The sequence below is a fragment of the Moschus berezovskii genome, chromosome 15 (assembly GCF_049115385.1).
Source record: "Moschus berezovskii isolate FMDL1 chromosome 15, NW_MosBer_1.0, whole genome shotgun sequence".
NCBI classification, from domain to species: Eukaryota; Metazoa; Chordata; class Mammalia; order Artiodactyla; family Moschidae; genus Moschus; species Moschus berezovskii.
Window position 1 is genome coordinate 46,278,718 of NC_142474.1, and position 71,394 is coordinate 46,350,111.

General features: G+C 46.9%; 1 protein-coding gene across 3 annotated transcripts; it reads left to right on the forward strand.

Moving 5' to 3' along the window:
* The first annotated feature begins 28,330 nt into the window (after nt 1–28,330).
* Nucleotides 28,331–56,246, forward strand: OVOL2 (ovo like zinc finger 2). 3 transcript variants are annotated; one of them, XM_088844040.1, is made up of 6 exons: nt 28,331–30,212; nt 30,889–31,109; nt 31,789–31,854; nt 32,676; nt 41,508–41,697; nt 54,976–56,246. In XM_088844040.1, the coding sequence occupies exons 1-6, from the start codon at nt 30,171–30,173 to the stop codon at nt 55,287–55,289; spliced, it is 834 nt and encodes a 277-aa protein (XP_088700166.1). In that variant the 5' UTR covers nt 28,331–30,170; the 3' UTR covers nt 55,290–56,246. The 3 variants fall into 3 exon arrangements, with proteins under 3 accessions (XP_088700166.1, XP_055286321.1, XP_088700165.1); XM_055430346.2 differs by lacking the exons at nt 31,789–31,854; nt 32,676 and having other exon boundaries at nt 28,346–30,212; nt 54,976–56,240; XM_088844039.1 differs by lacking the exons at nt 28,331–30,212; nt 30,889–31,109; nt 32,676 and having other exon boundaries at nt 31,809–31,958; nt 54,976–56,245.
* Nucleotides 56,247–71,394: the final 15,148 nt, after the last annotated feature.

Here is a 71,394-nt window from a genome sequence, read left to right on the forward strand (position 1 = left end):
GCAAGGAGATCCAACCAGTCCATCCCAAAGGAGATCAGTCCTGGGTGTTCATTGGTAGGACTGATGTTGAAGCTGAAGCTCCAATACTTTGGTCACCTGATGTGAAGAGCTAACTCATTTGAAAAGACCCTGATGCTGGGAAAGAATGAGGGCAGGAGGAGAGGGGGATGACAGAGGATAAGATGGTTGGATGGCATCACCAACTCAATGGACATGGGTTTGGGTGGACTCTGGGAGTTGGTGATGGACAGGGAGGCCTGGTGTGTTGTGGTTCATGGGGTCTGAAAGAGTTGGACATGACTGAGCGACTGAACTGAACTGAATTATGATTTCAATAAAGTTATTAAAAGAAGGCAAAAAAATAAAGCTGTTTGTATCAATCATTTCGTTTGCACAATAGGGGCTATTATTATGCCCATTTTACAAAGGAGGAAGGTAACTTGCCCAGAGTCCACAGGCTGAAAGTTACAGAGCAACATAATTGGTTTTTAGTTTTGATTTCAAAAGACATAAAAGATTAAACTCACCTGGTTTAAAAGTGAATTCACTTGATTTAACAAAGAACTTTTAACTTCTCTAACTTGTGCACTCATCTCACACGCTAGTAAAGTCATGCTCAAAATTCTCCAAGCCAGGCTTCAGCAATATGTGAGCCGTGAACTTCAGATGTTCAAGCGGGTTTTAGAAAAGGCAGAGGCACCAGAGATCATCAAATTGCCAACATCCGCTGGATCATGGAGAAAGCAAGAGAGTTCCAGAAAAACATCTATTTCTGCTTCATTGACTATGCCAAACCTTTGACTGTGTGGATCACAATAAACTGTGGAACATTCTGAAAGAGATGGGAATACCAGACCACCTGACCTGCCTCTTGAGAAACCTGTATGCAGGTCAGGAAGCAACAGTTAGAACTGGACATGGAACAACAGACTGGTTCCAACTAAGAAAAGGAATATGTCAAGGTTGTATCTTGTCACCCTGCTTATTTAACTTATATGCAGAGTACATCATGAGGAATGCTGGGCTGGAAGAAGCACAAGCTGGAATCAAGATTGCCGGGAGAAATATCAATGACCTCAGATATGCAGATGACACCACCCTTATGGCAGAAAGTGAAGAGGAACTCAAAAGCCTCTTGATGAAAGTGAAAGAGGAGAGTGAAAAGGTTGGCTTGAAGCTCAACATTCAGAAAACAAAGATCATGGCATCTGGTCTCATCACTTCAAGGGAAATAGATGGAAAAACAGTGGAAACAGTGTCAGACTTCATTTTTTTGGGCTCCAAAATCACTGCGGATGCTGATTGCAGCCATGAAATTAAAAGACACTTACTCCTTGGAAGGAAAGTTATGACCAACCTAGACAGTATATTAAAAAGCAGAGACATTACTTTGCCAACCAAGGTCCATCTAATCAAGGCAATGGTTTTTGCCGTGGTCATGTATGGATGTGAGAGTTGGACTGTGAAGAAAGCTGATTGCCGAAGAATTGATGCTTTTGAACTGTGGTGCTGGAGAAGACTCTTAAGAGTCCCTTGGACTGCAAGGAGATCCAACCAGTCCATTCTAAAGGAGATCAATCCTGGGTGTTCATTGGAAGGACTGATGCTAAAGCTGAAACTGCCTTACTTTGGCCACCTCATGCGACGAGTTGACTCACTGGAAAAGACTCTGATGCTGGGAAGGATTGGGGGTGGGAGGAGAAGGGGACGACAGAGAATGAGATGGCTGGATGGCATCACCGACTCAATGGACATGAGTTTGAATGAACTCTGGGAGTTGGTGATGGACAGGGAGGCCTGGTGTGCTGTGATTCATGGGGTCACAAAGAGTCGGACACGACTGAGCGACTGAACTTAACTTGTAGTCATCAAGGAAAATGTGTATATGTAGACGCTTTCAATTCTGTGTTTCAGGTACTTACAGAACGGGAGGAGCGGAAGGAAAGGGAGGCAGTTAAGGCTAGACACAGGTGGGAGAAGAGAGAGAAAGAAACAGAAGAGAACAGGAAAGCAACAGACTCCGTGTACATTCTGAGGTCAGAGCATTGGCCTCTCAGGATGTTCATTTGGCCTCTTGACAGCTACACCCTGTTCACATGTGCCTCAAGTTCAGTTTTCAAGTATCCCATTCCTCCCTTTGTGGGAGCCTTGCTGCCCTCTGGCAGGATGTTGTTCTCAGAAAGTGGCCTCAGTGAGTGAAGCTCTACAACAAAGGGCTTCTGGCTTCACTGGGGACAGTCCCTGACCTCCGGGGGCCTCAGTTTTCCCCTCTGTACTGTGGGGACAGTGATATGTCTGCTGCCCCCTGAGCTTGCTGGTTGAGATGACGAATTAGCAGCGTGACTGCACCAAATCAGGCATGTGGCAGTAATGAGTGTCTTGCTCTGGCCAGTGATCCCCTTCAGTGGTCCCCTAGGAGTGGTGAGATGGGGACCCTCTCGGCCCTGAGGGGAGGGGGAATCCTTGTCTTCACATCCTTGGGAGAAGTCTGTTCATTTGCAGTTCAGAGGGCCGTTCAGCAACATCCCAGCTGGAGGCAGCGCAAGTGTTCTCACCGCACTTACCCCGGCCGTGATTCAAAATTCTTGGTGTGGCTGGCTGAGTTCCTTTGGATTCAAAATCCAGTCACGTTGTCAGAGAAAAATGTCAACCTTACCGGTTGTTAATGGAAGAAAGGAGCTGTTAGATCCTTTAAAGACAGGCAATTTAGACTGCCGTAAATTTATGAATCATTGTGAAAAAATAATGGCTTTAACTGACAATACCACACGTTAGCAAAGACGTAGAACAGTTGGAACGCGCTGTGGCAGTGGGAGTGTCTCTTGGAACCACTTCAGCTGAATCTACTGGAGCTGAACCGGTTTGAATCCTGTGACCCAGAACCTTCAACCCCAGATGGAGGCCCCACAGAACTGCATACGTGTGTGCACCCAAAACATGTGCAAGTGTATCTGTGTATATCCCACTTGCAAAGTCTGCAGGTGCTTACCTTACTGGGGGTGGGGGCAGTGTGGGAGAGTATTTCCTGAAAGAACAGAGTGTGAGTGGATCTTCTGGGATGCTGATGTCATCCTGTTTCCTAATCTTTTTTTTCCGCTTTAATATTTATTTATTTGGCTGTGCCGGGTCCTAGTTGCGGCATTCGAAATCTTGGTTGCAGCATGTGGGATCTACTTCCCTGGCCAAGGATTGAACCCAGGCCCTCTGCAGTGGGAGCTCAGAATCTTAACCAATGAACCACCAGGGAAGTCCCCTGTTTCCTAATCTTGATGCTGCTACTGCGTATTCGTGAAGATGAATCAAGTGGTAATAGATTTTGTGCTCATATCTATTTGCATAGCCTCAGTTCAGTTCAGTTGCTCAGTCTTGTCCGACTCTTTGTGACCCCATGAATCGCAGCATGCCAGGCCTCCCTGTCCAACACCAACTCCTGGAGTTTACCCAAACTCATGTCCATTGAGTCAGTGATGCCATCCAGCCATCTCATCCTCTGTCGTCCCCTTCTCCTCCTGCCCCCAATCCCCCCCAGCATCAGGGTTTTTTTCAATGAGTCAATTCTTCGCATGAGGTGGCCAAAGTATTGGAATTTCAGCTTCAGCATCAGTCCTTCCAATGAACACCCTGCTGCTGCTAAGTCGCTTCAGTCATGTCCGACTCTGTGCGACCCCGTAGACGGCAGCCAATCAGGCTCCCCCGTCCCTGGGATTCTCCAGGCAAGAACACTGGAGTGGGTTGCCATTTCCTTCTCCAATTCATGCAAGTGAAAAGTGAAAGTGAAGTTGCTCAGTCATGTCCAACTCTTAGCGACCCCATGGACTGCAGCCCACAAGGCTCCTCCGTCCATGGGATTTTCCAGGCAAGAGTACTGGAGTGGGGTGCCATTGCCTTCTCCAAATGAACACTCTCAGTTCAGTTCAGTTCAGTCGCTCAGTCGTGTCCGACTCTTTGCGACCCCATGAATCACAGCACGCCAGGACTCCCTGTCCATCACCAACTCCCGGAGTTCACTCAAAGTCACGTCCATCAAGTCGGTGATGCCATCCAGCCATCTCATTTTCTGTCATCCCTGTCTCCTCCCACCCCCAATCCCTCCTAGCATCAGACTCTTTTCCAGTGAGTCAACTCGTCTACTGCTATACAAAATCTTATATAAGGGACGTCCTTGGCAGTCCAGCAATTAACACTTCATGCTTTCACTGCTGAGGGCTCCAGTTCAATCCCTGGTTGGGAAACTAAGGTTCCACAAGCTGTGGGGCAAGGCAAAAAAAAAAAAAATCTTACGTAAAATTATGAACTGAAAAAAAAAAAAAATGACTTCACATTTTATCACTGCTTCTTGCACCAAGAAAGATTTTTATCCATGATGACTATCAAGAATTGAGGTCTTATCAAGTGAAGTAAGTCAGATAAACACATAGACATAGAAAACAAACTTGTGGTTTCCAAAAGGAATGGGGGAAAAATTAGGAGTATGGGATTAACATATACACGCTGCTGCTGCTGCTAAATCACTTCAGTCATGTCTGACTCTGTGTGACCCCATAGACGGCAGCCCACCAAGCTCCCCCATCCCTGGGATTCTCCAGGCAAGAATATTGGAGTGGGGTGCCATTGCCTTCTCCGATATACACGCTACTATATACTATATAATATAGGTAAAGAACAAGAACCTACAGTATACCACAGAGAACTATACTCAATATATTGTAGTGGAAAAGAATTTGAAAAAGTATACACATACACATATATGTATATGTATTTGCTGTTGTTTAGTAGCTAAGTCATGTAAGTCTTGCAACTCCATAGACTGTAGCCCGCCAGGCTGCTCTATCCATGGGATTTCCCAAGCAAGAATGCTGAAGTGGGTTGCCATTTCTTTCTTCAGGGGATATGCCCAACCCAGGGGTCAAACCCAAGTATCCTGCGTCTCCTGCATTGGCAAGTGAATTCTTTACCACTGAGCCACCTGGGAAGCCCCTGGTGCGTGATACTTCTTCCTAAGTAAAACCACTGGGAGACCTAAACACTGCCATCAGATTGAACATACCATCTAAAACAAAAATATGAATCTGACCCTCTCAAAAACCTCCCAGTGGCTCCCCATTCCTTAGGATAAAGCTCCAAACTGCTTAGAATAGCAAACTACCCTTTGCCCTTCTCTGCAGTCTCTGCAAAGTAAAAGTGAAACTGAAAATTGCTCCGTCATCTCCGACTCTTTGTGACTCCATGGACTGTATGTCCATGGAATTCTCCAGGTCAGAATACTGGAGTGGGTAGCCTTTCCCTTCTCCAGGGGATCTCCCCAACCCAGGGATCGAACCCAGGTCTACCGCACTGCAGGCGGTTTCTTTACCAGCTGAGCCACAAAGTCAAAAACAAGTGCAGCTAGAGATCAGCAGCTTGGAGAAGAACCAAGAAATGGAAATGAAGTGGAGGAAGTACAGCCCCCTTCCCGTGTTTGAACATTATGGTCACCAGCGCTGGTTTCACCTGCACTTGTGCAGGGTGGGATTTGAAAAAATGCCTTCACCACTGAGTGTAATGTGGCTTCTGCCCTGCAGGTTTGAATAGGCACCAGGTCCTCGAAGCTGTTGTGGGTTTCCAAGTCGCTGGTAATATTAATCATCTCCTCTTATCTAGTGGGAGGTATTCACAGGCAAGCATAAGTTCGAGGTGGAATAAATGGTGGGCAGGAGTGTGCAGGTGAGGGCGGAGGCATAGTGAACTTGAAGATCATGTGGGGCAGGGCTGAGGAAGAAAGAGGAGGCAGAGAGGCCACTGTTTGTTTAGGAAGAAGGTGGAGGGCATCGCTGAAGTGGCGCCAGTGATCATCTTTTATGTACATGTTCCAATCTCAGCACCAGATGATTTGGAAACATCGCACCACGTGGGACCCCAGATAGCACCATTAGGACTGTTTAGAAAGCAAATGTAGGGCCCTGCCTCATGTATGGCCCTGTGTGGGCCCTAGCAGATAGTTAAGCAATAGGGTCCCATCTTCCTTGAGCTTAGCTTCTCATTTCAGCCATCCGTAGTCCAAACTGTCCTTGAAGGAAGGTGGCCTGTTGGAGTAAATTGACTTTCTCTCAGTAGGTCCAACACAGTTTTCCCTCTAGTGCTGGAATTGATCAATGGAAATGGATCGATAGGAATTCAACGGAGGAACTATATAATTCTACACTGCAGGTATATCTCTTCTCTCCCACTCAGAAAATTATTCAATCATTTATTTATATCAATATGGACTCATAAATACATGTATGATTTTTTACTTTTCCTTTTTTTTTGGCCACACTGTGAGGCTTCTGGGATGTTAGTTCCTTGACTAAGGATTGAACCCAGGCCTTTAGGAATGAGAGCATGGAATCCTAACCACTGGACCACCTGCAAAGTGCAGAAGATGACTTCTTCTTGAGTGGGTGTTTGCTTGGTTGCTGTTAACCTTTGCTTGTTTTCTGGAGCTCCTACAATGTTCACTCAGACAGCTTCTAGTTGTTTTCTCAATATTTCTATTGTGAGCAAGATTCTTGAAATAAAAAGTAAAATTCCTAAAGCAAGGCTTCGAGGTTCACAATTTTACTGATACCACTTCCTTCTTTTTGTTGTCTCTTTATACTTTCCTTAATCTCTTGTAGCTCTAATTTATGTTCGTATTTTATACAGCAGATTTGTTCCTTGAGTTTTAGGAATCATGACAATATGTATGGTCAGATTCTCATATGCTCTTGGGTAACATTTTTCTAGGGAGAGATCTTCATCTATCTTTTTTTTTCTGTTATTTTCCTCAGTTTTTTTCTTGTGAATAAATTTATAAATTTAATATTTCATCTTTTATTATTATTGTTTTAGTTTGTATTGTTCATCTTTGAATGAAGTGAGTTCTTTGTGGTACTATTTGTCAGAGAAATGTATGGATGAATCATCAGGACATAATATAGGACTTCCAGGAATTGAAATTCCTTGTCAGGAATTCCACTCATGACATAAAATTCATAGTTAGTGAATTATTTTAGCCTCTATCTCACCTCAACCAACGAGGATTGACATTGCTCATCCCCTCATTGTCTGCAGCCTCACTGATGGATTGATTCCATAAATAAGAATTCTCTGGTGACTTCTCATTCAGCCTTGTCTTCATTCTTCATTGTTCATGCATTCAACAAATGCTTATTTGTTGCCTAACACGTACCAGATACTGTTTTAGGTCCTTGGGATATATATATATATATATAAACAGACAAAAAAACTTGCCTTAAAGCATCCTCATGAAGAAAACAGATAAAGTGAATCGATATAAATAGATCACTTGTCTTGTGTGTTAGAAAGTGAAAAGAACAGCAGAGCAGGATAGGAGGGTTAGGGGTGCCAGTAGGGAGAGGAAGTCAGATTCTAATAAAAATATGATGATCAGAGTGAGCCTCACTGACCATGTGACAAATGAGCAGGGATGGGAAGAAGCTGAGGGCGGAGCCATGTGGATTTCCCAGACAAGAATACGTAAGTGGTTGCCATTTCCTTCTCCAGGGGATCTTCCCGACCCAGGGATCAAACCCATGTCTCCTGCATTGCAGGTGACTTCTTTACTGTTGAGCCACCAGGGTAGTTTTTCCAGTATTCTGATGCAAAAAAAAAAAAAAAAAAAACAACTTCTTTTTTAAAGCCCCTTGCTTTATCCACCACCCTGTCCCCGTTGTGGCGTTTGAGACGAGTTTGATCTACCAAGTCTATTCCCGCTTGTGCTTGTCTGTCTACTTTCCATCTTTAAAAACAGTGCTGATGTCTCTTTTCTGCTTGTGGTAACTTCTTCTGTCCTCTATGCCCTAAAAGGGTTTGCATGGCTTTTTAAATCTGTATGTGGTTATTTTAGTGAACTCTGGGGTGAATGGAGATAAATACATATGTTCAGGCCACATGTTAAATTCATGGTTTCCCCTGTCTACCTGAGTAGAACTCAAGGTGATTTAATCTTTTTCTGAATTCTTGCAACATCCTGCGATTTAATTTTGTGGCAAGAAATAGATATGAACTTCAGCTAGTTTATACATGAATCTATGAAGTATTGTGAGGTTTTCAGATAATTGCAGGAAGAGATGAATGACCAAGACATGGGAAGGAAAGAAGCTGGAAAATCTTCACTGAGTGTTCAAAGGTCTCTCTTTTGTCCAGCAGTGCCATCCAGGAGATAAGACATGAGCCACAGGTGTCATCTTATATTTTCTTGTACCATATCAAAAACAAGAAAAGAAAAACAGAAATGAAAAAATAAACAGGTGAAATGAACTTTTATATATTTTATTTGACCCAATATATCTGAACGATCCTTCCAACATGTAATCAATATAAAAATTTATCAATGAGATATTTCACATTTTGTTTTTGTACCTAGTCTTCAAACTCTGTAATTTACACTTACATATGGTAAGCAGTGAACCCTCTTTCCCCATTTGTCCAGATCTTCCACGCTGCCTTAGGATAACTTCTGTCTTCATTTTGCATGAATCTTTCCAGAGTTTAAGTATATGTAAGCAAATACAAATATTTTCCCTCGTTTTTACCAAAAAGGCACCAAAATGTACCCACTGAAATAGCTTTTAATCACCTCACATCTAATGATGTCATTTTTCCTATGTTGATATCTTTGTAGAAATTTTTTAAAATTCTTATATAGTCAGATATAGTTTATTTAATTCTTATATTATTATTATTTAATCTGTCACACCAGAAGATCTCTTCATTCCTGTCATATTTTAAACTTCTGGAGGCAAAAGCTGTATCTTGTTTGTCTCTGACGGCACTTTACCTATTACTGCACTTCCCACATGGTCAGTAAAAGTGAGCTAAAGTGAAAAAGAAGATGAACAGATCTTTGTGGAATAAATGAGTTAATATTAGGAAAATGTATGCAACATTATCCTTTTCCAGTAGTAACCAATTTCATAACCATGTACTTTTAAGATCATTAAAAACATGTACAACTGTCTCAGTTTCTTTCTATTTGGAGTGGTTTTTGCTTGTTTGCATTTTAAGGATAAGTTGATAGCATTTTGGAACTTGGAGAAAGAGAAGTACAACAATCACATCAGAATGTCATTCAAACCTAGCATATGTAAATAACCCCCTCAAATAAATGAATTAAGGTTTAGTATTTTTCTTACAAAGGACAGACTAACATTCTTATTTGGGAACTTTCTGTGAGGAACATAAGACATCAGGCAGAGTACATAAATCAAACCAAGATGGGGACAGAAGAAAGAATGAGATGTCCCCAGGAAGTCTATTGGAAGCTAAATGGCACACAGAGCCCTGCTCCACGGTCATTCCAGCATGCATTCTGATCTGTGCTCTTCACTGTCCATGGCAAGGTCCCTCTTCAGGAGTGGTCTGCAATGTGGAAGGTCTAATCTCCTTCTGATGCCAGGACAGGATTATATGTCCTTTGAAAAACCTTTTTGCTCTTGAGGAAAATAGTCACTTTTCTTCTCATGCAGCTGTATTTTCACCAAGCGAGACAAAACGTAATCCTGAATTTGGTGGATTCCAAACATATGCTCCCCTTTGTTAGCAACAGCAAATATTTAGTCTAGGGTAGGGACCACGTCTTTGCTTGGTGTCCCCGGAGCCTGGCACAGTGTCCTGTGTTTGTCAGGCTCAGACAAGAAACCTGCTCCCAAGTAAGCAACAGTGGAGAGTGAACCTCAGCTCCTTGTACACCACCACCTAGTACACAAATCAGATTAAAATAACTTTAAAATCTTGAGCATTTTAAAACACTGGGGTATTACACAAGTAAAAGTGCAAATCCTTTTTTTTTTTTTTGGTTGTTGCTGTGAACTATTTTTAAAGTACTGAATTTGTTATAATATTGCTTCTGCTGTATGTTTTAGCTTTTTGGCCATGAGGCACATGGATCTTTGCTCCCAAAATTTTATCGATAGTTAATAATGATTAATTAATTTGGTTGTTAATTAAGCAAAAATTTATTAATGTGACCCCCATGGACTGTACAGTCCATGGAATTCTCCAGGCCAGAATACTGGAGTGGGTAGCCTTTCCCTTCTCCAAGGGATCTTCCCAACCCAGGGATCGAACCCAGGTCTCCTGCATTGTAGGCAGATTCTTTACCAGCTGAGCCACAAGGGAAGCCCTTATTAATCAATAATTAAGTTCATTTCTTTAAACTTTTCACAATATCCATCTAGCTGTTTCTCTCCATAGGAAGTGATTATAAGGAAATTTACCCAAGCTTGACATTCGGTAAGTCTTCAGTCAAATTAGTGTTTATGGAGGGCCTGACCCAGGCTCTGAACTGGATGGGGGCGGTTTACAAATATAAATAACACTTGGGCCTCTCCTCTAAAGACCTGCATGCATGCATACATTTTTCACTCTACTGTGATTGTTGGTTTGCTGGTTTATCTTGTCCATTAGATTATAGGCTTTTAAAAAATATTCATTTATTTATTTTTGGCTGTGCTGGGTATTTGTTGCTGCACAGCCTTCCTCTGGTTGCAGTGCACAGGCTTCTGATCTTGGTGACTTCTCTTGCTGTGGAGCACAGGCTCTAGGAGTACGAGCTTCAGTAGTTGCAGCACCTGGGCTTCAGCAGCTGTGACTCATGGGCTTAGTTGCTCTGAAGCAGGTGGAATCTTCCCAGACCAGGGATTGAACCCATGTCGTCCACATTGGCAGGCAGAATCTTATCCACTGTACCACCAGGAAAGTCCCATAAGTTTGTTTTCTATGTGTGTGAGTCTGTTTCTGTTTTGTTAATAAGTTCATTTGTATCATATTTTAGATTTCACATATAAGTGAAATCATATAGTATTTGTCTTTCTCTGACTTCCTTCAGTTAGTATGATAATCTCTAGATCCATCCATCCATCCCTGTTGCTGCAAGTGACATTATTTCATTCTTTCTTTTTCCTATTATTATATATTTTACATAATATAAACAAAATCACTAGTATAACTAAATGTCTAGAAGTTTAAACTACAATGAACTACAGAACAGGTGGAAAATGGGTTTACTTACTGGCATCAAATAAACATTCTTTCTTATGGCTGAGTAGTATACTGGTTTTTTTTTGTGTGTGTGTGTGTATACCACATCTTCCTTATCTATTCGTCTGTTGATGGACATTTAGGTTGCTTCTGTGTCCTAGCTATTGTAAATAGTGCTGCTGTGAACTTTGGGGTACACATATCTTTTCTAATTAGAGTTTTCTCTAGATACATGCCCAGAAGTGAAATTGCTGGGTGCTGGGTCATGTGATAATTCTATTTTTAGTTTTTAAAGGAACCTCCATACTATTCTCCATAGTGGCTGCATCAATTTACATTCCTACAAACAATATAAGAGGGTTCCCTTTTCTCCATACCCTCTCCAGTATCTACTGTTTGTAGACCTTATCTGAGGTTTTTCTCATGAAGAGGCTGGGGTTATGTGTGTTTGGGAGGCAAAGTGCCATTTTCATCACGTCTCACCAAGAGTACGTATTAGACGCACAACTAATCATGGTTGAGGTCCATCTTGATCATCTAGCTGAGACAGTATTTATTGGGTTCGTCCACTAAAATTACTTTTATTTTCCTTTCTGTACTGTCCTCTTTGAAAAAAAGCAGTCACTGTGTGACCCACATTTGAGGATGTAGTGTTCACATCTTAGTCTCCAGACCTGTCAATATGTCTCACAGCAAAGAGGAGTGAAGGATGAGGAGCGGTAGTGAGAGGAAGGAAGAATTGGGATGATTATTAGGTTTCCTTTGGGGGCTTCTCTGGTGGCTCAGACGGTAAAGAATCCCCTTGCAATGTAGGAGACCTGGGTTTGATTCCTGAGTTGGAAAGATGTCCTGGAGAAGGGAATGGCTACCCATTCCAGTATTCTGGCCTGGAGAATTCCTTGGACGTACAGTCAGACACAACTGAGCAACTTTCACTTTTCACTTTAGGTTTCCTCTGGGGCTGCTGAATGAATGCTACTTACTGATGGGGAAGTCTGGGGGCAGGGACGGGGGAAGGAGAGATTTCGAGGAAAACTTTAGGATTTTTTCAGATTTACTGGGATGATTTACAGAGACTCAGAATGGAGACACCAAATAAGCAACTGATCCAGGGGACTCTGAAACTCTAAGGAAGGTGTGGGTTGCACGAATGACTTTGAAGGAATTGAAATTTAACAATAAGAAATGGGTGAGATCTGCTTGGGAAAGAAGAAAGGTAGGGAAGATGAAAGGAGCCAGCATCCAGCTCTGAGGACAAGCTGAGAACGACAGTTCGGCTGAAGGAGGAAGAGAGAACAGAAAGTGATGCAGGTACATATTGTAGATCACATAGTGTGCTTCTCAAACTCCAGTGCTTACCAGAATCACCAGAATCTGGGTAAAGCCCAGATTCCTGGGCACAGAAGTCGAGGACAGTGCCTGGGGTTTGCATTTCTAACAAATTCCCAGGTCAGTCTGATGCTACTACCTTGAGGACCACAGTTTGAGACTCGCTGGCAGAATGAACGCTTTTGACTTGAATAGGCATCAGAAAACTGGAGGGGGCGGTGGGGATAAAGGAAGGATTTTCAAAGATTGAAGATGAAGGGTATTTGCTTGCAAATGGGAGCGGCTGATAGAGTGAAGGAGCTGGACCATGCAGAAGAGGCAAAGTCCTTGATGATGAAAAAGGGGCTGGATTTGAAGCCTCATGGGGGCTTTGGCCTCTGGTGGAAGCTGGGCATTAACCCCATGCTAGCAAGTGTGCATAGATTTTGTGGATTAGAGGCAGGAGATTGAGGAAGCTGGAACCAGGGAGCTTCTATATATTCCATAAAGAATGAAGAATTGGGACTTCCCTGGTGATCTAGTGGTTAAGAATCCACCTTGCAATGCAGGGGACACAGTTTGATCTCTGGTCAGATAACTAAGATCCTACATGCTGTATAGCAAGTGAGCCTGTGCACCACAAATACCAGTTCAGTTCAGTCACTCAGTCGTGTCCGACTCTCTGCGACGCCATGAATCACAGCACGCCAGGCCTCCCTGTCCATCACCAACTCCCGGAGTTCACTCAAATTCATGTCCATAGAGTTGGTGATGCCATCCAGCCATCTCATTCTCTGTTGTCCCCTTCTCCTCCTGCCCCCAACCTTTCCCAGCATCAGAGTCTTTTCCAGTGAGTCAACTCGTCGCATGAGGTGGCCAAAGTAAGGCAGTTTCAGCTTTAGCATCAGTCCCTCCAATGAACATCCAGGATTGATCTCCTTTAAAATGGACTGGTTGGATCTCCTTGCAGTCCAAGGGACTCTCAAGAGTCTTCTCCAGCACCACAGTTCAAAAGCATCAATTCTTCGGCAATCAGCTTTCTTCACAGTCCAACTCTCACATCCATCCATGACCACGGGAAAAACCATAGCCTTGACTAGACGGACCTTGGTTGGCAAAGTAATGTCTCTGCTTTTTAATATACTATCTAGGTTGGTCATGCCTGAGCTTAAATGAAGATCCCATATGCTTCAGCTAAGTCCTGATGCAGCCAAATAAATAATAATAAAGAATGAAGGGTTTATCTGGAAGATTCTACACTCTGTATTCTCAGGGAAGAATGAAAACAGAGTGGAGAAAATGATAGAGGAATTTTGAGGCAAGGGGGCAATGTATGAACTCATCATCTTGGGGAATGGAAAATCAGTTTCCTAGACGAGTCTAATATAACTTTTTCCCTAAAATCAGGAAAATGTTCTATAATCTGTGCTGTCCAATATGGTAGCCACTAGCCACATGAGACCATTTGTCTTTAACTTAAATAAAAGAATAAATTTATTTCTTTAGACTCACTAGGCACACCTCGTGCCTCAGTGGGGAAACAGAGTGGGCTCCAGGTTTGTGAAACCAGCTGGCCCTGGTTGGTCATTTTTCTTCAGTAAGGCTCCCCAGCTCAGGAACAGGCCCAGAGGAAGGCGAGTGGTACAAATCTATCAGCATGGGGTTTTTTTCAGATGTGTGTGGCAAAGGAAGAAAGGATAAGAGAATTGAGGGTATTGGGGATGGAGGAGTTACCAGGCAGGACTATAGAATGTCTGGTGCAGGACACTGAAAAAGAGCATTGAAGACAAGAGGACCCTCAAATGTGTCCCCACTGTTAAGATGACCCTTCTAGAATAAGCATTCATCTAACTTTATCTGTAAATTGTATCTCAAAGGTAAATTGTTGACAAGAAGCATCTCTTTATAGAACACTCTAGCTAATAAGGAAGAAATGATAGGGCTTCCCTGGTGGATCTGCCTTCCAATGCAGGAGACACAGATTTGATCCCTGGTCCAGAAAGACCGCACGTGCTGTGGAGCAACTAATCCCATGAGCCAAAAGAAAAAATATGCAAATCACAGCCACAGGAAGATATCTCCTTGCAACCGTCAGAATGATTATCATCGAAAAGTCTACAAAGAACAAATGAAGATGAGAATGTGTAGAAAGGGGACCCTTGTGCACTGTTGGTAAGAATGTAAATTGGTGCAGCTGCTATGGAGACAGTATGGAGATTCCTCAAAAACTATAAATAGAGCTACCATATAATCCAGCAATTCCACCCCTGGGCATAAGTCCAAAGAAAAGGAAAAAAATAAAAGAAGGGAAGATGGAGCATCCACAGTCTATTAATATAAATCCCTAGAGAAACATGGACATAGGTAGTACATATCAATGGCACTAAACCATACAAAAGAGGGACAAGATATTTTACATTGCTTGATGGAAGAACTCAACACCAACTGATGCATTCTTGCCAAAAAACCCATTCTAAGTCTGATCGAGCTTCTAGATCCAGCAACCCCCTTGCAGAGCACGTTAGTGTGGGGGCCAAGCAGGGGGAGGGGGATGGAATCAGCACTTCAGAATTGTGGGACATCCTACCAGACACACAACTTGGCTTCTTCGACAAATTAATTGCAAGGGGTGGGGCGGAAGAGATGGAGAGGAAATCTAAAAGAATCTAAAATTCCACATATAGGGACTTACCTACTGATCTACTGGTTACGATTCCATGCTTCCACTGTAGGGGGCAAGGGTTCAATCCCTGGTCGGGGAACTAAGATCCCACATGCAATCTGGCATGGTCAAAAAAGAAAAATAAATAATTAAAAAGGAAATTTTAACTCAGCCATAAAAAATGAAATTCTGCCATTTGCAACAATGTGAATAAACATGAAGGGTATTATGCTAAGTGAAATAAGTCAGACAAACACTATATGATCTCACTTATTTGTATAGCACAGGGAATTACAGCCATTCTCTTGGAATAATTTATAATGGAATATAATCTGTAAAATTACTGAAGCATCATGTTGTACATCTGACATTAATATGATATTATAAATCAACTATACTTCAATTTCAAAAATTAAATAAAATCACACCATCTAATACAATATAAAAACAGATAAATCAATAAATAGGACATTTCACATCACTACTAGAAAGAGAGTATCACTTTCTTTAATCAGTGGTGAAAATATAGGTCGCAATATGTGGCGCTAGTGGTAAAGAATCTGCCAGCCAATGCAGGAGACAAGAGACACAGCTCTGATTCCTGAGTTGGAAAGATCCCCGGAGGAGGAAATGGCACTCCCATATTCTTGCCAAGAGAATCCCATAGACAGAGGAGCCTGGTGGGCTTCAGGCTGGGGGTCACAAAGAGTCAGACACGACTGAGCATCTGAGTGCATAGCCCAACAGAATGAGGTTGTTAAAGTTTAACCATTTACCACTGGCATGCCTGACAGAAGATCAAAGCCTGAGGTTGACTTGCTACTTAAACGGAATCTAGCCAGTATTAGAACGGAGAAGGCAATAGCAAGCCACTCCAGTACTCTTGCCTAGAAAATCCCATGGATGGAGGAGCCTGGTAGGCTGCAGTCCGTGGGGTCGCTAAGGGTCGGACACGACTGAGCGACTTCACTTTCACTTTTCACTTTCTCGCATTGGAGAAGGAAATGGCAACCCACTCCAGTGTTCTTGCCTGGAGAATCCCAGGGACGGGGGAGCCTGGTGGGCTTCTGTCTATGGGGTCACACAGAGTTGGACACGACTGAAGTGACTTAGCAGCAGCAGCAGCAGCCAGTATTAGAAAGGTGTTGAAGACTGATTAGCACCAAACTGAGATTTTCTCCTGGACCTAGTCAGAAGGGTCTCAATTAAAAAGAGAACCACCTTCTCACCTGGGGCATTCCATGTTAATATTTACCAGAGAGCAGTAAATACACCCCAAACAGCCACAGAGCCTTGCCTGGTTGACAAACAACAATGGTGAGTTCATTATTGGGAACCCTTGTGGTAGGAAAATTATTGAGATATTAATTTTATTCTGTTCAAGCAGTAATTTTTCTTCCATTTGTACCAACCAGGTAGATATTCCTTCATGCTTTCTAGTCTTCAGGGAGGTCTGGGTTGAAAATCAAGGGCTTTTGAGGGCATCTCTCTTGCAGTCTATAAAGAAAACTTAAACTCATGAGTTGAGGAGGGTGGGGTGTGGATGGAGGGAGGGCAGGGAGGTTGCTCAGGCTGGGGAGGGAGGTGGAGGCCTATGATCCAGAAGCAGTGAGGAGATAGAGGGGGAGGTGGAGAAGGTGGCTCCATGGCAAACTCACCATTGGGATGGAAGCGTGGAGTCAGGTTAAAGATGAAATCTTATAACGTTGTCCCCATACCTGAGTGTGTGGATCTGGATTCATACACAACTGTAAGGCTTTTATGGTGATTAGATCAGTAACTCATAATGATAATCAACTCACTCCCAAGCTTTATATATATATATATCTTACATTTCCAACAAGCTTTATTGTAGACATTGACAAGGTGATTCCAAAATTCATATGGAAATGCAAAGGACCTAGAACAGTCAAAATAGCTATGAAAAAGAAGAACAAAATTGAATGATTTACAGAACTTGATTCCAAGACTCAGGAAGCCACAGTAATAAAGATGGTGTGGCATTAAAATACACAAATAAATCAACAGAATAGAATAGGGTCAAGCGATTGACCCACACGTATACGGACAACTGATTTTCAACAAAGGTACAAAGGTGATTCAGTAGAGACACAATAGTCCTTTCAACAAATGGTACAAGAACAATTGAATATTCATATGCAAAAGCTTGAACTTCAATCCACATCTTGTACCATACACAAAAATTAACTCAAAACAGATCATAGACCTAAATTCAAGGCCGTTAAACTACAAAATTTCTAGAAGAAATTTCTGGGAGAAAATGATCCTAAAATTTTAAGAAAATCTCAAAATCTAAGAAATTTTTCTTAGATACATATAATACTATGATTCAAAAAGAACAATGGATAAACTGGACTACATCAAAATTAAAAGTTGCTCTTCAAAGACATAGCTAAGAGGATGGAAAGACAAGCACCAGAACAGGAAAAATATACATATATCTGATAGAGGACTTTTCATATTCAGGGAATTCTCACTAGTCCATAATAAGCAAACAACACCCACAGATGGTCAAAATATCTGAAAAGACACTTAACCATAATGAAACATAATTTGTTAAGTCTCCCCTGGTGGCTCAGATGGTAAAGAGTCTGCCTGCAATGTGCAAGACCTGGATTCCATCCCTGGGTCGGGAAGATCCCCTGGAGAAGGAAATGGCAACCCACCCCAGTATTCTTGCCGGGAGAATCCCATGGACAGAAGAGCCTGCCAGGCTACAGTTCATGGGGTCGCAAAAAGAGGCAGACATTACTGAGCGACTAACACACTGACATATGTATATACTCATAAACACATTTTTAACCTGGTGGCGAAAAAAGCTCAGGCAATTTGGGAAATGTACATTAAAACCACGATAAAATACCACTCCTTCTATTAGAAGGGCTGAAATTGGCAAATATACACAAGGCAAGGATGTGGAGCAAGTGGGACCATCACTTGCTAGGTATTGCCACTTCTAGGTATTTACCTAGGAGAAATAAAAACATATATCCATACAAAGCTTTTGCAGAAATGTTCACAGCAGCTTATCTATTTTTATTTACATGTTTATGTGTCTAAAAGATGGAAATTAGTTGTTTCATATGTTCATACTTAGTTTATAGAACCACATCTTCTGTCTCATAGGAGTAAGTTATAAAGTCATTGCAGGGACTTCCCCTGGTGGTCTAGTGTCTAAGTCTCCTCCCTCCCGATGCAGGGGACCTGGGTTCGATTCCTGGTTAGGGAACTAGATTCCGCATGCTTCAACTGAAGATCCTGTGTGCCACAGCTAACTAAGTCAAATAAACAAATAATTTAAAAAAAACAACAATCATTGTGTGCTGCTGGTCTTTGGAGACCCAGCTTGTGGTTCATGGGTAAGGGATACACTGTCTTTTCTATGACTCACGGAGAGCAGAGAAGCAAACAAGCGTCATTTTTATTAGGTATTTAGGTGAAGCTCTTGGTATAAAATGACAAAGCACCACTCCCACTGGCTTGAGCAAGAGGGAGAGAGAATTTATTCAGGAGTCCCGGGATAGACTTGCTTTAGAATGGGCTGGATCCGGAACCGTCCTGAGGACTTAGGCTGGCTCTCTCCACCTCTTGGCATCACCTTCCTCCGTGTTGCCAACATTCTCGGGCAGCTGCTCGTTGCCTGCCCCGGGCTTGTGTCACATCCTCCCTCACCCTCCAGGGAAGAGTGTCCTGGCAACAGCTCTTCCCCAGTGCTGGTTTAGTTTGGATCTCTGCCCCGGAAGCAACCACAGTGGCCAAGTCAAAGGATCTAATTAGCCAGGTTAAGTGCCCACCTGCCCCGGGGGGTTGTCAGCCCACCCAGAACTGCGTGTTCAGTTACTAGAAGATGGGGGAATGGATGCTGGAGGGCAGGTGGAAACACCAGGTGGCCTCCACAGGTAGAGGCTTCCTCAGACACAGGTGCACCCAGGAGCATGGAGAGCTCATTAGTGTGGAAGAGACACTGAGATCTTGTTCTTGGAAGATTCTGAGTGTGTTTACAAACTGAGTAATCCTCAGGTGAAGGGGGGTCCCCCCATGGCACATCTCGGGCCAGCTGGGGTCCCTGATGGACACACTGCTCGTTTCTGCTGATCGTAGGGTGGATGCTCTTGACAGCTGGTGCTTTCCTAAGAGCAGTGGTCCTTAACCTTTTAAAGCTTTTGTTTTCTCACTTGTGAAATGGGTACAAAAAGTTTTTCTCTCCCACAGATAGTTGTTTGGTGAAACAACATGGCTAGTGCAGGTGACCCAGTGTCTAGCTTAGAGAAGGCAATTCGATTAACATTGGCCATTGGTATTTAAACAATAGGAAATGCTTCCAACACTCACGTTCACAAATATGGTCCATTTGATTCTGTTACTGTGTGTGAAATAGGTAAGAGACACATTATCATCCCATGTTATGGATAAAAACTCTGTGGCTCAGAGAATTTAAATGACTTTGAATGTCCCTGGAGGATGTCAATGGCAGAGCCACGGTACAAAGCCAAGTCCTTGGCCTTCAAAGTGACCTCCCTGTCAACCCCCACCCCACTCCCCCAAATCACAGTGCTGACCAGAAAATGTGAGGATGGCAAAGAACAGCCTTCCAGAACTGCACAGGCTCCCCTTGCTGGTCATCAATAGTCTAGACCAGCACTGTCAGATAAAATTATAACTCAAATAACAGAATAGTGTTAAATTTTCTGGTAGCCACATTAAAAAGCAAAAAACAAAACCAAACCCCTTGAACTCTATCTTAATATTTCATTTTATTTAACCCAACATATTCAAACTATTGTGCTTCCCAAGTGGCTTTAGTGGTAAAGAACCTGCCTACCAATGCAGGAGATGTAAGAGACATGGGTTTGATCCCTGGGTAGGCATTACCTGGAGGAGGGCATGGCAATCCACTCCAGTATTCTTGCCTGGAAAATCCTATGGACAGAGGAGCCTGGTGGGCTACAGTCCATAGGGTCACACAGAGCTGAACACGACTGAAGGGACTTAGCATGCATGCATTCAAAGTATTATCATTTCAACATATAAAATTATATACAAAAGTAGTAATGAAATATTTTGTAGTCTTTTTTTCATAGTGTCTTCAAAGTCCAGTGTGTTACACTTAAAGCACATCTCAGTTCAGACCAACCATCTTTCAGGGGCTCAGCAGCTACATGTGACCAGCTGGTGGTTCTCATTTGGGACAGTATGGGACTAGAGGCATACTAGGTGTTTATTTAGGGCACCAGAAAGGGGCTGAGAGAAGAAATAAAGAGATTTCGCATCCAGGAGTTTAACCAGAACCTTGCAAATTATTCTATAAAGGAGAGATTTTTAAAAAGGATACCTATTTTGTGATTTATTGTTTTGATTTTGAATTACAGTCGTCTGAGGGTAATGTCCTTGATTGGAAGACAGCCTAATGAAGTCCTGGAGACAACCCCAGTTGCAGCATAGATGACCCAAGATGGCAGCAGACTGCACTATACCTTGTTTAATCAGAAAAAGAATTTATTAAAGATGTTAGGGAGCTCACGAAATCTCCAGGAGACCCTAGAATCTGTTTAGGAAGGGAGCAGCGAGCGGAAGGATGCTCAGACTGCAGTTCTGAGCGTCTCCACTGGGGGCTCTGCCGCGGCCGTCCAGGTGGCCGGGATCCATCCTCTCTGAGCTCAGGACCAGCCTCCAGGACCCAAAACCCCAGGGGTAGATCCGGGGTCACATGCTTGCACCCACCAGCAGAGTCTGAGAAAGAATCTCCTGGCTCCCTTGTGACTCTTAAGGGGAGATTACCCAAAAGTGAAGATGAGCACTACATCAGCCGATTTGGTTTGTTAAATTTTAAAGAATATTGTCAAATATATTACAGTGACAAGACAGTTTTTAATATGAATACATGATTAACAACAACAATTATTCTCATTTTCCTGGTTGAGTACTACAATATTGCCAGGACTTCGGAACCCCCACCCCTACCCCTGTTTGTGTGCTGTGCTTAGTTGCTCAGTGGTGTCCAACTCTTTCTTACCCCGCGGACTGTAGCCCACCAGGCTCCTCTGTCCACGGGATTCTCCAGGCCAGAATACTGGAGTGGGTTGCCATACCCTCCTCCAGGGGATCTTCCCAACCCAGGAATCAAATCCAGGTCTCCTGCACTGCAGGCAGATTCCTTACGGACCGAACCACCTGGGCAGCCCCTGTTTATCCCTGCCTAATTTTACACCTGCCTCCTGGGAGGTTACACCATACCTCTTGTATGCAGGTTAAGAAGCAACAGATAGACAGGTAACAATGGACTGGTTCCAAATAGAGAAAGGAGTACGCCAAGGCTGTATATTGTCACACTGCTTTTTTAACTTATATGCAGAGTACATCATGTGAAATGCCAGGCTGGATGAAACACAAGCTGGAATGAAGATCACTGGGAGAAATATCAACAAGCTCAGATATACTGATGACACCACCCTTATGAGAGAAAGTGAAGAGGAACTAAAGACCTCTTGATGAAGATGAAAGAGGCTGGCTTAAAACTCAACATCCAAAAAACTAAGATCATGGCATTCAGTCCCACAACTTCATGGCAAATGGATGGGGGAAAAAATGGAAACAGTGACAGACTTTATTTTCTTGGGCTCCACAATTACCGAGGACAGTGACTGCAGCCATGCAATTAAAAGATGCTTGTTCCTTGGAGGAAAAGCTGTGACAAACCTAGACAATGTATTAAAAAGCAGAGACATCACTTTGCTGACAAAGGTCTGTCTAGTCAAAGCTATGGTTTTTCCAGTAGTCATGTATGGATGTGAGAGTTGGACTGTAGAGAACCCTGAGGGCCTAAGAAGTGATGCTTTCAAACTGTGGTGTTGGAGGAGATTCTTGAGAGACCCTTGGGCTGCAAGGAGATCAAACCAGTCAATCCTAAAGGAAATCAATCCTGAATATTCTTTGGAAAGACTGATGCTGAAGCTCCAATACTTTGGCCACCTGATTTAAAGTACTCATTGGAAAAGACTCTGATGCTAGGAAGGACTGAGGGCAGGAGGAGAAGCGGGTGACAGAGGATGAGATGGTTGGGTGGCATCATCGACTCAATGGACATGAGTTTGAGCAAACTCCGAGAGATGGTGAAGGATAGGGAAGCCTGGGGTGCTGCAGTCCATGGGGTCATAAAGAGTCATAAAGAGTCATCAAGAGACATGACTGAGCCACTGAACAACAACAACAATTTTACGCCTGGTCTTCTTTCCAAGTGAACAACATTCTGGTGACTTTTGTATCGATCATTTTCTTGCTTTGCCTAGTGTTTTTTTTTTTTTTAATTGTGATATAATTGATACATAACATTAAATCTGTTTTAGGTGTACAATGCAATGATTTGATACATATATGTGTTACAAAATGATTACCACAATAAACTTAGTTAATATTCATCACTGCACATAATTTTTTTCCTTGTGATGAAAACTTTGAAGATGAACCCTCTTGCTGGGCTTCCCTTGTGGCTCAGCTGGTAAAGAATCCACCCGCAATGTAGGAGACCTGGGTTTGATCCCTGGGTTGGGAAGATGCCCTGGAGAAGGGAAAGGGTACCCACTCCAGTATTCTGGCCTGGAGAATTCACAGAGTCGGACACTTTAATTTTGAGATAATGCAGTTTCACATGCAGTTGCGTGTCCTTCATCCAGTTTCCCCCAATGGTAAGTCATAGAGAACGAGTGAAGTACATTATCAGCAGAATATTGGCAGTGAGACAACCCACAGGTCTTCTCCAGACCTACACAGTTTTACTTGTACTCACTGGTGTGTGAGTGGTGGCGGTGTGTGCGTGTGTGTTCATTTTTTATAAAGTCTTTTTTTTTTTCGGATGTGGACCATTTTTTTTTTTTTAAGTATTTATTGAATTTGTTACAACATTGCTTCTATGTTTTGGTTGTTTGGCCAGAAGGCATGTGGGATCTTAGCTTCGAATCCACACTCCCTGCATTGGAAAGTGAAATCATAACCGTTGGACCACCAGGTAAGTCCCTGCGGGAGTGTTAGTGTGCATGAATGCTAAGTTGCTTCAGTTGTGTCTGTCCCTTTTCGATCCTATGGACTGTAGCCCACCAGGCTTCTGTGTCCATGGAATTTTCCAGGCAAGAATACTAGAGTGGGTGGCCATGCTCTACTCCAGAGGATCTTCCTGACCCAGGGATCGAACCCATGTCTCTTATGTCTCTTGCATTGGTAGGGAGGTTCTTTACCACTAGTACCACCTGGGAAGCCTCTGTGTGCTTCCATACCATACAGGTATGGAGCAGTTCCATCACACAAGAATCCCTCAGGTTCAGTTCAGTTCAGTCGCTCAGTCGTGTCCGACTCTTTGCGACCCCATGAATCACAGCACGCCAGGCCTCCCTGTCCATCACCAACTCCCGGAGTTACAAATCCTTAACTGTTTGAGAACCACTGATCTTTTCTCCATTTTTGTGATTTTGTCATTTCAAGAATGGGAGACCTGGGTTCAATCCCTGGGTTGGGAAGATCTCCTGGCACAGGGAATGGCTACCCACTCCAATATTCTGGCCTGGAGAATTTCATGGACAGAGGAGCCTGGCGATCTACAGTCCATGGGGTCACAAAGAGTCAAACACGACTGAGTGTTACACTTTATGTAGCCCTAGCAAACTAATACAAAACGTAAAACAAATATGAAGGTAGAAAGTTAATTTTTTAAAAAAGGAAATAACTAATTTCAGTGGGATCAGAGACTGAAGTATGACTGCCCTGAGTCCTCATTTTCCCAAATAGGATGTTAAAAGATAATGCACCAAACTCAAGTATACATAGGTATCACTGTGAACACATTTAATTTCTAAACTAAACAAGCAAAACTGGAAGAGATGTTGTTGCCTCTAAGAAACTGTCAAGGATTACAACAGTCATAGGCAGGGCCTTTTTTTTTAAAGGGAATTTGGAAAGTATTTTGATTTTTTCAAATACTATTTTTATTTATTTGATCCTTACCTGTGGCATGTGGGATCTAGTTCCCTGATCAGGAATGGAACCTGGGCCCCCTGCATTGAGAATGTGTGGAGTCTTAGCCACTGGACCACCAGGAAAGTCCCAGGGTCTGTCCTTCTGGTAAACCTACTATAACAATGGACCATCTACCTTCCTGTATATCTTTACTACAAATAGAAGTAGAATACAATTTTTTAAGAAAAAACAAGCAATAAAAAGAATGTTATATAAATGGAATCATACAATGAGTAACCTTCGGTATTGCTTGTTTTAAATCAGCCTAGTCTCCAGACTCTTCCAAGTCATTGCTTGTCGACTAATGGTTTTAACACGTGTCTGTATTCCTAAACAAGATATGGTTTACTTTGATCTGTTTTTTAAAGTAATTTGAATCTTATAGTACACTTCTTCTGTCACTTGCTTTTTCTCTTTCAACAATATGTTTTGAGACACTTTCGTTAATGTGTGTGGCTATGAGCTATTCCTTCTCACTGTACAGATTTATCACCATGTTTTAATCACATCAGTTATTGATGGTCGTTTGGATTGCATTGAGATTCTTATTTTTCTAAGTATAATAAATGCTGCTATGATGAGTATTCTCGTCTGTGACTCTTGATACAAAAGTGCAAGACTTTTTCTAGATTCAGAACCTAAAGTGGAATATCTGTGTCATTTAGTATGTGTATGTCCAATTTGACTAGGTAAAGAAAAATTCTTTTCCAAAAATTTTTAAAAAAATACGTATTTGGCTGTGCCAGGTCTTAATTGCTGCACTGGGATCTTCAATTTTCAGTCTTCACGTGTAGCATGCAGGAGTTTCTAGCTGTGGTATGTGGGATCAAGTTCCCTAAACAGGGACTGAACCCAGATGCACTGCATTGGGAGCACAGAGTCTTATTAGTCATTGGACTATCAGGGGAAAAAATAAAGGAAATTGAACAATGAAACTGGGAAGTCCCCAAAGTGCTTCAGTGAATATACCCATTAGAAATATTTGACCAATTTCATTGCTCCACATCCTCACCACACTTTGAGTATTGTCAGACTTAAACATTTTGAAAGTTGGTAGTTTGTTCAGTCGGGTTTGATTCTTCGTGATCCCACAGACTGTAGTTTACCAGGCTCCTCTGTCCATGGACTTCTCCAGGCAAGAATAGTGGATTGGTTAGCCATTCCCTTCCCCAGGGGATTTTCTTGACCCAGAGATTGAGTCCGGATCATATTTCGTTGTCATTTTAATTTGTATTTTCCTATTTACTAATGAGGCTGAGTATCTTTTTATATGTTGATGAACCATTCATGTTTTCTCTTCTGGGAGATGCTTGTCTAAGTCTTTTGCCATCTTTCCATTGTTTGTCTTTTTCACATTCATTCATGAGAGTTCTTTATATAGTTCTTATATATGGACTCTAATCATTTATAAGATAAATGTATTGCAAAAAGTTCTCTGCTGTTTAGCTTACCATTCTCTTGTGCCTGTTGATACATTTTTAATTTTTCTGCAGTCAGCCTTATCAACTTTTTTGGTCTGTTTCAGCCTTATCAACTTTTGTGGTGTTTTTGTTTCTTAAGAAATCCTTCTCTACCCTCTGATCATGAATACATCCTTCTACATTATCTATGTGTGTGTATATATCCAGGGGATCTTCCCGACCCAGGGATCAAACCCGGGTCTTCCGCATTGGAGGTAGACGCTTTAACCTCTGAGCCACTGGGGAAGCCCAATATATGTACACACACACGCATATTTCAATGTTTAATCCACTGGAAATTGTTCTGTATGCACATTATTCAGTTTCCTTTATTTTTTCCCCAAATGGATAACCAGTATTCCAGTTTCACCTATTGAATGACACATCTTTCCCCACTGTTCTGCAGTGACTTCTCTCATAAATCACACATGTGGGTCTCTTTCTGGGTTCTCTGTTCTGTACTGGCAGTCAACTCGTACACTATTGTCTATTGTCTACTTATGCACCAATGTCTGTCCATCCATCAATGCCCAGCTGTGCACCAATGTCTCACACTATTTTAATGACTACTGATGTCTGATATTGTCTGCACACCTCGTTTTCCTTCAGGAGTGGGATGGTTATTCTTTCATATATACTTTACAATAATTTGAGCAGACCCCACAGGCGGCCAAGTGGTAAAGAATCTGCCTACCAATACAGGAGATGCAAAAGACACAAGTTTGATCCCTGGGTCAAGAAGATGCCCTGGAGTAGAAACAGCAACCCAGTTTAGTATTCTTGCCTGGGAAATCCCATGGACAGAGGAACTTGATGGGCTATAGTCCATGAGGTCGCAAATGAGTTGGACACGACTGAACACATATGCACAGAAGTATCTTTTTTTAAAAGTATTTTTAGAATTGTATTAAATCTACAGATGAATTTGGAGATTTTTTGACCTCTTTTTCATGTGGAGTCTAACAATCTGTCAGTATGGTAAATCTTTCCATTGATTAGCATATTCTTTAACACTTTCCAATAAAAGTTTTTGAATTTTATTCACAGGAAATTTGTACAATATTTTTAGAAAATTTATTTCAAGGCTCTTTGTATTTTGGTTGCTGTTGTAAGTCACTTTTTAAATTAGGCTTTTAATTTTTCTGTTTACTGTGTAGAAATGCAATTGATATAAAACATATACACAGATTTTCTATAAACAACTTTGCTAAACTCTCTTATTGCTTTTAATAATTTGTCTGAAGATTCTCTTGAGTTTTCCACCCAGACAATCATACTGACTACAAATGATGTATTTCCTTTATAACCCTGTACCTTTATTTCTTCTTTTTTGTCTTATTGAACCTATAAGAAAGCTGGTTTATTGTTGAATAGAGCAAGCAGCTTTGTCTTGTTCTAGGGTGCTGATTCAAAGATGAATTCAGTTTGCAAAAAGTTATCAAGCTGTGGACTTATAATTTGTGCATTTTTTTCTAACGCTACATAAGTTGTTGTTCTCTGCTAAGTCATCTCTGATTCTTATTTGACTCCATAGACTGTAACCCGGCAGGCTCCTCTGTCCATGGGATTTCCCAGGCAAGAACACTGGACTGGGTTGCTATTTCCTTCTCCAGGGGATCTTCTTGACCCAGGGATCAAACCCACCTCTCCTGTATTGGCAGGTGGATTTTTTACCATTGAGCCACCAAGGAAGTCCAACTCTATGTTATATGCTTCAATAAAAAGTTAAAAAGAAAATCTGAGGACTATTTTCCCCAACATCCTAACCTGTCCTCATAACTGTATGCTCTAAGGAACCCACTGAGCAGGTCTGTACCTGTCTGTTGCAACTTGACCATACATTACCAGAGAAAAGGAGTCTTAGGAGAGGACAGGGGAGGTGTTTTTTTCCTGGTTTAGAACCAGGGGGAGGGGGCACAGCAGACCCTGAGGGCAGAATGGGGAGGGGTGATAGAAATGCAGGGAAACAGATTTCCATAAAATGGAAGGAAAAGCTTTCTAACAGCAGTGTTGTCAAAACGGGACAAGGGCTGCTTTTTGGAAAAATGAGCTCCACAGCTCTGGAGGTATTCAAGCAAGGCTGACTACACACCTAACTTGGGGGGCCACCTCTCCCCCTAATACTGGGTGAGCTCTGGACCACTCTTCCAACTCCAAACTTTTGAGATTTTTAAAAGAATTGAGTTCATTCCCTTTTTTTTATTTTTTTATTTTTTATCCTACTTTGGGGTGATGCTCTATCAATACCTCTCACAAAACGTAGAATACTGACGTTACACAAGAGAAAAGTCAACAGAGGCAAAATTGATTCTTTGAAAATGTTAATAATGCTGTTGATAAACCCATCTGTTCTGATCACACACAAAGGAAAGATAACATTAGAATTCCTTTCTTCCAAAGAGATATCCAGTAAATATAAGAATAGGTGTGCATCCAACATGGTCAAATAAAAGTGTGATTAAACCTGTTATCTTCCCCCTTAACTCCCTAAGTGTTGAGCTACATTTTGAAATTTCTTGCCTTAGATCCTGTCATTCTACAGTGTTTTCAAATAATGGACAGAGTGGATCAGATACTCGGTGATTTGAAATCCAGTGAAAGAAAAAAAAAAAGCTCTGTTAATGGGTTTTTTGTTTTTTTGTAAAATAAGGAATTTTGAAAAAAGTGAAGTTTTTAAGGTTTTTATGAGATGGGGCATACTTCCATGATTTCACAGTTTTACTCTATTTTTACTTTCATTCAACCAAGCGTCTTCTTTCTAACCAGGCTCCAGTTTGTTGGTAGATAAAAATACATTCGCAGAGGCTCCCAGAAGCTGCGCCATCGGCCTCGGACGAGAAAGAAGCCTGGTCTCCTCGTGCCGCTATGGAGATGTCTTCCTCTTCCTCCCCCGGGTTCCCTCCGCTCCAAGTGTTTTTCATTCTGCGTTGATCGTTCGCAGAGAAAATCTGGGGTCCAGAAAGGGATGAGCCCGGAGAGGGGTAGCCCTTGAGGGCAGCCCGGGAGGCGGGGCGCGTCTGTCCCCGGCAGTCGGGGCTGAGCTGCGCCCCTCTCCGAGCACCCGGAGTGTTGCCGCCGAGCCGAGAAATCCGTTACCAGGCTGCCGTGTCCCCAAGGGCCATTCCAGGGCGGAAGAGGACGGGGAAAACCGCTGTGTTGATTCTCCCGCCCTGTGGGCAGGTCGCACTGCGGGTCAGGTTACAGACAGGTGAGTCGGGCGGTTGCGCGAGCGGCTGGCGCCAGGGCACCCCGGGCCGGCCGCGCCCCCGCAGCCCCCGGAGCTGGCACACATATGATCCCCGCGGCCGTGGAGGCGGTGCCCTGCATCCCTGGGCACATCAGAGCAGGGGCGTGGGACCGGCGGCGGGCCCTCTATCCCCCAAAGCGGGTACAGCTGCTCTTAGAAACTTGGCATCTTTTTCTTACCAACTCCCCTTCCTTCTCCCCTCCCCCCCATCCCTGGGCCTCCAGGTATAAAGGTAGATTAAAAAAACAAAAAAAGCCCATACAAAACAAAACCCAAACCCCAAACCTAAAATAAACCCTAAACTACCCAGCCAAGCTCTTAGTAGGGGAGGTAAACCCATCTTGATTGGCTTCCTGGAAAGTATTTCCCAGCCTCAGAATTTGGGGAGCAAATGGTTGGGGGTGGCAATCATGGGAGTGCGCGAGGATAAGAAAATTGTTTTGAAGCTGCGGTTTGCATAACTAGCACTTGGCTTTTTTTTCCAGAGTGTTTATTTAGGGGTGAGAGGGTTCGCGGGATGGAAGGGGCTTGGGGTGGAAGCAAACAGACTGGTTTTCCTTAGATTGTATGGCACAAAATAACGTGTTCTAAAGATGCTGAATTTAAAAAAAAAATACTGTGTTTACTGGGGGGAGGGGGAGCTGTTGTAGATGAAGGGGAACCGAAGCTCCCAAGTTCCCTCTTTACCGGATCAGAATCCCGGGCGTCTCCCCGCGGCCTTCACACAACCGAGACTTCAACAAACCCAGGAATGATCCACAAGGTCCAGAGGAGCTGAGCCATTTTCTGGCTTGCTTGTCGGAGACGAATCCACGGATGGGGGCCAGGGGGCGGGCACTAGCTGGAGGCCCCAGCTCTGAGGAGCAATGCCCCTGGAAGCGCGCGCCGGGTTTCGTTCCAGGAGATCGCCCTGAAGTGCCTGTGATGCGGCATGGGGCAGGGGGTTCAGAGAGAAGCGTCCTTCCCTTTTTACAAAGGGGAGGGGGGAGAATCAGACGTTAAATTCTTTTGCAAACATTCATGCCTAAGGAAGGGCTGGAACAGGCAGCCCCGGCCGCCGGAACCGGTCGGACAGGTAGCGAGCTTGTTGACACCGTTATGTTGCAGGGCGCATGCTCACTCCCAAGTTTCCTGGTGCCTTTTCTATTCCACCTTATGAAACTTTTTTCCTCGGCGTGGTCTCACCCGCGATTTCAGGCAGAGGTGTTGCGGAGCCCGGAGGCTGGGAGTCTCCCGGCGTGCGGGGGAGAAGCCCGGCCGCGCGGCGGCGGTGGGGGGCTGAGGGAGGGGGCAGGCGGGGCGGGAAGGTGGGCTCCGGCCGCAGGGAGCCGGGGACCAAGCCGCCGCCGCCGCCTTTAGCGGGGAGCAACCGGGACTAGGGGCCCGCAGTCCGGGGAGAGGGCCCCCACGATGCCCAAAGTCTTCTTGGTGAAGAGGAGGAGCCTGGGGGTCTCGGTCCGCAGCTGGGATGAGCTCCCGGACGAGGAGAGGGCAGACACCTACATCCCAGGTGAGCGCCGCGCGGGGGCCGGGCCTGGGCGCCGGGTTTCTGGGGTGGGGGCAGGGGTGGCCGGGTCCCCTCTGCTCCGCGACCCGGGCTGGACTCCCTCCGTCCCCCATGCCCCTCTTTCGGGGGAGAGGGGAGGAAGTTACTGGGGCGCGAGAGGACCGAGAATGAGAGGCTGGGAACCCGGGACGCCCTGCACCCCCTCCCCCCTAGTGGGCGCCTCTAATTGCCCGGCGGCGGGACCGTTGGCTGCTGCGGGCAGAGGTGACCCAGGAGGGGAACTGGGGGCCAGAAAGGGGCAACCTCAATCCCACCTCGTGGGGTTGCACAGGGATGGGTTAATCTCTCCGGGGCTAGGTGGCTCGAGATCGGGTCCCCCCATCAGCGTCCCAGGGAGTGGAAATTTGGCGCGCGGTGTCCCCAGCCGCTCTTGGCCCTCCGTACCTCGTGGGCACGGGAACTGGGAACGAGGAGCGGACGCCCCCCACCCTAGGACCCCGAGCTTGCTCGGGAAGCCGAGTCGGGGGCTCGCTCGCCCACCCCCGCGGCGTTGCCCACTTGGCGAGGTGCCCAGGTCCAGGGAGGGGCGGCGGCGGCACCGCCCGCAGGTCAAACTGCCGCGGGCGCCCGGGCCTGACGCCGCGTGTCTGTGTATCGGGGCGCGGCCCTCGCTCCGCAGTGGGCCTGGGCCGTCTGCTCCACGATCTCCCCGAGGACTGCCGCAGCGACGGCGGCAGTAGTACCGGCGGCGGCAGCAGCAGCGCGGGGGAGCCCGGAGGCGCAGAGAGCAGCTCGTCCCCGCGCGGCCCGGAGCGCGAAACCCCAGAGCCCGGCGACGGCGAGGGCCCGGACGGACACCTGGCGGCGAAGCAGCGCCCGGTCGCCAGGTCGAAAATCAAGGTACGGAGTCGACTCTGCCCCCGCCGCCACCTGCACCACGCCCTGGCGTCGGGCTCCCGGGGCCGGCGCCCCTCCCTGCCGCGCCCGCCCGCGCGCTCGGGCACCGGTGCACCCTGCGCGCCCACTGCGCCGCTCCTGCACCTGCCCTTGGGCCGCGGCCAGGGCGCCTCCGCGTGTCCTCCTGCCTGCGGGCTAGCCGGCCGCTGCGCCCGGAAGACCCGCTCGCCGCGCGGGCACAGCCCTCCCGCGTGGCCTCTGGAGCTGCCCAAAGCGCTCAGGCACAGCCTCCTTCCCCCATTCTGTGCATAGAGCCTGAAGCACAACCAGGCCGTTGGAGTTACGGGGGTGGGGAAGGAGGGACCCCAGGCCCTGTGATCCACTCTGGGGCGCAGTTCCTAGCGCTGTTTGCGTTCCGGAGACTCATGGGAGCTTGGCACATAGTAGGTCTTTCACAGTAACAACTATTCCCAATGCCAATTATGAAGTGGCCGTTAGACACGAGGTCCGTGCCGGGCAGTTTTAAACTGGTGTTTATCAAATCTTCTTGAATCATATTGACGGATAATCGGATTCAACTGCAAATTGCCCCACGGCCCTGCCCGCAGTGGCTTGCAATGTTTGTTTCCCTCTGTTCTCGCGCTTTAGTCCCCACCCCCCACCCAGCCTCTTGGAATTGTAGGCCACAGTTTATCACGACGCCCATCTGCGCTTTCCTGGGTGGAACTTCCAAGATTGCCTGCTCAAAGTTATCCGCTACCTCCAAGATTAAGTCCCATTCCACTGACTCACAGCCAGCCGGAGCCAGGGAGTGGTGTTTTTACGAATCATATGACCCCAGCTCCTAGCCAGGTGGGCCTTAATGCGAACCTTTGCGGGCTCCAGTCGCTCGGTGTAGGTGTTAATTCTTGGGCACTCCTGGGCGGTCCCAAAGCGCCCCCAGCCCAGACCGGGGGATGGGGAGGAAACCGTAGAACACTGTGAATTGGGGAAACTTCCGTTACTTTTGGTGGGAGGGGTCTTCCCTCCCCCGTGCATATTCCTGGCTCCTGGGGCTTGGCTCTGGGCTGGGCTGGGGTGATTTGGTTATGAATTGAAGCTAGATGCTTGAGCTGGGAATCCTTAGGAAAGATAGCTTTAAAGGATGCTGCCGACTGGGTGTGGGCATCCTGCTTGGAAAGGTTCAAAGTCAGCTGGTGGGAGGCTTTTCTGGGCCTGGTGGGGTTAAGTGGGAGGGACAGTTTGCCTGAGGCTGCTACCTCTGCCCTCCAGGAAATTCTACAAAGTGTTCCACTTGCATATTTATCACCGGGCTGGAAGGAAAATTGAAACGTTGGTTTGGGGATGGTCCCTTAGCTAGTTTAAACCTCTATTCCCCAACTGCCCCCAATGCCCTGGAAAAAAAGTGGCAGGGGAAAAATATCCAGTCCCTTAACCACCATTTTAGGAGATCTCTGATGCCCCGGGCCAACAGCTCCTCTGGGGCCCTGATTAAGGGAATGAAGAAACTGATCTTATTCCCAGGATCCTTGTCTTGGTGCTGCCCCCAGGGGTGGGGGTGGAGTGTAGAGTTTGCTCCTCAACCATTAACTTCATTTCCAGAGGAGTTTTTGTTTGTTTACTGAGGCTGAAGTTCAGGTTCCTTCTCTCTGCTTCCACCGGAAAATAGGAGACATCTTGGCGTCAAGATGCTCCAAGATTATAGAATTATCAGCCATGGTATAGTCCATTTTCAAATGATTGGTCAAACAGCCCTCGAATTAGCACGTGGTGTAACTTTAGAGTTCTGTGCAAAGTACAATAAAGGGTCTAAGAGGGGGAAGCCACTCGAGCAAGATGCATTTTTTTCAATTACTGGAAGGCAGTCAATAAACAGTTGGTTCTTAGAACCAGAGAAGGGCATAGAGAAGCTCCATCCACAGTATTTAGTGCCTGCTGTACGCAAGGCAGTCAGGAGATAAAGTTGTGCCACCCTGGTGTTTCAGAACCATCTGACAGTAATGGTTAGGGTTCTGCGCTCTGGCTTTTGAAAGTTGCTAAACCTGCCAGGCTTCAGTTTCCTCATCTGTAAAGTGGGAATATTAATAGTAATGACATTTGCCTCATAGAGTTGTGAGGATAAATGAGTCAATCAGAAAACATGGTAGGTGCCCAGTAACTCCAGCTAGGATTCTTTGGGTTGGTGGAGAGACACAAATACTATATTAATTATTAACACTATTACAGGAAAGTGAACGCTCAACCAGAAGCACAAGGAAAGATGCAATACATTCTGAACAGAGGGAGGTTTCTTGGTGTGGATTTGAGGGCAGTGAGAATGTGAAGAGGCAGGCATTACAGCTGAGCCTGAAACTTGAGTAAGAATAGGAGTCAGAGCTGAAGGGAGGATGGGAAATGGGCCTGGGGTCAGGGAGAGTCAGGGTGAGGAGCTGGAAATATAGCTGGGATGGGCAGAGATGGTAAAGGGGCCAAGCCGTGAAGTGTGGATGCTCCCGTGGGGGCAGATGAGGGGCTGTGGGAGAAGGAAAACCTCATTTGGGTCCATCTCACCAGCTGTGCTTGGGGATACGTTATCTGTTCTGAGCCTCAGTTCCCTGATCTGTAAAATGGAGAAATAATAGAATGGGCCTCTCAAGCATTGGGGTAGACAGTGGATACAAAATGCTGAGCGATTTTCTTAGTGTACAAACTGCCCATTGGGGAGTTAGCGATAGTGACCTGTGGCGGCTGCTGCTGCTGCTAGGTCGCTTCAGTCATGTCCGACTCTGTGCGACCCCATAGACGTCAGCCCACCAGGCTCTGCCGTCCCTGGGATTCTCCAGGCAGAGTACTGGGAGTGGGTTGCCATTGCCTTCTCCGACCTGTGACAGGTTTGTTGCCCCCAGCAAGGACAAGGGATTTACTAACTGGATTGACTGGATTTAAGTATTATTTGAAAAAAACCCACCCATTTGATGTTTGGAAGGCAACATAAGTCTCATCCCTAACTCCTTGCCTGTTAACTTCAGTTTCCCAAGACAGAATTGGAAGCTCCAACCTTGTAACTTATTATTTCCTTGGCTGACCAGACTCCTCTTCTTGACTCTAGAGCCACCAAAGGCAGGGAACATTCCTAGTGGACTCATATTTCCAGCAGCTGGTACAGTAATGCCTGACTCATAGGAGGACGTAGGTCAACATGGAAGAGAAATACAGGCAGGGAGGGAGGAGTCAACAGTCCCCAGACATAAATGACAGTATTTGGGGAAAAACAGGAAGGAAAAAGGGGAAAATGCTTGGAATGGGTACTTGAAAAAGTTTAAATTAACTCAAAGGGGGAAAAGGAGAAATAGGAGAACAATGTGTGAGCTGCAGATGATGGTTAATTATGGGGTAGGTATTAAATGGGGTAAGTCTTTCCTGGTGGCTTAGATGGTAAAGAATTTGCCTGCAATGCAGGAGACCTGGGTTTGATCCCTGGGTCAGGAAGATCCCCTGGAAAAGGAAATGGCATGCCACTCCAGTATCCTTGCCTGGAGAATTCCATGGACAGAGGAGCCTGGCAGGCTATAGTCCATGGGGTTGCAGAGAGTCGGACACGACTGAGCAACTAACACTTCCTTTCAAACTGGGATAAAGAGAGACCAGGCTGAGCTCCTATGAGTGACTCCCAGAGCCACACTGCAGAACTGGGCTGCCTAGGGAGCTGCTGCAGTGGCCACTATGGCTGCTGTTTGCCCATCATGATGCTTCTGCTAATGCAAGGTATGAAACAATTGCTGCATACTTGCCTCGGCTCAATTAACTCAGGCCAGCCTGAAGTCAAATCTCCAACAATGCATGTAACTGGTGGAACCCAGGTCACATCTAAAGACCACAGCTGCGAGGGATTCTGGGAAATGTTATGTCGCGCTTTCTAGCCTCTCCTATGCGGGATGGTCCACCTCAGAGCAGGGACAGAGGCTGAGCCTGTCCACCCACAGGATCTACTCAGGGACCCAGATGTGGTCCAGTCTCCTCATAAATATGGGGAGAAAGATAAAGCTAGAGAGGTTGTTTTGAGTTCCTCACAGGTGCTAGCGGCAAAGCCCAACCTGTGCTGTTGTTGTAGTGTGTAGTTGTTGTGTAGTTGTGTTGTTGTGCTGCCACCTTAGCCACTAGTGTGACATGAGGGAACCTGAAGCAGTTTCTACCACATGACAGGAAACAAAGCACAGGGTTATCCCTCCGTCTCCCACACATCATGCCCAGGCCCATGGGCCTGGCCTGTCCCTGGGAAGTGTAGGCACACATTTTGCAGACTAGAAGCCCCGTCAAAATGTCAGTGTGGGCACCTGCAAGTGTTTTAGCTCCTGTTTCTTCTGGATGATAAGGATATGTTCCCTTCAGCATCTCTGCATTTGGGAAGACTGCATTCTGCCATGTAGTGGAATTGTGACGCTTAAGGATGCAGGAGGGGTATTTTTATCCAAAAGAAATTGGAGAATTACACTTAGCACATTTTGAGCACTCAGACATAAGCAGATGTGTCAGTGGCAATCTCGTCCACATGGCCATGGAAGGTAGCCTAGACCCACGGTAGCCTACTACAGAAAATAGGTCCATTAATTTAAGGAACTTGTCTGGTGGAAGCATCCACAGAAAATAAAGGATTTTTTTTTTTTTTTCCTTTAGAAGTTGACAGGTAAGTGACCTTAGCCAGCTTTGAAGTTGGTCAGAGGGCCAGCCCAAGTCCCCACCTCCCTGGACGCTCCTGAAGTCTTCCGTAGCTCCGATACAATGAGGGGTTTGTTTCTGCTACAGAGGACTGTTTTTCAGAAGAACTGGAGGGGAATTTTGTGTGTATTTTAAAACAAAAGCCGAGATCCTGAAGAAAACAGGACAGCAAATAAGAAAGCGCCAACCTGCAGGGTTGGGGAATTAACTGTCTCTCTTCATCTAATGGCTGTGAAGTAATCACCAATTAGTTAATGAATCTCCAGACTGATGTCACATCCCACCCTCTGTGATAGCTTCCCCACTTGAGTGCTGAGCCTTTTGGAGAGTTAATTTTAGATTAAGGATGAGGCTATTAAACTTTTTCAGAAGATGACACAGTATCTGGAGCAGTACCCTGTAATTGCACACATTCAGTTTAGTTCAGTTCAGTTCAGTCGCTCAGTCGTATCCGACTCTTTGCGACCCCATGAATCACAGCACGCCAGGCCTCCCTGTCCATCACCAATTCCCGGAGTTCACTCAAACTCATGTCCATCGAGGCGGTGATGCCATCCAGCCATCTCATTCTCCGTCTTCCCCTTCTCCTCCCGCCCCCAATCCCTCCCAGCATCAGAGTCTTTTCCAGTGAGTCAACTCTTCTCATGAGGAGGCCAAAGTATTGGAGTTTCAGCAATTGCACACATTAATAATTTCTATATCGAAGCATGAGTGTTGACACCAAACGGTAGCTTCTGGTTTTGTTGCCAATGGAGATAAGAAAGAATGTTGGTTTTCGGAACTTTTTCGATTTCAGAGTTGCAGATGAAGGACTAGGGGCTAGTGACCCACACTGAAGGTTAGTTCCCTTTTTCTTCCATCAGTGAGAGGAAAACTCAAAAGACAGGTGGAGAAATGAGGTTTTGTTACGTTTTATTTAGGATCACAGGATGCTGGAACTTGTCAAACTCTAAGAGTTAGGATTTACCGAGCAACTAGTATTCCTTAACAATCCCAAGAGGCAATTATCCTTATTGCCCACATTTCATGGTGGGGAGGGGTGTGAAATTACCCTTAGAGAGGTTGAGTAACTTGCCTACTTCCCAGACTGTGAGTGGTAGAGCAGGATTTGAATTTAAGAAAAGAGCTCATCTAATCCCATTTGGGGCTTCCCCCGGTGTCTCAGTGGTAAAGAATATGCCTGCAGTGCAGGAGCCCCAGGAGACAGGGAGGGGTTTGATCCCTAGGTCGGGATGATCCCTCTGGAAGAGGGCATGGCAACCCACTCCAGTATTCTTGCCTGGTTAATCCCATGGACAGAAGAGCCAGGTGGGCTACGATCCATGGGGATGCAAAGAGCTGGACACGACTGAAGCGACTTAGCACACACACATACGGTGATCTTAAGAGAATGTGATGTATCTATTACCATTCCAGTGATCTGCTGCTGCTTCACAGATAACCCCAGATTTAGTAGCTTGGTATAATGTGTTATGATATCTTCTAGTTCTGTGACTTGACTGTACTCAGTTGGGTGGGTTTTGCCTGGGGTTTCTCTTGCGGGTATAGTCGGATGCCAGTGGGACTGGAGTCTCCTGGGGGCTTGACTGGGCGGGATATTCAGGAGGGCTTACTCAGGTGGCTGGTAGTCAGTCTTCTGTCTTTTTTTCTAGCTGCTTTCATTATATGATCCTACCATCTTTTTTTTTATTTTGTAACGTGTCCCTATTGATGGACATATAGGTAGTTTTCCAGCCTTTTGCTATCCAGACCAAATTTCCAGGCATATATGAAGTGCGCTCTGTGGGATAAATTTCTTTTTTTTTTCTTTTATTTATTTCTTTATTAATTAATTTATTTTTTATTGGAGGCTAATTATTTTACAATATTATATTGGTTGGTTTTGCCATACATTGACATGAATCCGCCCCGGGTGTACATGAGTTCCCCCTCCTGAACTCCCCTCCCACCTCCCTCCTCCCTTTATCCTCCCTCTGGGTCATCCCCGCACACCAGCCCTGAGTATCCTGTAACGTGCATCGACCCTGAACTGCTGATTCGTTTCACATATGACAACACACATGTTTCAATGCCATTCTCCCAAATCATCCCACCCTCACCCTCTCCCACAGAGTCCCAAAGACTGTTCGATACATCTGTGTCTCTTTTGCTGTCTCATATACAGGGTTATATTTCCATCTTTCTAAATTCCATATATATGCGTTAGTAAATAAATTTCATCTTTAGAAATTTATCCTCCAAATGTTTTTCTGCAGAATTCTTGGGAATTTCTCCTTTTTTGAAAAAATTGATATATAGTTGATTTACAATATTGTGTTAGTATCACAGGTACAGCAAAGACATTCTGTTATATATGTGTATATATATATATATTTTTTTTTTATTCTTTTCCTTTATAGGTTACTACAAGATACTGAATATATAGTTCCCTGGGCTATACTGTAAATCCTTGTTGGTTATCTATTTTATTTGTAGTAGTGTGTATCTGTTAATCCCAATTTATCCCTCTTCCCCTCCTTCTTTCCCCTTTGGTAACTATTGTTTTCTATGTCTGTGAGTCTATTTCTGTTTCATAAATAATTGAAATATTTCTGTTTCATTTGTATTATTTTTTAGATTCTACATATAAGTGATATCATATAGTATTTCTCTTTCTCTGACTTCACGTGTATGGTCATCTCTAGGTTTGTCTCTGTTGCTGTAAATGGCAATATTTCATTCTTTCTTATGGCTGACTAATAAGGCATCTCTCTTTTCTTTCTGATGAAGGAATTTTTCCTTCCCTTTTGCCATTGAAAAAATATTTTTTGGCCGTTCAGCATGTGGGATCTGATTTTCCAACCAGGGATTGAATGTGCACCCGCTGCATTGGAGCTCGGAGTCTTTACCACTAGACCGCCAGGAAAGTCCTATGCTTTCTTTCTTACAAGTGAACTAGTTTGGCAGAAGCTGGCTTTATCAGCCATGATCTTTTGCCTTTTAATTAAGCCTACATCTTTCAAAGAGAGACTCTTCAGAGGCTCTGGATACAGTTCATCAGTGTCTGGGGCTGGACTGCTCAGGACACATTTACAGGCAGCAGGTGGTCCTTTCTGGGGATTCCCTGGATAAGCATTTAGCGGTGACTCCGTTTTCCATATTGTGAAATGGGGATGTGCATAAACATGAAGAAATGGAACCCTGCCTTCGCTGAGGCTCACGGGAGAACTTTTCCTTTTGCTTTGGGAAGACCAGAGGGAAGCTCCCTGAGAATGGGGTGCCCTCCCCCTGCAATCCTCTCACTCCTCTTTGCTCCCCAAGGTTAGAAAACTGTCTATATCTTGCTCAGTCAGATCCTGTGTAGACTTGGCTTTGAGAAGCTCCAAGTAACCTTTGCCAAGATTTGGGCTATATTTAGTCTTTTTCACATCCCTTCAATGGAGGCAGTGACCAGAATGGGGACTTGGGCGCTGGACGAGGAGGAGACCACGACCTGTCCTGGTGACGGGAGAGCCTTGGGCACAGTGGAGTCTCCCTCAGGCTCTGTCACATCCCACTGCTTCAGCGGACACAGGGCAGAGGTAGGGTATGAGGCAGGAAGGTCTTTAGACTCAAACCCCGTGGTCCTCTTGTATCTTCCAGTGCCCCACCTCCCACCACCCTCTGACAGTCCAGTTCATCAGGAACCCCAGGTAGAGCCCTGCCCTTCTCCGCTTCTCTGGTTCCTTGGCTGTCTTCATCAGCTGCTCTCCAGGGCTCAGGCTAGCCAGGCTGGACCCCACACAGCTCCTGTTTCCCAGCCCTTTCCTGAATCTTCTTTGCCCTTCCCCCATCTTCTTCCTTCTCTTTGGCTAAGACACTCACTTCCCTAGAAGCATGTTTCCTTGTACCAGGACCCCCCACCCCCCCAACTCCCCACCCCCCCGTCTGGGGTTAGGTGCCCCTCTGAGCAGCCTCTTGCACCCTGGACTTCCCAGATAGCAGTGGCCTGTGCCTAGACCAGCTTGGGGACAAGCCATCCTGGTGATGGGGCACCCTCCAGCTTAGAGCACAGGCTCTGTCTGGGATTAGGCACACATTAATGTCAACTGAGACTAAGATGGAGCAGTTGAGAATGACCAATGGAGGGGGCCGATTGAAAAGCCCTGCTCTGGGGTCTTCACCTTCTGCCACCTGTGAGTCGTTGCCCAGCAACTCTTTCTGACCTGCATGGTGCAGGGCTGCCATCTAGGCTTGGGGCATGGTGGCTGGAACCTGCACAAACACTTGCTGACTTCCACCAGGCATTTAGTTGAGGAAGACAGATGAACCCTGAGGAAATGTTTCTGTGTGATGGAAGCCTCTGGAGTGAGTTGGAATAAAGTGCTAAACCATCTGAAGGCCAGTCCTTCATGTCTCAAGGGTGGTCTGTGGACTGCACGGTGGTGTCTCCTGGGAGCTGGCTAGAAATGCGGCATTCAGACCCCAGCAGACCTCCTGAATCAGAAGTTGCATTTTAACAAGACCCCCAGAGGATTCATGTGCACACTGGGGTTTGAGAGGCTCTGGTATTAGGGATACTGGGACCAGCTTGGGCAGGTGCTGCAGAGCCTGGAGAAGCTTATCTGGGAGGGAACAGGTGAGCTGGGGCTTGGTACAGGTGGATGAAAGGAGGATGTTTAAGATGTGGAAGGTGTTGGGCCAAGAAGGGACCAACTCTGCTTGAGAATGACACTTGTCTGGAACAAGTTTTTTAGGTTCTTTTATGAATAGAATTTTGGCAGAACAATTAGATCCATCTTCTAAAGGATCTAGGAAACCTTTGATGAACATAGCAGATCTGGTGTTTTTCATCACATAGTTAGATTCTGTTTTCTTCCTTTGAGGCCGCAAATGCAGTTGAGAGAATGGAGTGGACTGTTGAGAACCTAGGATTTGATTATGGTTTTTCTGGGAATGAAGCTGTGGGATCCTGACTAAGTCCCTTCGGAAGCCAACTGTCATTTGTTCATAATTCTGGGTCAGGAGCTGGGGCATGGCTGGGCTAGGCAGTTCTCCTCTAGGCCGGTTTGTTCACTCAGCTGGTGGTAGTCCTGGGTGGGCCGGAAGGTCCAGTGGCCCCTTATCCACACCTGGCACCTCACTGCTCCTCCGCCGAGCTGCTTGGGCTTCCTCACAGCATGGTGTGTTCGGGCTTCTTGGTGGCCTCTGGCTTCCAAGAGTGAGGAGGGAAAAAAGCCACTGCCAGGTCTCTTAAGATCTGGAAGTGACAGAGGCTCTGCCAGATCCAGGGGGCGAGGAGACAGTCTCTCTTGATGGATTCAACCTCCGTGTAGCCCTGGAAGGAAGGAATTGACTGTGGCCGTCTCTGAGGGCTCGGGGATGTTACCAGACCCCACTCTTCTTTCTCCCTTCCATCTTCAGCACTGGCTTACCCCTTAGGGTCTGAGGTGGCAACTGGTGCTCTAGCAAGCAGGAAGGACTAAGGCCATAAAGGGCACCATCCTCCCCTTCCAGAATGTATCCCACTAGGCTAGTGGTCCCACCCCCACTTGCTGGGGGCGGGGCGCTGCTGGAAATCAAGATCATGGATGTAGGGGGAGCTGCCCTGTTCCGCCTCGCTGCCTAAAGCCTACACCTGTTGGGAATTTTTAGTGGGGGGAGGGGCAGCCCGACCCAGGGCCAACCCCTCCTCTACCCCCGCACCCCCGCACCCTGCGCTGGGCCTCACGCCCCTCTCTGCCCCAGTTCACCACAGGCACCTGCGGCGATGCGGCCCTGCACACCTGCGACCTGTGCGGCAAGGCCTTCCGTCTGCAGCGCATGCTCAACCGGCACCTCAAGTGCCACAGCCAGGTGAAGAGGCACCTGTGCAGCTTCTGCGGCAAGGGCTTCAACGACACCTTCGACCTCAAGCGGCATGTGCGCACGCACACAGGTGAGGGAGCGCACGCACACAGGTGGGGGGCGCGGCGCGAGCTCCTGCACCAAGAAGGAGGGAGCCCTGAGCAGAGCCGTGTTTCTGGAAGGATCACAGGGCGGGGGTGAGGAGAGCCCAGGGCGGGCCATTTGGACCCAGGCCATCTGCCAGCAGTGCCCCCTGGGACCCGCGACCACCCCCGCCCCCTGCCTGGTCTCACCCCCAGTGAGATGCGGTTGGAGGCAGGTTCCTGGTTGAAAGTGCCCTGGGATGCCCACTCGGAGCATCTGGACGTCAGGTGCAGCCATCGGGCCGGGCTGACGCTGAACGCGGTTCCTGTGGTCCCTCTGCAAATATTTCATGCTTCTCTCTCGGGAAGTGATCCTGTCTCAAAATAGCATCACGTTGGTTCCTCCTGGGAGCTCAGAAAGAGAAGAAAACACTCAGCGGGCTTAGCGCTCTCCAAGCCTTCTGCGGGGGTGGGGAGGAAGGGTCGGGGTGTGGGAGGTCAGGCGGGTGGGCAAGTGCCTGCCCCCCCATCCTTCTTCAGCGCCCCCTTCTTGGGCAGCGAGTCTGGGTCCCCACCATCTCCTTCCACAGACAGCCCTGGGGGGCCGGCACCTCTGATTGCTGGTAGTCTCCGTAGTTTTGTGTAGGAGATATCTGGTCTGTGGAGAAGGAAATGGCAACCCACTCCAATGTTCTTGCCTGGAGAATCCCAGGGACGGGGGAGCCCAGTGGGCTGCCGTCTATGGGGTCGCACAGAGTCGGACACGACTGAAGCGACGCAGCAGCAGCAGCAGCAGGCTTCTTCTTGAGGACCACACCTTTGCCAGAGAGATCCCTTGAGAATTCTAAGATGCCATTTCCCAGCTTAAAAAAAAAATCTCCAGCTCTGGGCAGGATGAAATCCAAAGTCTCCATCTTGATGGGCTCCATATAAAGCCCCTTTCTGTCTGGCTCCTATCTTCAAATCTACCTCTTATCCCAGCCCCTCCGGACCCTCACGCACCCCACTGGCCTCCATCCTCTCATCCCATCCTGACCAGTCAGTCTTATACGGGTCCCTTTCTCTCTCCCTACGGTCCCTAGAATTTCTTATAGTTCTGCTGACCCGTCAGGCCCTTTCAGGGGTTACCCCCCCCCTGGCATTTTGGGGGTTGAAAAATGTCCACTCCTCTCTCTCAGTGGGGCTCCCAGCTCCTCAAGCCCCACACAGGGCCCTTCTTGGATCCTTGCTATTGAGATTTCCTTTATAGACTCTGTCACACATTTTGTTCTTAGGGTACTAGCTGTGAGCTCCTTCCTGGCCTCAGAAGGGTGTCCTTCACCCCAAAGAGTGGTCTGGCATGCTAAAAAGTTTTTCTTTTTTCCTTTAAAAAACTTTGCTAAAGTGAAATTTTCATTTAAAATTTCATTTAAATGTAACAATGCATTCAGAAAAGCACACATGTCATAAGAGCACAGTTTGAGAATGTAGGCGTTTCTACAGAGTGAACACACCCATCTAACCAGCTGGAGTATTGACAGACCCTGTAGGTCACTGCCCTGCCCCGCACCCCCTCTGGTCACTGTCACCTTACCTCTGAGAGGCACTGTTAGCCTGACTTCTGGCAGCGTCACTGACTGTTCTCTGGCTTTGAATGTGATGAAAGTGGAATCAGTAGAGGATGCTCTCTGGGATCTGGCTTTAATGCTTTCATTTCAGTCCTGAACATGAGAAAACCTGTAAAAGTCTGACCTCTGTGTGGCCAGGCTGACACCTTGGGTTGAGGCAGGAAGAATGCTTAGGGAGTGGCCGGTGGTAGGGTAATTGTGGAGGGTCCTAAATAGGGTGAAGGGTCCTGTAGGTGGTAGATGAAAGGTGGAGGAGTTCTGTGGTTGATGGAGCAGCCCCAGCTATCAACGGACCCAGCAAGTGGCTACAAAGCTGGTCTAACTGGCAACTAACCCAAGAGGTTAAGAAACTGGGGACCGGTTGCCCAGTCATTTGTCGTTGGTTGTCCTGGAGAGTTCCTCAGCTTTGCATCTTTTTCTGAGGATGTCGTTGAGGGCATGGCCTATTTCTTCTGCAGCTCCGTGCCTGGTGGGTTCTCTGGCCACTCCCTGATCCTGGATCCTGGCCTTTAAGACAAAGTAAAGGGGGCTCGGCCAGCATTGTGGGCTGCTGGTATGGTCAGTTGGAGTAAACATGGAGTTGCCTCATCTGTGACTGAGTTAATTCTCCGTTAGTGAAAATGTGAGGGACTGACCACTCTAAGGGAAGAGTTTGCAAGTTGAATCAGTCACAAAGTGGTTAAGAAATCCAGATCTGAGCTAGCTGTCTGTGCAGTCTTGTCCAAATTACTTTTCTTTTTTTTTTTTTTTGCTTTAGTTTGTCCATCTCTAAAGTGGGCATGGGGGTTTTAATACTTATCACCTAAGTAATGGCTGTGAGATTTCAGGGCAATAATGGTGTATAAAGTGCTTTGCATTCTGTAAGCACTTAGTAAATAGAAGCTGTTAGAGGTGGTAAATGTTGAAATAGTTGGCAGAGTTTTCCTGAGACCTGAAGACTCACCTCTGTGCTTCCAGAGACCTCAGCCCACATAGAGAGAAAGAAACCAAACCCTGGACTCCCCAAGAAAGCCAGCAGGTGTGCCAGACAGAAGAGAAAGTGGCATCAGGGAGGCTTCTCAGAGGAGGTGTCCTCTTGGTTGAGCCCTGAAGGAGGAGCAAGATTTTTATAGACCTATAGTGACTGCTAAAGGAGAGGCCGAAAATCCCTGAGATCCAGCAAGCTAGGCGGTATGGCCCTCCCACCAAAAAATAATCGTGGACTGTAAAGCTACAGACTGACTTGAATTATTATTATTTTTTTGGCCGTACCATGCAGCATGTGGGATCTTAGTTCCCTGACCAGGGATTGAACCCTCACCCCCGCAGTGGAAGAGCAGAATCGTAACCACAGGACCTCTGGAAAAGTCCAAGTGATTTGCATTTGAGTCCTATTGGACAGTTCTTAGATCATTGAATCTATAGATAATGATTTTAATTTTTTTAATCATAATTTTAACTCTTAAAGTGACTCCTCCTTAAGCTTCTTAAGGGGCCCAGAGCCAGTTTTAGACCTCTGGTCTTCTGATGCTCAGTCGTGTCCAACTCTTTGCGACCCCATAGACTGTAGCCCGCCAGGCTCCTCTGTCCATGGGATTTCCCAGTTAAGAATACTGGAGTGGGTTGCTATTTCTGCCTCCAGATCTTCCTGACCCAGGGATTGAACACACGTCTCCTGCATTGCAGGTAGATTTGTTACTTTGGTTAACAAAAAGCATTAAGGAAATGTCTTGAACCTGTTTTCCCTGCTCTGGTTTATTTTCTGATGGAGACTTGCCTCCAGGTAATGATGAACCAGAGAGAGGATTCAAAGACTTATTGACAAATTAGCTTCTGGCAGACCAGCAAAAGGCCACCAGCTGCAGTGATGCTGCTGAGCAGGATCTGGAGGGACAGACCTGGCCTCCTGGCTCAAGAAGCCTGCCCTGTAAGCTCTGAGCTATACGCCAAAGGGATAATCGGTAAAAAGAGCAAAGACTTGGGGGTCCTCTGACCTTGTAGCTTATGTGAACCACTTCGCTAGCTCCAAGGAGCTCACCAGAATTCTGTGAATTTGACTTTGCCTTTGGTTGAGACGCAGATGCTGGATTTTTGCTCTGGACAATGACAGGTAAATGTTGTATTTGGACCAGAAGCAAAGATGTGAGCTCTGTTTTCCCAAGTACAGTAGCTAGTTCAGTGAAGGTTACGGTTGCTCCCAGTCCGGTTGGGCCAGTCCATAATTAATGTGAAAACTTACCTAAGATCTCTGGACACTTGTTTTGAGAATTGGAGGGACAGTGTTGAGAGGTGGACAGAGCTGGGTGGGGCCCAAAGAGCAGGGTGAATCCCCTCCCCCTGATCTCCTCCTCCCCTCTGCAGCCCCGGAGAGAACAGGGCGTCCAAGGAAAGACTCAGAACGGGAGGAAACATCTTGGAAAAGACCCAGGGAAACCAGAGCCTGGAAATGTCTGACCTTAATATCCAAGTAGATGAAAGAAAAGATTAGACTTCTCTTTTGGATACGACTTCACCAAGGAAAGAGTAGATAGGGCGTGTACAAGTGAGGTGGAGGGTTGGGGGGAGTAGCCACGTGACATCTGACTCCAGGTTGAAAGAAACTGGAATAGAAATAAAAAGCTCTATTACCATCTTGTGAAAATATATTGGCAAACGAGTGGCTATTTTCAATCCAGATGGTCTTAGGTTGGGTTCCCTACAAGCAGTTTCTGAGATGGTGATTCTTTTTCTTTTTTTAAAAATAATTACTTTTGTTTTTAGTTATTTGGCTGTGTCCGGTCTTAGCTGTGGCATGCGGGATCTTTAGTTCTCTGACCAAGGGTTGAACCCGGGCCCCCAGCATTGGGAGCACGTAGCCTCAGCCGCTGGACCACCAGAGAAGTCCCTGAGATGGTGATTCCTATAAACCAATGTATTGAAGGGTGGGCTCTTGGGGGAAGCCTGCGAGGCAGTGGGGAGCTGCACAGTGTAGCAGGGATGTGGCCCTAGCCTGATCCCACTGGGATCTTGGGTGGGACTGGCTCTACAGGCCTGTTCTGCCTCAGGCAAGTGGGGGCCCACTCAAGGGGGTCCAGTTGGGGCACCAAGAGCACTCACTGCACACAGAATAGAGGGATTTGCTCTGTTTGAGAGGAGTTGACAGGGTCACTGAGGCCAGCATCAGGTCAAAATGAGACAGAGGACGGAGCGGGGGAGAGTGGGGGAGAGCTTTCAAGAAAGGAATGCATATTCAGTTCACAGTCCATGAAAAATGTCATGGGTCTGTTTTTAGAGAATATTCTTTTGGCTTTGTTTAAATCTTCTAGGTTGAACCAGTTGGCCATCCACGGAAGTAGATGTTTTGGTTTTTTGGTGGCGGGAGATCTGTCATTTAGAGTAGAACGTAGCAACCAGCATGGGCCAGACTCGGTACTCACCGTCTGCCCTTGATGCCTGGGGACCCTGAGCACTGCTGGCACCTGGGGCAAGATGAAACGCCGAGTCACGTCTGCAGAGGTGTCAGGTGTGTGGTCTGGGTGTTGTTCGTCACCGTGACCAGATGTGCCAGGCTCATCAGATAAATATGGCTTTAATTGAAAGCATTTTATTTTCCTCATTTGTAAAAGTGACTACTTACTGTGTGAAAGACTCCAGTCGACGTAGAAGCTATAAAGGAGAAAGCATAGATGCTGTAACCAGCTGGAAAGGGCACACATGTCTGGGGTCACCCGCTTAGTTCGTGGGGGGCTCCAGAGCATGTAACCCGTGTTGGTTATACCTTTACAACTCTGGCTAGAATGAAAGAGTCAGTTCGAGGTGCTTGTCATTCCTGTGGAAGCTTCTGAGTTGCATGGGGGGAGACTGAGGAATTCAGGTTGGAGGTCACTTGAGAGAATGGAGGGGGGCTGTTGACCAGAGCAGTTGTGTCTGCTATGCCCTCACCCCCCCACCCCCGCCCCAGCCCCCAAGGGGCCCTCTGGCCTTATCCTCCATCTGGGCCGCATTGAGAAAGAAAGGCCAACAAATCCCGTCTTGATTGAAGAGGAGGAAACGATGGTGTCGTTTGTTTGGAGGTGAAAGGAAAGGAGTGGAGAGATTGGATTGGGAGAAGCACAGGCTGGGAGAGGCTTGAGAGGGGTGCGTGGGGGAAGAATAGAGTCACCTCCACCCCTCCCACCCCAGGGAGCTAAGGAGCAGATCACAGACTCCTTTACTCAACAAGCTTGCCCCTCTTTGATTTTGACTTACTTTTTAGCTACAAAAAATAATATAAAAGGGAAAGAATGAAAGAAAGGAAAAAAAGAAGCCTCCTCTACACACTAAGCCCTATTTCCACTCTTGAAAACAAAGTGAAGTTGCTCAGTCATGTCTGACCCCATGGACCGTAGTCTGCCGCACTCCTCTGTCCATGGGATTTTCCAGGCAAGAATACTGGAGTGGGTTGCCACTTTCTTCTCCAGGGGATCTTCCCAACCCAGGGATCGAACCCAGGTCTCCCACACTGCAGGCAGACTCCTGACCATTTTGAGCCACCAGGGAAGCCTCTCCTGAAAGCAAACCACCATTTAATTGTTTTCCCCAGAAATTTTTAGTACACACTGCTTTTTCATGTACTATCTATCTGGGAGAATGTTTCCTACCTGCACAGGAGGAGGCGTCTCACTCTGTTGAATGGGTGTCAGAGCATTTCTTACTGTGAGATGATGATGTAATTTCAAATATGGAGGCACTATCATTTTTTTTTTCTTGCTCCAAATGTAACACTTTCATTTTCAGGTTTTTTTTTTTCCCTTTCCTCCCTTCCCTATTTCTTTTGTTTCTCTCCCTCTCTTCCAATTTTAGAGAACACAATCACAAATCTTCTTATATATCCTTTGCCTCCTTGTGTGAGTCTCCCTGTAGATAATTTCCCTGAAGCTGGCTGAAGGGTAGACCGCTTCTGATATTTATCGGTGTGGTCACTTTGTCTCTTGTGGATGTTGCCCTAAATGTCCACTCCCACAGGGAGGCCTGCAGAGAGCTTCGAGGAAGCCCACTTTTGAATAAAGTTCAGTAAAGGAGACAGATACAGCAAGCAGAATAAAACAGATATTTCCAGTAACAAAGACTTTTCTTTGGGAATATGTGAGATGAAGCTTGATTTGGCGGTAGAAAAAGAACATTTGAGAAGAAGGAACCCTTTGTGATAACCCACACACAGTATTTTCTGGACGAGGTGATACAGGCCCATAGCACAGCACTGAAAGTGGCTGGGGAAGGAAGTCTGCTCCTGCCTGTCTCCACCAGCTGCCTAGGTACCACATTTTATTATATATATAAATATATATATATATTTGTTTTGCCGTGCCACGTGGCATACAGGATCTTTGTTCCCCAGCTAGGGATCAAACCCAGGCCCCCTGCAGTGAAAACATGGAGTCCTAACCACTGGACTACCAGTGAAGTCCCTAGGGACCACATTTTAAAATGTTATCCTTTTTTTAAAATTTTGATTTTTTTATAATTATTTTAATGCTGTTTAAAAATTTTCATCACGTCTGTTCCGTAATGCTTTTTAACAAATGCATTTTTTTTTTCAATCACTGCTGCTGCTGCTGCTGCTAAGTCGCTTCAGTTGTGTCCGACTCTGTGTGACCCCACAGACGGCATCCCACCAGGCTCCCCTGTCCCTGGGATTCTCCAGGCAAGAACACTAACATGCTTTAATTTTTGTCATTGACAAATGATACTGTGATTGAATCATTGCTTTTGCTCCTTAAATATTACTTAGGTGTACATTAAAAATATATGTATACATTTAAGAAATGTAACACATTAAAGAAGTCCTCTGCAAATATTGTTGTTTTATCACTAAGTTGTGTCTGACTCTTTTGTGAGTAGGAAATTGCAACCCACTCCAGTGTTCTTGCCTGGAGAATCCCAGGGACGGGGGAGCCTGGTGGGCTTCCGTCTATGGGGTCACACAGAGACGGACACGACTGAAGTGAGCAGCAGCAGCCAGTATTCTTGCCTGGAAAATCCCAGGGACAGAGGAGCCTGGCAGGCTCCATACAGTTCATGGGGTCCCAAAAAAGTCAGACACGACTTAACAACTAAACAACAAGAAATTCTAAAGAGTGTCTGCATTCTTTTGACCTGGATTATAGGCACTTGAGACTGCAGCCCGTTGAGTATTTACTATGTGCTGGATCCTTGGCTCATGAGATCTCAGTTACGCCTCAGAGCAGCCTCACAAGGGGGTATTAATTATTGTCCCCATTTTACAGGTGAGGAAACTGAGGCATGGACTCTCTTGATGAGTGGCTGATGGGTAATGCCTGGGTTTCCAGTGGCCTTGGACTCTGTTATTGTCTAGGTGTTGGGGATGGTGTCTCTCAGTTCTGGAACCCCACTCCCAGCACAGACACAATTAGCCATTGCTCAAGAGCACTCATGTCCAAGACAGGGAGAACTTGGCATCGGTCTTCCTCACCTGGGCTCCTCTCTGGCCATCTTCTTCGCTGACCTCTGAGTCTGTGGGGGAAAGGGGGACTCCAGGAGGCAGGAACTTGTTCCCAAGCCCAGAGTCACCAAGGGGCAGCTGCTGTGTGACAAGGTCTCCTTGCTCCAGTGAGTGAGGGGTGAATATGGTGATGGGGTGGGGGGAGTAGGTTTGCAGAAGTCAGAATTAACTTCAGTAACAAGGTGTGGGGGCCTTCTGTCTCCCCTTCCCTGCCTCTGTCATCCATACGATTTCAGGGCTGTGATACCCTCTCGCCCTTGCCATCCAGGCTGCGCTGGGTGTGGTGCCCGTGCAATTCAGCTGAGCAGCTGGATGAAGAGAGGAAGGAAACGTGACTCTGCATGTGGACTTGTCTGAGGGGAAGGGCTCGGGACAAGCAGCGTAGCCCTGTCCACCCCCCTTCTCAGACCATCGGGGTGGGGACCTCCAGGAGTAGTGTGGGAAAAGCACCCATTTCCAGAATCAAGGAGTCATTGCTCCAGGTTAAAGCTGGTGTTTTAACCCCACCAGCTGAGTTTGGATGTTTTGAAATAGTCGCGGGCTGTTTCCAATCCCTCCTGAAAGGAGCAGCTGGTCTCTGGGTGAATTTGTCTTGATGAGCTTCGGGTTTGAAATCAGGGTGATTCTTAATTGGCCAGAGGTGGTAGAGGCCAACTGCCATGTGGGCCCAGAGGCCTGGGTAACATAAAGCCCCTTGTGGCCCAAACATGCAACCTACATGGTGTATTCCTTTGGGGCAGGTCTCATCATAACCCCTACGTTTGTAGAAAACTAGCCCCCAAGATGTGACTGACCTCTCTTTTCCTGCACCAGTAGTGTTCATTCATTCATAAAAAATGATTCGACAGCGACAGTGTTTGTTGCTTAGTTGTGTCTGACTCTTTGTGACCCCGTACTGTAGCCCGCCAGGCTCCTCTGTCCAATCCAGGCAAGAATACAGGAGTGGGTTGCCATTTCCTTCTCCAGGGGATCTTCCTTTCTTTTCCTGGGCCGGGAGGGTTCATTCATTCATTCAAAAATGATTTACTGAGCACCTATTATGTGCCAAGTGCTGAGCATTATAATGAAATTTCTTTTGGCAGTTTTTCTGGAACCTGCAGAATATAATACAGGCCTGCCTTCTGCTTGGGTGGGCTGGAGGAACACCCCACCACAACACTGAGCTGATGGGATTTTTTTCACACTGAGTGTTAGAGGCAATGATGGAGGCTTCTGGATGTGGAAGAATAGTGGAAGTCATTCAATTTGTTCAGGTGGTTGAATGAGGGCAGGGAGTATTTTTTTTTTTTCCATTTTGACTTCCTTTATCATCTGTGTAACTTCATAAACAGATATAGCTCTCTAGGAAGCACCAGTAAGGCACTGGGGACTTTTAACCTTGGGGAAAATTCTGGGTGCATGTCTGCCTCAGACGCCTCAAGTGCCGTTCTATAGCTTCGTCTGGCATCGCTTCAGACCTCAGCATAAGTAGCCTCAGCATCACCTGGGAACCTGCTAGAAAATACAGGTTCTTGGCCCTGCCCCAGAACTGGGATCGCCAGTGAAGGTGGGGGACCCGGAGTCTGTGTTTTGACAAGCCCTCTATCTAGGTGATTCTGTTTTGGACTCAAATTTGAGAGCCACGGCTTTCGCTTGAATCCGGAGGTCTAGGGTGGGGGCTTGAGGCTCTGCACTTCCAACAAGCTCCTAGGTGACGTGATGTGGGGTGGACCACACCTTAGTACCAGGTTGTACAAGGTAGCATGATGTGATGCAAGGGTGTGGGCTGCAGCAGTGCTTCCTCAATCTCCATAGTCTTTAAAAGTTGGGATTTGGGTGCAGTTGAACAACAAAACACCATGGTGCTGCTAAACAGGGATGCAATCAGTCTGTAAACACTTCCATGGTAAAATCTCCAGGACTATTTACTTATTTTTATTTTTTATTGAAGTATAGTTATTTTATAACATTGTATTAATTTCTATTGTATAGCAAAGTGCTTTAGTTATACATAAATGTTCTTTTTTGGGGCTTCCCTGGTGGCTCAGATGGTAAAGAATCTGCCTGCAATGCAGGAGCCCTGGGTTTGATCCCTGGGTTGGGAAGATCCCCTGGAGAAGGAAATGACAACCTACTCCAGTATTCTTGCCTAGAGAATTCCATGGACAGAGGAGCCTGATGGGCTACAGTCTGTGGGGTTGCAAAGAGTCGGATATAACTGAGTGACTTTCACTATGTGTTCTTTTTTTTTAAATATTCTTTTCCATTATGGTTTATCATGACATATTGAATATAGTTCCCTGTACTGTACAGTAGGACCTTGTTTTTTATTCATTCTATATAATATATATAATATAATTTACGTCTGCTAATCCCAAACTCCCACTCAATCCCTCCCCCAACCCCCTCCCCCTTGGCAGCCACCAGTCTGTTCTCTCCATCTGTGCTTCTGTATCATAGATGGGTTCACGTGTCGTATTTTAGATTCCACATATAAGTGATATCATATGATATTTGTCTTTGACTTATTTCACTTACTGTGAACATCTCTACTTGCATCCATGTTGCTGCAAATGATATTCACGCTTTCATTCTTTTTAACAGCTGAGTAGTATTCCATTGTATATGTGTACCACATCTTTAGTCATTCATCTGTTGATGGACATTTAGGTTGCTTCTGTATCTTGACTATTGTAAATAGTGCTGCTGTGAACATTGGGGTGCATGCATTTTTCTGAATTATAGTTTTGTCTGGATATATGCCCGGGGATGGAATTGCTGGGTCACATGGTAACTCTATTTTAGTTTTCTGAGGAACCTCCATACTGTTCTCCATAGTGGCTGTACCAATTTACATTCCCACTGTCAATGTAGAAGGGTTCCCTTTTCTCCACACCCTCTGTAGCATTTATTTGTTGACTTTTTAATGACTGCCATTCTGACTGGTACTCTAGGAATATTGTTAAGCAAAAAAGGTAGATTTCGAAGATATCTTTTAATAGTTTACTTCCATTAAAGCTAGGATAGTAAAATCGTAATAAATTTCATTGTTGTATAAATCAAATAAGCATTTTAGAGTGTGAATTTTAATTTTCACTATTTTTTCAGCAACTCAAACAATTTTTTCTTTTTTTGGCTGCACCACGGGGCATGCAGGATCCTAGTTCCCCTACCTGAGGTCAAACCCATGTCCCCTGTGGTGGAAGTGTGAGTCCTAACCACTGTACCAACCAGGAAGTCCTTGAAAATACTTATCTTGATTGATGGTTTTGCATACTCTTAAATTTTGAGCCTAAAGCTTTGGGGATTCCTGTGGGAAGTCGTCCTCCTGGCCACCAGGCCCTGAGATAGTCTAACTACTTGCAGCCTTCTCTCTGCTTCATGTACCTCTCTGGACTTCTCGAAGCCCCATCTCACCCAGCGGGGTACCCATGGGGATGTGGGGGTGACTGTCATTTGATTGCTGAGCTTCTTGCTCTGTACGGTACCAGTGGCTTCTCCAGCCAGGAGGCAAGCCCCACGTATAGGAGACCAGATTTAAAGTCAGCATGAGATCTAGGTTGGAGATGCTTTCCTGACTGTAGCTAACGTCATCAGTGCCCTGCTCCTGCCCCTGTCCCTTGTCACTTCTGAGCACATCTGTCCACGTCGAAGCTGACCACTGCGGGTGTTCTTGCTGGAGGCCCCCCACCCCCACTTCCAGGCAGGCGGGACCTGCTGGGGAGAGAGAGCCCCACCCACCAAGGGCGCTCTCCAGGGTGCTGCCTGAGCAGAGGGACAAAGACCCCAGCTCCTGAGGGGCAGGGTGACTCGGAGGTGTGTTCTCCTCTGTCCCCTACCTTTCTTGACCAGTTGGACCCTGGTTGCCCACTGACTGGATGACCCCCCCCCCCCACAGCCACCTTGTCATCTCCCTCCCATGAAGGTGGGGAGTCATCTCACACTGTTCCTGGGGTCCCCCTTCCTGGAGGCACCTTCCAAATACCTCCTTTTCTAGGAAAACCCAAACTAAAATAAAAGCACGGTTTCCTCTGCCCACTCTGAAACCCAAACATTAAGGCAGGCAAGTGAGATTAGAGTACCTCCTCTGAAAGCCAGGTGGTAGAGTTTTGCTGTTTGCGTCTGTTTTTATTATGTTTGCTCTGTGGACAAATTTGTCTCCTGCCTTCACCCTTTTCCTTATATTCTTCATCCTTGGTTATGGTGATTCTTTTTTCCTCCCTATTTCCCAAACCTGGGAGTCCCTGACAAGTATGTTTCTCTTGTTTCTCGGGGGAGTTGGACTTTACTGCATCTAAGTGATACCACACACTATTTGTCTTCCTCTGTATGGCTCATCTTACTGAACATAATGTCCTCAAGGTCCATCCACATTGTTGCAAATGGCAGGATTTCCTCCTTTGTCCTGGCTGAATGATATTCCATTGTAGACATGTACCGCATCTCCTTTATCCATTTATTTGTTGAGGGGCACTTAGGTTGTTTCCATGTCTTGGCTGTTGTGAATAAAGCTACAGTGAACATGGGTGTGGAGACAGCTTCCTGAGATCCTGTTTTCATTTTCTTTGGATAAATACGGATAGTGGGATTCCTGGATCATATGGAAGGTCTGTCTTTAAGTTTTCAAGGAACCTCCACCGTGTTCTCCATAGTGGCTGCACCAATTTACATTCCCACCAACAGTGCATGAGGGTATCCTTTTCTCCATACCTTCTCCAGCATCTGTTACCTCTTGTCTTGTTGATAATAGACACTCTGACAGGTGTGAGGTGATTTCTCCTACGCTGTTCAATTGCTAAGTCATGTCTGACTCTTTGTGACCCCATGGACTGCAGCATGCCAGCCTCCTCTGTCCTCTGTTTGTTCGCTCAAACTCATATCCTTTGAGTTGGTGATGCTATCTAACCATCTCATCCTCTGCTACCCTCTTCTCCTCTTGCCTTCAATCTTTCCCAGCATCAGGGTCTTTTCCAATGAGTTGGCTCTCCTACCTGCGTGGTGGCAGTTTGCACTTTTCTGATGATTGGTGATGCAGGGCATCTTCCTTTGTGTCTCTCAGCCCTTCGTATGTCTTCTTTGGAAAAATGCCTACTCAGTTCCTTTGCATGTTTTTTGAATCAGATCATTTGGGGGGTTTTTTGCCATTGGGTTGTATGGGATGACTTTTAATGGCCTCATAGGTAGGAGGCTCTGACTTGACCTTGGCCCACCGGTTCTGTGTCTGCCCCTCACCCCTGCAGGCATTCGCCCCTACAAGTGTGACGTCTGCCACAAAGCCTTCACCCAGCGCTGCTCCTTGGAGTCCCACCTGAAGAAGATCCACGGGGTGCAGCAGCAGTACGCCTATAAGCAGCGCCGGGATAAGCTGTACGTCTGCGAGGACTGCGGCTACACAGGCCCCACCCAGGAGGACCTGTATCTGCACGTGAACGGTGCCCACCCGGGCAGCGCGTTCCTCAAAAAGACATCCAAGAAACTGGCAGCTCTCTTGCAAAACAAGATGACGTCCTCGCTCCAGGGAAACGCCAACCTGAGCGAGGAAGAGGAGAAGTAGGAGAGGGTCGTGGATGCCAACTCTGCCACGTGTCCACAGATTCTTGGTCTGGCAGGTCCCCTGCCCCACGTGTTATTCCAGAGTCCAAGTGGTCCGTCATCTCTGTCCTGGGGGCCTCATTGGGGACTCCGTGCCAACGCTGTCGTTGATAACAGTGGCATCAGGCCCCTGTCGGCTGGGCCCTCAGGAACGCTATCACACTAATGGAAGCTTGTGGAGGGCTATGATCACCGTCTGGGTCTAGTTTTCATTTTTGTTTTGTTTTTAGGATTTTCACACATGGAGGCAGGGGTGTTCTGAGAGAAACACCCTTGGAGAGCTTGATATGGTGCCTTGAAATAAAAGTACTTCCACTTGAAATGCTACTCCAGCAAAGAGAACAAATTCTGTTATTCTGAAAGCATTGGCCAGAATTATTCTAATAAAGGGAACATCCTTGTGGAATTATCCGGCTCAGAATGCAACAGGAGAGTGCTGACCTGGTGCTCCCTGTCCAGGGCTTATCGCAGGACCTTCGACTTCAGGTTGTTTGGGGGTTGATGTTTTGTACTAGTGGGTGGGTTTGAAGAAGCGAATCTTGAGCACTGGGTACAAGTGCTGGGCAGTGCTGGGTGAGCTGGGCAGAGGCGCTGGGCTCAGCTTGGATGGGCTCACAGACACTCTTGGTGGCCAGGGCGTTCCCGTGGAGATGTTCTGGCCTCTGGGGCCGGGCCTTCTGGCTGAAGGCCGTCGTCCACCCTCCTTGAGTCTGGCACTGGGGCCAAGGCTGGAGCATGAGGAGCCCCGGAGCATACTTAGTGCCCTTGAGTAGGGGGCGTGGACAATGGCGGCATCAGTATCTCCTTCACAGCCTGTGAGTGCTGAGCACAGTGACTTTCAGCCACCTGCACATCCTCACCTGGGACGTTAGCGATAAAGTCGGCCTGAGGCTGAGATGGAGCAAAAGGGAAGCTGGCGGGGAGGGAGTGTGGGGCAGTTTTCAGGGTGCCCCCCTCTGCCTGGAGGGGTGGGAGGAAGGACCTGGATCTCGCCAGAGCCACTGTAGCCAGGAGAGGTTTACCGCAGTCCCAGGAGCTGCCGGAACCAGACAGGAGGTCTGATCCACAGCACCTCACTGCCCCGTGACCCCTAGGGCTGGCTGAGTGCACAGGTTCATTCCCCCTCTGGAAAGCTAAGAACACCTTGGCTTTGGGGCTGGTCTGGGAACGTTCCGACGGCATGGCCGTTTTCTTCTTTCCTCCCTGCCTACATCATCCTCCCCTTCTTCCCTCCCCCGTCGCTTCCACCTTCTCTCCCCACTTCCTTCCCCTGCCCCCAACACTGTGGTCAGGCTTCAGGCTACAGTCTGGTTTAAGTGGTACATCCTATAACTCAACACTTCTCTGTGGAGTCAGCAGCACTTTTCTTCAGAAGGAAGGAAGGAGGAAATAAATTCTCTTTTCACACCTATGATGCACCAGGCACCAAGCCAAGCATGACGTTCTCTGGTCGCTCCTATAGGGTCCGTGTCTCTGTGCCTGGAGCTGTGGCTGGAACTGGTCGCTGGAGGAAGGGTCCAGGGATCCTAAATCTGGTCAGAACTCCTTTCCACCCCCTCTCCCCACCTTCCCTTCAGAAAGGAAAGACAAGGCCTCAGGTTCAATGTTGGCTGCACCTGAGGCCAGTGTGAGACAAAGGTAGATTTTGGGGAATCCTCACCACCTGGGTCACCGCCCTGGGGCAGTGGTGAAGGGCAAGACAGCTTTGTGGGGCCACATGGGTCCTGTCCACTGTGTCTGAAGCTCTGGCTATTTGGGGCGGGGCTGCAGTGCAATGTGGTCTGAACAGTACATTCGAGCATAGCCGTGGCAGGGTCGCCCTTGGGACCCACGGCAGCACATGGGGTGGGGGTGGGGGTTGCCAGGTGCAGCCTCCTGGGACAGAGCCAATGCTGAGGGCTCAACCCTGGCTCCAATGGGCGAGTGGCATTGGATCTCAGCAGTTGACGCAGGAGAGAGAAGCTAGGAGGCGGCTGGTTCTTTTCCCTCGGTTATCTGACATTCCTGTAAAAAATACCTAAGTGATTCTGTCTGGACTAGCTGCCCTGTGGCCGGTTTTGCACAGGGAACTGTGAACTAGCTGACATGGTGTTCTCTTTAGGATCAGATTTTTATTACACAGAACTCTTCTGGTTGCAAATGACAGAAAGTCCATTTAAAATGACTTTAATGGACAAAAGGAATGTATTAGCTGTAACGTTTAGGGTTTTTCCAGCTTCAGGGGTGGCTGGGCCTAGGTGCTTAAATCATTTGATCCTCTATCTTTTTTTCTTTTATCCAGTTTTCTTCCAGGTGGCTTCTTTCTCAGGGAGGTTCGAATGGGGGTTGGATGACCATCCACTGTTCTGGATGGGGCTTTATCCTGGGCTGATGCTTCTTGTCTCTGATTGGCCCAGTTTCTCTCTCATCACTGCCTCCCCTTGACCCCAGCCAATCACTATGCTCTGTGCCCAGGCCTGACCTGGGGCTCCTGCTTCCTCTGAAGCAGGGCTGAGAGGGCAGGCTGACTACACCTCTGGCCTAGGAGAGGTCTGAGTGGGTCCCCAGCAGGAAAGCAGGGTTCTTTGACCAGAGAGGACATGGATATTGGGCAGGTGTACCAGCTAAGATGCTAAAGCTGAAACTCCAATACTTTGGCCACCTCATGCGACGAGTTGACTCACTGGAAAAGATTCTGATGCTGGGAGGGATTGGGGGTGGGAAGAGATGGTTACGACAGAGAATGAGATGGCTGGATGGCATCACCGACTCGATGGACATGAGTTTGAGTGAACTCCAGGAGTTGGTGATGGACAGGGAGGCCTGGCGTGCTGTGATTCATGGGGTCGCAAAGAGTCGGACACGACTGAGTGACTGAACTGAACTGAACTGAACCAGCTAAGACAGGGCACAGCTGCAGGAACAAAGATTCCCAGCACGTGATGTGGCTTAAAGCAGGATGTTTCCTCCTCACCTGGTAGCTCTGGGTTGGCAGGTAGCTCACCTCCATGCCATTACTCAGGGACCTGGACTTTCCATGTCTGCTGCTTTGGTTCCTTGTCAATGTGTGCTTGGTTGGAGCTGAGCATCTGAGTTTCAGCCAGTAAGAGAATTGTCATGGTTTGGTTTCCTCCAGAAGCTGCTTCTGAGGTGAGAGTTTGAGGTCAAGTTGCTGGCTTAGGAGGTGAGCCCAGGAAAGAACAGATGTAGGGTGTCGGGGAGCGGGACAGGAGAAGGAAGACAATACAGGAACTGTAACTAGGAAAGTTGGGCTTCCCCAGGTGGCACAGTGGCAAAGAATCTGCCTGCCAATGCAGGGGACGCGGGTTCGATCCCTGAGTTGAAGATCCCCTAGAGAAGGAAATGACAACACACTCCAATAGTCTTGCCTGGGAAATCCCCTGGACAGAGGAGCGTGATGGGCTACAGTCCATGGGGTTGCAAGGAAGGGGGCATGACTTAGTGACTGAGCGTGCACACACAAATACAACCAGGAAAGTTACCAGTGGGCAGTTGGAGCTCAATCCCAGCGGGGGGTCTCTGGGAGGCAGTTGCCAACAGGAGGGGCACAGCAAGCCACTGTCCACTTTCCGCACGTCTGGGGTTTGCTTGAGGATGCTGGCATGGAAGCATTCATTTCTGGGCCTTTCCATCTTGCTCTGTGCACTGACCAAGCATGCCTCAAGTGCCAAGAAAACCCCTCAGGCAGAGCCCGAGGGATTGGCCATGAACAGTGTTAATACACCAAGGACAGCAAATGCTGAGGGGACATGGATGGGGCAGCACTGGGTCTAGTTCAGGTGTGGACAGGTCCCACCCACCCTCTGAATTGGCTGGCCAGAAATGGCACATAGCCCTTTCAGTCATATTCCAGGGTGAGGACTTCACCATGTTAGGGGGAGGGGGCGGGGGAGGGAACACAGGTTCTCAGCCACGGGCTCTCGTAGGCCAGGGCAGAGGGGACAGATGATAGGAGCAGCTTGCAGATTCTGCTGCGGCAGGCAAAACCAGCTGACGACCACCCAAGCCTCTGTCCCCTTCTCCCACCCATTTGCTTGTCCTGCTCTCAGCCAGCTGTCAGGAAATCCCGCTACAGCATCCAGGATCAGGATTTAGGGCACTGGTTCTCAGGTTGGCAGCCCTGGAAGCTTAAGTCCATAGTGGTGAGGAGGGACATGGATGAACTGTTGTATCTGCTGCCCTCATCGGAATCCGTCCATTAGCCTGTACGATGTCAGGCTAGGTCAGGAAGGTCTTTGCTGTTCGTTGATCTTCGGTCAGCACCGGAAATGGAAATGAATACTTGTGCTCATCAGAAGTGCCTCCTGGCGGTTTGTTTTGGAAAGAGGGATCTGTTATCACCTGTGTGCTTGATGTCCTAGGTTGGGTTCCTTGAAGCAGAGCCTTAGACCAGGAATTGAGGGCATGTGGATTACTGGGGGAGGCTCTCAGGAGAAACCGGGAAGAAGGTGACGGATGACAGGTACAACATAGAGAAACCAGGTGAGGATGTGGGTGCAGCTGGAGTATAGCCGCGGCCTGAACTCAGGAGCCACAGACGGTGCCTCACCTCAAGGCCGAGGGAGGCTGTTGGCTGTGGCTTATCCCTGGGAGGTGGCAGGGAGGCAGGACCACCGGGCTGTTAAGCAGCCAACACTTTTGGAATCCAGGGGTGATTCACATGGCGGTTTCCAAGGTGAGGGAGGGAGAGATCACAGGAATGGATTCTTAGCTGTGAAACCGATTGAGGTCCAATATTTACGTTTTGATAAGGGACCTCTTTTGGAGCTAAAGGAATGACTCACTCATTGCAAATTATCTTGTGTTTGGGAGAGAAATAAAAAATAGTTTTAAATGTATGCAAAGACAAGTCCTTCCCCCACACGTGTCTCTCATCTGCCAAGCCTCTCCTCTACCATCCATCATGATCAACCACTGTTAGCTTCTTGGGAACCTTCTGGAGTTTCTTTACTCCTATAGAAGCAAATAGGAACATATGTGTCCTTATTCTCTACCGTTATTTTTTAAAATTAACATATAGCATCATGCATACTCTTTGGAACCCTGCATTTTTCTTTTTTTTCTTTATTTTTTTATTAAAGTATAATTAAATTACAGTGTTAGTTTCTGGTGTACAGCAAAGTGATTTACTTACACATATACATATTCTTTTTCATATTCTTTTCCATTCAGTTCAGTTCAGTTCAGTCGCTCAGTCGTGTCCGACTCTCCGCGACCCCATGAATCACAGCACGCCAGGCCTCCCTGTCCATCACCAACTCCCGGAGTTCACTCAAACTCATGTCCACAGAGTCGGTGATGCCATCCAGCCATCTCATTCTCCGTCGTCCCCTTCTCCTCCCGCCCCCAACTTTTCCCAGCATCAGAGTCTTTTCCAGTGAGTCAACTCGTCGCATGAGGTGGCCAAAGTATTGCAGTTTCAGCTTTAGCATCAGTCCCTCCAATGAACATCCAGGATTGATCTCCTCTAGAATGGACTGGTTGGATCTCCTTGCAGTATAAGGGACTCTCAAGAGTCTTCTCCAACACCACAGATTGAATATAGTAACCTGTGCTATATAATAGGACCTTGTTGTTTCTGTTTTATATATAATAGTTTGTATCTGCTAACCCCAAGCTCCTAATTTATCCCTCTCCCCACCCCTATACTTTTCTTCTAATAATACATCTCATAGTTCTTACGTAATAGTACAAAAAAGAAACCTCATTCTCCTTTATAGCTACCTACTATTGTATCCTGCGGATATACCACTAACTTCTACTGACGGGCATTTATGTTGTTTCCAATATTTTGCTACTATGAAGAATGCTACAGTGAGTAACTTTGTACATTTGTCATTTCACATATGTGCAGACATATCTATAGGATAAATTCCCAGAAATGCAATTGTAAGGGCTAAGGATAGACCCTTCATAACATTGATCAATATGGCCCAATTCCCCAGCACAGAGATATACCAATTTGATTAGCAGTCTCGCAAACAAAGTGTGAGATTGCCCTCTCCCCAAACCCTACCGACCTTGTTTTGCCATGGTTTGGGTTTTGGACCAAGTTGATAGGGGACAAATAGTTTCTCAGTGTAATTTTGTTTTGTTGTTATTGTTCAGTCACTAAATCTTGTCCAACTATTTGTAGCCACATGGACTGTAGCACACCAGGCCTCCCTGTCCCTCACTGTCTCCTGGAGTTGCCCAAGTTCAAGTCCACTGAGTCAGTGCTGCTATCTAACCATCTCATCCTTTGCTGCCCCCTTTTCCTTTTTACTTCAATGTTTCCCACTATCAGGATCTTTTCCAATGAGTTGGTTCTTCCCATCAGGTGGACGAAGTATCAGTGCTTCAGCATCAGTCCTTCCAATGAATATTCAGGGCTGATTTCCTTTAGGATTGACTGGTTTGATCTTGCTATCTAAGGGACTCTCAAAAGTCTTCTCCAGCACCACAATTCGAAAGTATCAATTCTTCGGTGCTCAGCCTTCTTTATGGTGCAATTCTCACATGTTTTGTTTCACATTTTTCTTATTCTGTGTGAGTGAAAGAGGTTGCATGCTTTTCATTTGATTAAGGCCTGTTTGTAGTTCCTTTCCCCATGAACTGCCTGAATGCCCATTTTTCTGTTGGGATATTGGCCTTTTTTTCTGTCTAACCAGTAGAAATTTGTTTGTTTGTTTGCTGGTTTTCTCCCAGATCATCATTCATCCTTCAATTTTGCTCATGCTGGCTTTTCTTGGCCGAGCAGAAGTTTTGTGATGTTTCTGTAATTTGAATTGATCCGTCTTTTTCTTTTATGGCTGCTGGAGTGTGAGTCGTAGTTAGAAAGGCCTTCCTACTCTAAGGTTGTATCGGAATTCTGTCATGCTTTTTTCTAGGACTTTAATGGTTTCATTTTATCGCGTATAAATCTTTGATCCGTTTGGACTATTTCCTGGCGTATAGTGGGAGGTATGGATCCAACTTTATCATTTTCCAGATGGCTGACAAGAGATATTTTTTAACAGGGAGCTGGTCCAAAACACACCAGAGAACGCTGTCTTCAGGAAAAGGTCTTATGCCTCGGCAGAAGGTATTGCGAATTATAGTGAGGAGCAGTTTTCTTTAATTAGCAGAGATTCGTGTGTTCAACGAATATTGACTGAGTGCCCACTGTGTGCGGTGCTAAATACCAAGAATGGAAGAAATGGACTGAAGTCCTTGCCCTCCAGGAGGACTGTCTCTCTTGGGGGAAGACAGATGAGAAATAAGCAATAAACATATACTTTTGGGGGGCCACGCTGTGTGGCCTGTGGGATCCTAGTTCCCAGACCAGGGATTGAACCCAGGCCTATGGCAGTGAAAGTGCCAAGTCCTAATCACTGGCCCACCAGGGAAGTCTCGTATGTTACATAGTATAGAGAAGATCAGAATTGGTGTTCCATTACTATGACCATAAACATTGTGCCAAACTTGGCTCGGGGTAGGGGGGAGCAGGAACGGGGGCAGGGTACAGCACGGGGCGGCGGGGACGGCCACCCCCCGCTGTGGGGAGTCTGGGCCTCAGGCCCATCTGAAGGCTGGTTCTCTTGAGCATCTGGTACCTGATGCTGGCTGTCACCTGGAGCCTGGATTCACCTCCCCGTATGTCTCTCCTCATTGTCTCTCTGCCGGTTTCCTCTGAAGTGGTGGGTTCCCAGGGAATTGTGCAGGGAGTGTGCAGGCTGCTGTCTCCTGTGAGGAGGCTGCCTCCAGAGTCCTGCTGGTCACTTCTGCCACATTTTCTGTCAGAGGCAAGTCCCTAAGGCTGGTCCACATTGAGGGGAGGGAAATGAGTCTTCCCCTTTGGTGGGAGGATGGTTCTAGATGAGCTAATGAGAACCATCCATGTCTCCATGGCCCTTTTTAGGCAACGAAATCTGCCATCTACAGCAAGGACAGTGGGACAAGGGAAGACAGAAAAGGTGGGGAGTTTTGGTGTTTTGCGTTGGGGAGGTGGGTGGTGACATGTGGCCTGGAGAAAGTGAGGGCAGAGAGGAGAGCAAAGGCTGAGGCTGGGACAAGCATACCCTCAGCTCAGCGTGTCTGAGAGCAGGGCCTGAGGAGAGCTGGGCAAGTGTAGACAGGTCAGCGAGCTGGGGCAGCAGGCGGCCACTGCAGGCTGTTGCAAAGACGGCAGCTTTTCTCCTGAATGAATTGGGAGACCATTGAGAGTTCTGAGCCGAAGAGAAAAGTGATTTCACCAAGGTTGGAGCGGGCTGGTTGTGGCTGCTGTGAGAACAGATTTGGAGGCAGGAGGCTTGGGTGGAGGTGGGAAGACCAGCTTGGAGGCCACTGGAGAAATAAAGCCAGGACACGAGGAACGTTTGGACCAGGGTGATGGTGGAGGAGGTGGCGAGAATGTTCAGATGCTGGGTTACATTTTTCAGAGTGGAGCTAACTGGGTTTGTTGATGAATTGGATGTGGGTTATCGTCAGACCATACATCTTTCTTTGTCTGGGGCAGTTCCAGTTTAAATATGAATGACACTATTGTCAACCTGGAGTCAAGGATGACTCCAGAGCTTTTGTGCAAGAGTCAGGTGCCGTTTACTGATCTGGGGATGACCAAGCATGAGGAGTTGGGTCCGGGGAGGTCTGGAGTCAGGAGTTCTGGTTTGGATCTTTTCAAGTTGATGAGATGTCCAGGAGTCTGGGAAGGTGAGAGCTCTGGCTCGAGACTGGAGTTGGACACGGAAGCCTGAGCCTTGCTAGAGCAGAGAAAGGGTGAAGACATGAGGCTAGATGCCAGCATTCCAGGGAAGAGAAATGCTGTAGGTTCATGGGCGTGTGGGCAGGCCAGCGTGGTGGTAGGGAGTGAAGGAGGGCCCAGTGACAGGACTACGAAGGAGCTGCCATCGGAAAGGAGGGACACGGTGGGGTGGGCACAACTTCACAGGTATTTTCTGTCACCTGCTTGTCCCTTCGAATGAAAACCTTTCCTAGATGTGTGTATTTCCTCATCTTAAACGGAGGATGGTGAACACAATCTGATCTGTTATGAGTGACCCGGTCACTTTACAAACGTCGCCTGCTGTCACACCGTTTGTGGGCAAGGCTTCCTGAGCCACCATGGCCCACAGGCTGCTTGTCTTCACGCCCTGCAGCCCAGGAGGCCACACCTGCCCTGGCCTCACTTTCTTCATGTCCTCTCACCGCCCCTCTGCCTTTAACCCAGGACTCTATAGGCTGTGATAGTTGGTCTGAGGACTGGCTTGTGGGGCACACTGGGGTCACAGGTGAAGTGGAGGCTGTCCTGTGACCTGCAGTCTCCATTGAGGCTGTTTCCAAGGCTATTTTCTTTACATCTTCATTCTCCCTGGATAATTGCTTACTGGAAGGTGACTGAGATAAATGGAGTGAACTATTAATATAAGAGCTATTCTGTTGCCAAGTTAATTTAGTTGTTCATTATTTACTAGGCAGTCCTGCCCCATATGTCCCAAATGTTGTTAGATCATGACGGGAGTGGGGGCGCTGCAGGGAGTGACCGATTAGTTTGCTCACACAAGTATTATTCGTGGGCCTGCCCACAAAAGCTGACCCAAATCCCTGCCTGTCTGTTCACAGTACATTTTGAGTTACAGAAGGTCAGGAAAATCCCCTGGAGGAGAGCATGGCAACCCATTCCAGTATTCTTGCTTGGAGAATCCCAATGGACAGAGGAGCCTGGGGGGCAACAGTCCATTGGGTCACAAAGAGTCGGACATGACTGAGTGCACATGCACACAGAACGGAGGTCAGATAAATGAGGAAAACTTGAGGGCATGTAGGGGCTGCTCAGAGCTGTGGAGATGTCATCCAGCAGAGGAGGTACGTGCAGAGCTGTGGAGGGGAGGCTGCAGGTGAAACAGGGTGGTCCTGGGGCCTTGGTGAGAGTGATGGGGAGTCTGGACCTGAAAGCCCAGGATCCAGCAGCACTGAGACGAGGGGACTGTTGTGGGTTCTGGCAGGTCACAACTCACCTATCCCCTTCCCTGGCCTGCAGGCTGCCCCTGACCTCATAGCCCAGAGCTTAGCTCCAGCCACAGTGGACTCTGCTTTCCTGTCACAGCCCAAGTACATCCCTGCCTCAGGGCATTTGCACACCCTGGGTAGCTGCATGCTCACCTCTTCACTTTATTCTGATCTCTGCCCAAATGTCACACCATCATCAAGGCCTCTGGGTGACCAGTGCCCAGTGAACCATGCCCCTCAGTGCTCTGTCCCATGCAGCCCCCCTCCTACATGGAATCTGAGTTGGTCCTGTGACTTATACTGACATGATGTGTCAGAGGTGACTCTGTGGACCTAAGCTCTGGACCTAAACCTTAACGTGGCCTGGCAGCTTCTGCTTTTTTTTTAATAAAATTTTATTTATTTTAAAAATTAATTTTGTTATTTTTTGGCTGTGCTGGGTCTTCATTGCTGTGAGGGCTTTCTCTAGTTGTGGTGAGTGGGGTCTCCTCTCTAGTGGCAGTGTGAAGGCTTTTCATTGCAGTGGCTTCTCTTGTGGTGGAGCACGGACTCTCGGGAGCTGGCTTCAGTACAGGCTTAGTTGCTCCATGGCATGTGGGATCTTCTCAGACCAGAGATTGAACCTACGTCCCCTGCACTGGCAGGAGATTCTTAACCCCTGAACCATCAGGGAAGTCCTGGCACCTTCTACTTTTGAATTTGGAGAGTCTTGAGCTGCCACGTAAGTCTGACCACCCTGCTGGAAAGGCTGTGGGAAAGGCCATATGGATAGGCCAAGCGAAGAGAGAACAGCCCTGAGACTGCACGCAGAGGGGGCTCAGCTCTTTTGACATCCCAGCAGGGCCTGGGCTTCTCACCATCCAGCTGAGATACAGGTGTGTGAATGAATCACCCTGAATGTTCCCACCCAGCAAAGCCTCATAACAGCAGCCCCAGGAAAACTCTATGGGGAGAAGAAGAACCACCCAACTGAACCCAGTCAGTCCACAGAATCTTGAATGATAATAAAGTGATTGTTGTTTCCACCACTCAGATTTGAGGAGGTTTGTCATGTGGCCTTATACCACTCAAGATGTAGCTTCTATCTCTGTTTCCTTTCCCCTGTGTTGTTTTTCTTCACAGCACTTAAAACTTCCTGACATTTATACATGCATTTGTTTACTATCTGTCTCTCCCACTGTCCTGCAATCTCCGCAAGGTGGGCATTTTGTTTGTTCTGCTCACCGTGTTATCCCTGGGGCTGACGACACTGCCTAGCTCATGGTAGGCTCTCAGTACATACTTGTTGAATGGATGAATGTGTAAGGACCCACTCTTCTGAGATCAAAACAGTCTCGGTGAGAATGGCCCCTTTCCTCTGAGAAAAAAACAAACAAACATCCAATCTGCAGCTCGCAAGAACACAGAGATCTTAGTTTGGTCCGTCTGTAGCCCACTGCAGTGGGAGTATGGAGTCCTAACCACTGGACCACCAGGGAAGTGCCAAGAATCCACACATTCTTATTGTACTCCTGCCACATGGAAGATTGATTGGAAAACTAATAGATAAATGTATTTAATAGCAGCTTTAAACATATCCAGTTTTATGTCTGGGGAATTGCCTGTGTTCCCAGAGAGGGGACAAGAAGCAGAAGGGAAAGGAAATTGGAAGAAGGGGCGAGGCACCAGGCATAAGGTAGATGAGTGGAGGGAGATGGCCCAGCTGGTCACACCTCCCAGGGCCTTCCCTGCACCCCACACCATGGAACAATCCCCTTGGAGAGGCCTCCTGGGCCCCAGAGTCCGGCCTTCTGTGCCAAGACTCGAGTCCTGTGGCCGCCACGACAGTCCACAGGGTTGCTATTTCGGGTTTCTCCTTGGTTCCATCTGCCTGACGTTTTCTCAACCGGTTCCAAGCCCAGTGCACCATTTTAGCTGACGTGGGGGAGTGTTTCGTGGGGACAGCAGATGGATGGGATGACAAATAGCAGGCTGGTGGGGACAGCTGAGAAGCGCTTTTCCTGTGCGGGAGCTGTAGGTTGCGCACGTGCCCCGTGTGGTCTGGACGAGCAGGGAGCAGCAGTCTGCGTGGGGTGGTGGGCAAGCTGCGCTCCTGTCCTTTGCTGCCAAGCATCTTGTCCATTCATCCAGTTGAGCAGCTCATGACTGTCCGGGCAGCAGACAAGGCTGTGATGTGGTCCCAGGGAAGTTAAAGGGAAAGACAAGACAGTCCAGGGTTAACCAGGAGCAGGTTACTGCTGGGGGCTCAGGGAACCCCGAGGGGTGGGAAGCTGGCTGTTCATCCACCACGTGTGATTTGTTGGCTGAGGGTGGCCCCAGGGGCATTTAGCCCCATGGAGCTTTGGTCCACCTGCAACACCATGAAACCTGCAGGCCGACGTTCTCAGCTTCTTACTAAGAAGCCTTAGCTCAGGCTGCTATAACAAAGTACCATAAATGGGGTGGCTTAGAAAGAACAGAAATGTATTTCTCCCAGTTCTGGAGGCCACAAATCCAAGATCAGGGGTCAGCATGTTCCAGTTGCAGATGGCCACCAAATTCTCGTTGTGTGCCCGAGAGGCGGGAGGAGAGCAAGCCAGCTCTGGCTTCTTCCTGTGAGGGCACTGATTCCATCACCAGTGCGCCCACACTTGGTCATCTATCTATACCAGCGGCTAGCAGGCGGGCTCTCCCTTCCTCTAACTTCACCCCTTTGCCCCCACTTCTTCATGCCTGGTCTCAGGGACTATCCACATGACCTGCTCTGTTTATACAGTAGTTTACAGATTAAGAAGCAAAGCCGACATACACGTTCGTTCACAACTGGGTCTTGTGGCCACTCCATGAGGCACGTGAGAAGTTACCAGCTGCATTGCGCCAGTGAGGAAACCAAGGTTTCCTACATACCAATGGATGGGCCCAAGGTTACGTGGCTAGGAAGTGACAGGCCCAGGAGGCATACCTGAGACCTTGTCCCACGGTGTGACCCCATCTTAGAGCCCTTCAGAGGCCCACGGCCGTCATGAGGGTGGGAAGGGGCCAGACAGGCCATTCTCTCCCTCTGGTCTCTGGTCTGGCCTCGGTGTTTTCCTGATGACTCGAGACCATTCTGTGTGCTGCTCCAAAGAACCTGAGCGCACTATGAAAAAGACCTCTTATCTCTCCAATTATACTAGGAAGAAAACCTCTGTAGGCTGTAGCTTTTGGCGCTTCTTTAACCAAGAGAAAGTGGGCCTCAGATTTGACCTTCAGAAAGCAAGGGAACTGAGTTAGAAAGAAGAGCGTTGTTTTGTTTCTGTTGTCTGTATTTTACTTTGCCTTCTGTTTACAGCAGGTCATAGCTCTTTTTTCAGAGTGGTGGTGAGATACAGTTTGCTTTTGAAATAAATTTCTTCAAAGAAGAAGAGAGTGTTGAAAGAAAAACACTGTGTAAATAATTGTCTAAGTGGTCCTTGGGTGTGGTGAACGTCCTGGTGGTGGTACAGGATTGACAGAAGTTTAGGAAACACTCGTGCCCAATAGAGATGAAACGTCTTCATTGCTCACAACAATAACACAGCTACTACTTAGTATCGGTTATGTGCAAGGGACTTTACATTTGTTATTTCTAATCTCTATAAAAACCCTACAAAGTAGTTATTATCTTGCCCATTTACAAACTGAGGCGCAAAGACTTTGTGTAACCTGTCTGGGTCATGCCATTAGCATGGTGGATTGTAAAAATAGCCCCATTTCTTCCCTTCCCTGGATTCACGCACCTTTGCAAAGTAACTTTTTTGCCTTTCAAGAGGTGGAGTATAACACTGGTATATTTAAAATGGATACCAAAAATGACCTACTGTACAGCACTGGGAACTCTGCTCAATGTTATGTGGCAGCCTGGATGGAGGGGGAGTTTGGAGAGGAATTGAATACATGCGTATGTATGACTATGTCCCTTTGCGGTTCACCTGAAACTATCACGATGTTATTAATCGGCTATTTGCCAATACAAAATAAAAAAGTTTAAAAATAATAATAAATAAAACAGCAAACAAGAAAAGAGGTGGAGTTTATTTCTGTAGCTCTAGCCTGTAAACTCCACGTCTGTCTTGCGTGCTTGGCGTCTCACCCAAGTTGTCACAAAATAGACAGTAAACATTTGTTGGGTGAAGGGGTGAATAACCCTCTGACTCACACCCTGTGCTTTTCTCATCATCCTGTCCTCCTCTATCCTGCCTCACAAAGCCCACTCTACAGGCCTGTCTCCTCTAGCCTAGATCTACATATAATGCCTTTCCAATTGCCAAGCTCACGAGTGAAGCCACAGCCTCTCAGCAAACAGCTGACCAGAACTAACCAGAATGTCTCTGGGGACCACTCTGACCCCCCAGGTCTTTTCCTGCTCTTCTTGGGCAGGCTAGTTCCCTTTCGTTGTTTGTCCTTCTACTCATCTCTCTTAAAATTGTTCCATGTGATGACTTTAATCAGCCTCTTTCACTTTCTTGATCTTGCATTCAGGATGCACACAGGTTCACAACTTGTGCCCACCTGGCCCTTGTGTCATGTTCTGTGGTGGTCACTAAGTCTTGGATTTTTAAAAATTCCCCCCCTTGTATGTAACTGCTGATCATGGTGATGGATAAAGAAGCATTCACATGTGGGGCAGTTTAATGAGCACATACCCAGATGTACTGAAGACCCCGCACCTGTCAGGCACTGCTGACGTGTCCTGTGAACAGGGAGGCGACAAAAACATCTGGAAGGGTGACGTGAGAGAAATGGTAGGACATGACTAAGAATGCAAACGGGTGGTGAAAACAGTGGCTCTGGTGGAGGCCAGAGGAGGGTGGAACCATCACTTGCTGATCGGTGCCAGCTCCAAGGAAGATGGAATGGTTGCTCGTTGAGTACCCCTTCCATCTCCAGAATCATCACACGTTTCCTTGAATTAATTTCCCGACAGCACTGGGGTCAGAACTGTCCCCAAGTTACCTGATGAGGAGAGAGACACAGGGGAGGGGAGTGACTTGCCTGACACTGCAAGACTGCACTTGGGTCCAGCCCACCCGATGCTGAGGCTCCCATCTCCGCTCTGTGCTGGTCAGGGCAGCCTGGGGCTCAGGTCTAAGCACTTAAAGAGCTATGGCTTGGTCAAACAAGGGGATGAAGGGAAGTTGTTCTCAGCAAAGTCTCCGGTGCAAACAACAGCTCAGAGACGCGGGAGCCCATGCTGTAGATGGGACTGGCCCAAATGGATGTTTCTAATCACAGCTGACCTTTGCTTGCTGTTTAGACTTTGTTTTCTTTTTCTATCGTTTCCTATCCCCTTCATTTAGTGACAGTCCAGACTTACAGACGTTATATGACATCTCAGCATCAACGCTTTTATTTTTAGTGTGGAAATCATTTAATTAATTAAAAATTCTTGGAGTACAGTTTCTTTAGTGTTGTGTTAATCGTTGCTTAAAAAAATAGTTTTGTTTATTTTTGCCTGTGCAGGGTCTTCGTTGCTCTGTGCGGTCTTTCTCTAGTTGCGGTGAGCGGGCTTCTCATAGAAGTGACTTCGCGTGTTGCTGAGCATGGGCTCTAGGGCACATGGGCTTCAGTTGTTGCAGCTCCCAGGTTTCACAGCACAGGCTCAACAGTTGTGGCACACAGGCTTAGCTGCTCTGTGGCATGTGGAATCTTCTGGGACCAGGGATTGAACTCGTGTCCCCTGCATTGGCAGGTGGATTCTTATCCACTGTGTCACCAGAGAAGTCCCAGTCATTGCTTTTTAACACCCTATTGTTCATGGAACATTTTTTTAGAGATCTTTAAATATGTATTGCTAACCTTGATTAGTATGGATTAATATTTTCATGTTGGAAAGTGTCAGATTTCATTTTCTTGGACTCCAAAATCAGTGCACATGGTGACTGCAGCCACGAAATTAAAAGACGCTTGCTCCTTGGAAGAATAGCTATGTCAAACCTACACAGTGTTTTAAAAAGCAGAGACATCACTTTGACGACAAAGGTCCGTCTAGTCAAAGCTATGGTTTTTCCAGTAGTCATGTGTGGATGTGAGAGTTGGAACATAAAGAAGGCTGAGCACCTAAAAATTGATGCTTTTGAACTGTGGTGTCGGAGAAGACTCTT

Excerpts from the sequence above, each read along its gene's own strand:
- OVOL2 (XM_088844040.1), top strand. The coding sequence starts at position 30,171 with ATGAGCTCCCGGACGAGGAGAGGGCAGACACCTACATCCCAG. Across the intron at positions 30,213-30,888 it reads GGCAGACACCTACATCCCAG|TGGGCCTGGGCCGTCTGCTC; the intron begins GTGAGCGCCGCG and ends CTCGCTCCGCAG. Across the intron at positions 41,698-54,975 it reads GCATGTGCGCACGCACACAG|GCATTCGCCCCTACAAGTGT; the intron begins GTGAGGGAGCGC and ends TCACCCCTGCAG.